This window comes from Erithacus rubecula (assembly GCF_903797595.1).
Source record: "Erithacus rubecula genome assembly, chromosome: 1".
NCBI lineage: Eukaryota > Metazoa > Chordata > Aves > Passeriformes > Muscicapidae > Erithacus > Erithacus rubecula.
Genome location: NC_136658.1, coordinates 34,207,454 through 34,268,401, shown reverse-complemented (window position 1 = coordinate 34,268,401; position 60,948 = coordinate 34,207,454). Strand labels below are relative to the sequence as shown.

The following is a 60,948-nucleotide window of genomic DNA, read 5'->3' as shown; positions in this document are numbered from 1 at the left end:
GTAACTACTTCTGTATTTTATATGGTCCTGGGCCAGGACATTATATATATTATCTGCTAACTACTGCCAAAAAGTGCCGTAATTAAACTTAAATTAAACAATGCCATGTTTAGGTCCAAGATTAAAAAATTATGCCTTTTGGAGTAAAAGAAAAATACATAAGCAGCATACAGGGCACACAGGGAAAGATCTCCACAATTCTGGAGTTTGGCACTTCAGTTCATCCTCCTCAGCAACAGAAAAATACTGGGTTTGCATCCACCTGATCAACAGGAGGTGTTAATTGCTGCCCCTGTCTGCATGGTGGATTTGGCTTATCATTGTCCTGATTGCTGCAGACAAAATCATCTAGGGTAAGATAATTAAACTCACTTGGCTAATTTTTTCAGAGGTGGATTATAGACAGATGTAATAAATTCTCCCCTGGTGGAAGGAGCAGTGGAGCAGTCAGCAGTGACAAGAGTTAGCAATGTCTCCCATCAGCACTGAATTTGGGTAAGACATCTCCATCATTTCATTCCAATCAGTTTCATAAAAAAATGTGAAAACAAGTAGGCAGTAACTATAGGTATAAGAGCATTTCCCATTACCTGGTAAACTAGATTATTTTATCAGAAAGACCAACAGTTAAGCAAAATAATGACTTGATTACAGTAAATTGTCTAAAAGGTTTTAATGTGAAGTGCAGAAATATTTACAATTTCATGAAGCCCCATGGAAAAGAAAATAATATGACATGGTATTGAAAACCATCAGATCACAGGACAGTAATTTATGACATGGTAGAGGCCTCAGCTAACATGGCAAATCAAATCACACAAAATATTAGCTGTACAAGAGGTTAGTAATAGTCCAGTGGCATAATTTCAGATGAAGGGATCTGATTTTCTGAGTCTTCTCTGTCTGATCTTGGTTTTCCCATGGTCTGTCATAACAGTAAGCAGCATGTGATACTCAGACATACAGACTCTATAGAAATGGTAGCAATTTGGTATCCTTTCAAACTAAGGACATGATGAATTTTATTTGCTTCTGTCTTCATATTAAAAACACCTCTCCAGGGACAATGCATAGCAAGGGTAGATTTTGGTTACAAGAATAACAATAGGGTCTTCAACTTGAAAGACATTTTGTGAGATGACTGTGTGTCTGACAAGATGTATTGCCTTGTTTTTATCCCAGTGACTAAAAGCTTCTTTCCTAAATTTATTTGCAAACAGCTGCAAGGTTCAGCATGTGAGGAAAAGACTGTCATGGATGAGTATTCTGGGCTGGCTGCCCAAAACTTGCTACGATTATTATACATCCTGCACACAGTATGTGACAGTTTTCCCATCTCCATATCCATCTCAATCTTTGTGGAAAAGGAGGGTTGAGAGGTCTGTCTTGAGGTATAATTATGCAAACCCAGGGTAAATAGCAAAAAGGCAACAACAAAATCAGTAACTGATAGAAGCATGAAATGAATTCTGTTTTCCTGAAGAACTATGCAGATCGCTATAATCATCAAGTTAGAAAAATTCAAAATTTTGTAAATAAATCCAGTGCTTAGCAATTCTTAAAATACAAATCTGAGAGAAAACCTGAAACATTATCAGCTTCAATTCAGAAGACATCTTAATCCTGAGCTCTCAGAATGGAGTACATTATCTTATTAACATTACTAAATGCATTCCATTTGGGTATATTATTTGCAAAGACCAAGATTTTTTTTTATTTTGTGTTCTTTCTCATAATCCTCCTAGTGTTTTCAAATGCTCCATTTTTAAGGCTTCTGCAAACTGTCACATTTAGTCTCCATTGATGACTATATTGTCTATATTTATGCTACTTCCTTCAGTGTTTCTGCTGCTGCCTGCACACTGAAGGCTGCAATGGAAATCTGCCTCTTCACTTCTTCCCAGGCTTCCTGTTGATCAGCTTTGCTTTCAATATCAAACATGGCATCATAGATTCCTGGGAAGGACTCTCCTACATATTTGTTGTGGCTGCTTGGAGCAAAGACAACATGTCTGTAGGGAAGTTGAGGGAAAAAATAACAATATTATGCATTAGGAAAATAAAACATATTTTATGTTTTATAAATCAGTTATCACTTGACAATGAAGATGCAAATAAATAATATTGTAGCAATAGTAGCCAAAGTCCATGAAGCAAAAAAATAACATAAGCTACATTAAGCCATATGAATTCCACAACCTTATAGCTACTTGAGACAGAGTTAACTAAAGTATTTTCCTTCCTCTTTACTTCAATTAAATAAAAAGTATTTTAAAAAGCAAGCTTTTTTTCTCACAATTATACACAGTCTTCATAAGATACAAGTATGCTTTGATGTAGGAAAGACTTATAACAAAAGACTCTTCTCATTGGATTTTTAACCATGAACTATGAGAGGTACAAGGATTGCAGACCTAAATTTCTCCTTCTGCAGCTAGTTTTTAGTGGATAGATTACTGTTCTGAACTCTGCAGACTGGTAGAAGGACCAAAATCTAGACTTGATTCATTGCCTCTCAAATAAGATTTACTTCTTGAAATGGATGAGAGGATCACTGAATTTCTTCCTTGCTTCCAGTACTGCCCTTCATGCTACATTTGCTAGCATGGCCATGCTCTTAAAATTGATCAAATTGCAGGTACTTCAATTAGATACTATTTCACTTTCAAATAACAAGAACAACTTCCTGAAGTTTCTACAATGAAAATTATTTTAAATTCTAAACAGATGTAAAAGTATAGCTCTGAGAACTGACAGCCCAAATCAAACCAAGAGAAATTATCTGAACAGGCTTCCAACAATAATCTTACTCATTCTGTATAGTGTATCACACCGAAGTTTTCCCCAACATCTTTTCCCCTTTTCAATCTTACTCATCCTGTCTTATGTACTTTTTCTGTGTTGAATAAAATCATTATAACTCTATTTAGAGACTTGTAAATCTTAAAGGGAATTTTCATACCATACTCCATGAGGAAAAGTGAAAACAAAGCCTTTCTCACCTATAGAATGGCCTGCCAGGTAATCCAAGAGGGTCAATGAAAGCCCTTTCTAGAAACATGAGCTGATCATTCAGTGATCTGACAGCAAGCAGGCTAAAAAAAAAAAAAAAAAAAAAAAAAAATTAACTGCAGTGTGTTTGACCTACTCTCATCCCAGCATACACATTTGGATTTATGAAGAAGGACAGGAGATCTGTGATGTTGAGCTTCAAGTGTAGTCCACAAAAGATAGCCCATATCAGCTAACCTGCATAACAGAATTATGCTGATCTGTGCTGTAACAGAATATGCTGGTTCATTACTAGAAAGTCTCTTAAAGCTGTTTTTAAAGGCCAAGCAATAGCAACAAAAGACAGCATTTCAGGTATTTTCTTTTATGTTTTCTCTCATCCCTTTATTTCCATTTCATGAGGATACTTAGGCAAACCATTCTCTTCTTTGGTAAAACAGTTTTCTAAGGACCCTCTTTTCCAGAAAGCCAGCCAGTCACAAACTACTTAACTAAAATTGCATTTGTTTTTATGTAAAATCACAACATATCAGAAAAAGGAACCCTTTGATGCTAAAATCCTTTTGAGCCATCTGAGAATTGTGATTTTCTGATGGTAGATTTTAAATTCCCTGGAGCAGAGACCATCTGTGTCTGTGTGCTTTTAATAGCCCTGTGCATACTATTGATCTTAACAAATAAAAGAACTGTGACCAGGTTATACAGAATATATATGGACTTGGTGGTTTACATCCAAAGTAACTTGTAGGCCTCCAAAGGCATTCACCAACATAAAATGTTAAAATTTATATCACAGTTAACCTGGAGTAACTCTACTACCATTAAGGAAATTTTTTTCAAGTTTACAGTGATGTAAACAGAAACTGAAACTGGTTGGTTGAATTAAAGCATAGATTTAGGCCATCCATCAATAAAGCCATTTTGAAAATGTCACATACATGTCATATGTCATAAATGTCATCTTTTGCATAAGAAATTTCTGTTAACTCCTTTATGTGCAAGTTGCTGCCATTAAAAAGATGGCTTTTATTTTCAGTTAGTGTTCCATAAGGGTAAACATATGGCTAAATTAGATTCTTCCCAAGAAATGGAACATACATATATGTATATACGAAAGGAAATTTGGCTTGTCACTCCAGGCATGGCCTACAAAGAATAAATTAAGAATTAAGTCAAGTGCAAACTAGGCCCTTTGGCATAGGTGGTGCATAGAATTTCTTGAAAGCCCATCAAAAATCTTGCTACAACTACAGCTTCTCTATTTTTTTTTTCCATAAAGTGGCAGCAAGTGAAGATTAAGCCCTCTTGAGCTCAGAGAATGACATGGCATATTTGACTGGAAGAAAAAAGAGGTGAACTTACTTATTGACATCTATTTGTTGCAGTCTCTCATGAAAGCTAGCAGCAACTTCTGTAAAATTCTTCACAGCTGAAAACAGAGCATCTGGAGGAAATAGGAGGAAAGTATTTAACTTCAGATTCTGAAGATATAATTTAACAAATCACATTCTTTATCTTCCACTGTGATAATGATCATGAACTGTTAAAAGTCTCACTGAAGGAAAAGAAGATGATCCCATATTCCTACATTAAAAAATATGCAATTCTGTGTGAAAACTTCTATCAGAAACAATAGCAGTAAGTATTGTTATGAATATAGTTTACTATTTGCTACTTGAAGAATGTACAGAAATATCAAAAACTGGATCATAGAACCAGAATCAGATTGTTCAGGTAGGTCTGAGATCTTATAAATCCCAGCAACTTGTGTTTTACTGTTGTGTCCCTTCACACAGAGTTTTGAGAAAGACTGAGGACATGTATGTGTGTGTGTGTGCACATGCACATGTGCCTGATATTAACCATTAGCAGCCAAATCCTAAATTGAATATTCTATAATGTTACTAATTTAAAAAAGCTTTCTCAGCCACAGAATTATCCAACAGGTAAACTGCAAAACAGTGTGATTTTTTTTTTTTAAGGAAACATTACAATGATACATTGTTTTCAATACTGGCAAATCATACACAGGTCAAAGCACATGCAACTTTTAAGTGCTAGCTCTGTTTGGCAGGGATGCCACACAGACATGCTAGTGACAAAATATTCTCATTTCAGATTAATGGAGGGTATTATTATTATTATTGTTCTATTTACTGGTCATACAGCACAAGGTAAATATCAGGTTGTGACTAAGACATTAATTCTGTTAGCATTAACAGAGGAGGAATGTGGTGAAAGACTGTACGTACCAAAGGATACATTGTATGTTGCCAGCTCCTCTTCGTGATTCCTTGACAAATTATAGATGATGTGAGCATAGTTGCTCACAGCTGATGCATAATCTCTACAGTCAAAAGGAAGCACAACAGAGTTGGCCAATTCAAACACCAGCCCTCCCCGTACCTGAGCTACTGTCAGATGATTCTTGAAAGTGGGATCATAAAACTGTTCCACAATTTCATAGGTTTCATAGACACTGTGGTAAACTGGATAGCTGCTGTATTTTTCTACATCCTGAAACAAAGGAAACCAAGCCAAAACAAAACCATTTATCAGCTATGTCTATTTCAGTGTAGCTTGCAAATCTTTGCTGTAGGATTCAAGGCATGGTAAACTCTAAGTGTTCAGGTCACACTAATCTTATACAGCCACTATAGACAGTGGAAAGATAAGAATGGTCAGTAGTGGCTCTCTGAGACTTTAACCTATGCTGAGATGAATGGTCACTTGGACCAAATCCTTCCACTGACATGTACACAACACAAAGCAGGTAGTTAAGCAGACATGTAACTTTCAGTTGGCTAAATCCAGGTGAGACTGGATTTCTTCTCTTGCTTGATTCAATAATCATTTGTGTCCTTGGATATTCCTTCCTTTTCAGAGGAAATGACCACATTGAATAATTTGTTCCTTGAATATTTCTCACTTAATCTCCTTTCACAGTATGCTCCAGATCCCAGCCCATATTTTCAATGAAACACGAACCATTTTGAATTCAAAGCTCCATAAAGCATTACAAATCATTCAAAAGTCACCATAAGCTACTCAGAAGCCCCCATCAGCCATAGATAATTTTGAGCACATCCATTTACCCTGAGAAAAAGTCCTTTTGTCTAAGTGACAAGTTGATCATTCTTATTTATTACATTGAGATGTTGAGATAGCACACAGAGTTGTAGTAATTACACACCACTCTGACACACTGAACTGTACTATCCTGAAAAGCTGGAAGTCTAAAAGGTTCCTTTACAGGTGATGTTATTCAGGCAGTTACAAGGGACAAAACACAAGTTACAAAGATACAGACTTACCCAATTTTTACTGTAACGTGCTCTGCCTGCAGCAATGCCAAGACGTTGAAAAAATGCTTCAAAGTCATTGCCAGAACCCAGTTTATTTATTCTTTAAACAAAAAATAGGAAAATGCCTTGAGTGACAACACTTAAGTATAATTTTAGTTTGCTTCCAAGTATATCATAGTAGTTATTTATTCAGCAGTCAGTCACTACACAGGACATAGTCTTTTCTCAGTGTGCTCCTTTTTGTCAATACACCTTGAACTGCTTCTGACCCCTCCACTACCTGCACCTCATCAACTGCTTTCTCAGAAGAGCAAAGTCACCCTTCTCAGGGTCAGAGATATCCAGTTCTCAAGAGGAGAATGTACCTCACTGTCTTTTTTCACTGACAAGAACCAATGACCTTCCTCCTTCTGAACTTCCACTGTGCCAGGCTCTCAACTCTCAAAAAATCACAGCAGTACCAGCATGGCTTCATGGAATAAAATCAGTTTTTGAGATTCTGTAGAAACCTCCTGGTAAATTTGGAGGACAATGTTGCAAAATCCTGCCTGCTGTGCTCCTCAGCCTCCCAAACTCAGAGGCCTTCCAGAAGACTGGAAAAAAATTCAGAGGAAAGCTGTTAACATCTTGCATAATTGCCACTGCCTTGTGCATACGACCCTTATTTGTCTAAACCTTAATAAACTAAATGAACACATTTCATATATAAAGCCTCTTGTTCATCTACAAAGGCAGGTTCATAAACCTGCTGTACAATAGTGTATCAGCTGCAATTATTACAACTCTGGAATTTATACCAGCTGAGAATTACACCATTTCTCTTCATGACTCAGCTTTTCATATGAGTATTTCTTTAAAATACACACTCTACGAGTTATAATAATGTTTGGAATGCAATCTGTTTGCTTTTGTCACCAACCTGGGGACATCTTTATATTCATTTGATGGATTTTTTTTGTACCAGCTCTCATAAAGAGATTTTCCTTCAAACCCTTCATCAGGACTTGGTATCTAGAAAAAAGACAAAGGGTACAATTTTAAATGTTACCAAACAGCAAATCAACAACCTGTCATCAAACCAAGCCTATGGCTTAGGGTTATGAGTAAGTCATCTTATGTCCCTCAACCTTTCTACATTTCCATTTTCCATTTCAAATGCATAGCATTTTCCAGAATAACAGTTTATTTCCTAAAAGTAAGTAAATTTAGATGGAAGAAAACAGAAGGAAAGCAAAAACATTTCAAATCAATATTTAAATTTGTATATTTCTTTATGAGATTTTCAGCCATTTAATTTAAATATTCAACAGAGAATTCCCTTACAAAACCAAAACACTTTGCTTTACTTTGGCAGAATACTTCAATTTTGTCTTAGTTTAATTTAGTTCACAAAAAATATGTTTATGGATGCAGAAGCAACCTTAGAAAGGCAAAGTACACAGCACCTGGTGTTTATGTCATCATAGCTGCTAGAGAAGTATACAAATCACAATCATTCTAAAGTTCATGCCTACCACTGGCTAATTTGCAGGTAACTGAGCAGTTTAAACACTGTGGATGTTTTTTTGATCTTTCCTTTATACTGGTGGACTGCTGAGGTTTTATTATTTTGAATCTATTAAAGATTATTAATATATATTCTATTATTAATCCATCATCTATCTAAGAATTACTCTATAATAGGAATCAAAACTGATTTATTTGGGGTTTTATGCTTGAAGGAAATTGTCCATAGAACAGAACTATCAGCATGAAAACTTTTTACCACTATTATTATATACCAGATTAACTATGGATAGGATCTCATGGGACATGCTTCCTCATCAGCATTCTCTTCAGACATCAGCTACCAACAAGCTGTGGTTACATGCACTCATCAGCCTTTGCTTCCCAACTCGAGGAAGTGTTACACAGGCATTTCTACTGGTATTTAGGTCACAATTTTAATGATGTCTCTTGGTGTCCAAACTGAGACTCTGCTGACCTGATTTCCTGAGAGCTCTGAACACCTTCACTCAGCACAGGTTACCATGGGAACTGCAGGGGATCAACTCTTCTTGAGTTTAGGACAGAAATCTTTTTATTTGGGTACTCACTTTTAACAGAGCTACATTTTATTTGCTATCTTTTAATTGCCAGAAAATTATACTCATTTACTGCTTTTCCTTCATTTTTGCATCAGTCTAATGCCAGCTTCCAAGAAACTATGAAATGACTGAATAAAGCAGATAATGGCAGATAAATTCACAGAATATACATAGTGGTTGAATGTACATCAGCACCTAAAACATACACAAAAACTAATTAAATATTCACTGTCTAGTACAGTTACACAGAAAAAAAACCAAACCAGAAATAAAATGCCAGCCTTTAAGACTCACTCCCAAAGCAAGGAACACCTTACATCTAAGATGGTGTGACTATTTCCTGAGAAAGGTCTCTACCTCTCAATTTTGTGTAAGAACATCATGGTCAGAGACAAAGAATAACTAACAGGGTACACTGAAGCTGAGCACATTGACCAAACCTTGTGACACACAAGAACAACATGGTAGCCACCCTAATTTCTTCCCCTGCCTAAAGGGAGTCAGAGTCTCCTACTACCATGGGCATTCTAGTAGTTGATCTGGGGAGCCAGCTATATGCTTGTTCCTGTCCTCTGGTTCACAGCATGCTTTTATGCTTTTGTTTTCAGAAGGAATGCTTTCACAGAAGGAGTGGAAAAATCCCCTAATCCTGAATAGTGAATAATTTAATGGTATAAGCTTGTAATCCCCTTATCTGTCCTGGGAAAAAGCTCCAGTTCCTTAGCTATTGACCTAGAAGAAGTACTGCAGTCAGAAAAGGAAGATTTGAAATCATATTTTTACAGACAGAGCCCCATCAAGCAAGTGAGCACTGAACATACAGGCTAAAAGTTTCAAGTGATATTACCTTTTTAGTCAGACTGTAAACCAGACTGTACATCAGTGGTGTGCAATCTACTCGCAGTGTGTAATTTCCTGAAAACAGATGAAAAACTGATTATTTAGAAGAAGGAAATTCCCTCAGCTGAAACTTCATGCTGTTACTTCTTAATAAGAAAGGGACTAGGGAGCAAGCTGAGAAAAATCTTCCTATGATCTTCTCAGCTCACTTTATTGGTTAGGATGAATTAGAGCCCAGCTTTTGAAACAAGTCTTAAGAGCTTTTCTTATGTCCCCATGGTTATTATGCACATTATAAGAGAAGAAGCTGACTCTAAAGAGTTGCCACAGAACTCAGGGTACTAACACTTCTTATAACTCTCTTATGACTTCCCAAACAGCATAGCTACTGTAAAGGACTTTTTCCCCAAAACAACACAAATATCTGAAGGATAGTTTATGATTCCAAGCCACAGTTTTTTCCCCATATTCATTTCTGAATTAATGTGCAAAAAATATATCCCATTGAAGGTTTCATGAATCTCCAAGATGAAATCCCACCATCACTATTCCTGCAAAACAAGTCATATCTATGTACCTTCAACAGAAGAATCTGCATTGATGTAAGCCACTGCCCGTGCTTGCAATACTTTGGCATTTTCCTATGAGAAAAAAAAAAAAGGAGGAAAATGCTGATAAACTTTTCCCCCTCAGAACTATCTTCCCACTCATATTCATAAAAGAAACAGCTGTGTCAGAGAAGGCTACCATATACTGCAAGAAGCTAGAGATTCTTGGTAGCTCAAGAGGAAACTCAAGGGAGAGAATGTGTGTACAGAATAGAGGTAGGGGAGGGAAGAAGTGCTTCCTTTCTACTGCAGATTTCTCACAGAGCAGCCACCATGCAAATTTCTTTTTGAACACTCTTGGTTTACCTCAGCCCACTCTGTTGAACCTAACAAACCAAATTCCTCTGCATCCCAGCTCGCAAATATCACTGTTCTCCTTGGTCTCCATCCTGAAATAAAAGACCATGAAAATTGCATTACAAAAATAAAGGCTGCTTGTAACATGACTAATGTGAAAACACATGGCATATTTGGAGGGCTCATTTTTTACCATGATCTGTGGGGTCAGAAACATACATAAGGACCTTTAACAACAACTTCAGTAACCTTATCTAATAATGACTTGCTATTGTAGCAATCTCATCCCTACTTCAATTTTGGGCCAAATAATGTATTTCATCTCTCACCTTTACATGCAGTAAAATTGTCTAGAATCTAAAACTTTGATCAAGGAAAAATAATGTGCTGTACACAAATTCTTGAAAGAAGGCTTTTCTAATTCTCTTGTTCAGTTTAGTATACATTGTATATCAGTGTCTTCTCTGACAGAAAAGTGGCATATTTTCATATCTCTTATAGAACCTTTTTGACCTGTCTTTCAAATGCCTGATTTCAAAACCCAAGCAATTCCCTGTAACTTTGACAGATCACCTTCAAAAGAAAAATCTTTCACTTGAAGTCCTCCATTCAATTTAAACCCAGGCCAAATAGAACGGGCTCTATTGCCCAAAGGTTTCTCAGCCCAAAGGTTTCTTTGAAGCTACTGGAACCTTTTCATCTTTTACTCCCTTTTTTTTTTTAAACTTTTAATATTTGTCCCATTTGCATTCCAGAGAGCTTCCCCTGATATTCAGTTACTGGGAAGAAATGGAAATAAAACTAAATGTCAATAGGTTTTATGTGTAATAGGCAGGCAAAGAACACTTCTCTAGCACAGTATTTATGTCAGAGCTTCTGTCCATGAGATGTCAGATAGGGAGACAGCATTTGCTCTGACAGAAACAGAAACTTGGTGCAATTGACATTTGTTCTTATTCTACTGCAAGTAGGGATGAGGTGTTTTTAACCATTACCTGCTACTATGTTTGCACATCTCATTCTCAGCATTACACTGGCATCCTTCACTTATTCTTGAGGATGCCTCCAAGTCACAGTCAAGTGCTGAGAAGTCTCTCAGTGTGGCCCTGATGAAGCCTTTATGAGCCTATCACTGTGTCAGTATTGTAACATCACTGACATATCCAGTCAGACCAGCCCCAAATACAGAGTAGTCAGTGGTACCTAAATGTTGTGGTTTTTTCTGCATCCCCCATTTTGTTTTGCTTCCCTCTAGGTTTACTTTCTCTTGAGCAGTAGTACTTCACATACACCAAGGTGCACAGTAGTGTGTTTATTCAAGACATCAGTGACATACATGTTTTTAATTTCAAGCTTATGTTTAAATCTCACAGAAATTAATGATCACTGCTGAGAGCAGCTACTTTTATGTGCTTTATTCTTTCATTGCATTACCTTTTTTTTTCAGTTTTCCAAAGCTCCTCACAATCTCATGAACCACAGCTGCCCCACTCTCAGGATCAATGCCACCAAACACCCATGCATCACGGTGGCCTCCCAGGATGACATATCTGTCTAGAGAAATTAATTTTGGAGGTTTACTTGGGAATACTTTTTTTTCTTGACACAGATGTTAGCTTGAAGTAATTTCTAATTTTCCATGTATGTATCAAGCAACAAAGATAAGTATTTTATAACATACACAAGAGAAAGGGAAAAAAATGTTTTTCATTTCTGAAGACGTTTTTTTGTATGTTCAGTCAGTGTTGAAGGATTTGTCAAATCCAGTTACTGGACCCCACAAGACTTAAAACCCCATACTCCATGTTGTTAGTTCTATTAATAAATATACTACAGGTTTCCTCTAAAGATAAAAGCATTTTTCCATACTTCACATTTTTTTTTCACATTTCATGCTTTATGGTGAAGCTGATCCACTAATCATATCTGTACAGCACAAAAATTCACAACATTGTGAATTCATGTGCTGAATGCAGTATTTCTCTGCATATATATAATCAATTACAAAAAGGGTTGTCCAAATCATAATAGAGATATGATTACTGAGATAAAATTCAGACTAGGTCTCTGTACTACTATAATATGGTTAACAGTTGTGTTTTAGGCAAAAGAAAGTGCTGCAGTTAGAAGATAAACCATGTTATTATCATTCTAGGGATTTCTATATATCTGGTTTTTTAGAGTATAAAATCACACTGGTTACAAGAGACTGTAAGATAGACAAAAATGCAATAATGGTGGATATAGTGTCTTCCAATGGAATACAAAATCCATTCTCGTGTTTCTTCAGGGAAAATATTCACTTCATTTTTTTTTTTTTCAATTGCAAAGTTACTTGCCTGAAGACAAGTATTTCCATCTTGGTTATGACTCCCCCTTGAAAATCAGTATTTACAGTAAAAGTGCTGACATATCCTGAACCACATGAAAGACAGTGCAAACACCATTTCAAAAATCATGCAATACAGTATTTCAGAGAAAACTATATTCCTCATGTCCCTCTTGTAACCATGAAGTACAGGCAGAGGTCACTGCTCACTCAGATTATGCTGAAGGAAAATGGTTTTACCTGGTTCCACTGTGCCTCTGATGGTACCAATCACATTGTAAATCCTTCTTACTTCATTGTTGGTCTGAATGTGCATTTTCACCTTTCTAGTGCATTGGAATGAAAATACAAAGAGATAATCCACCAGATTAGATAATCAAACATCTTGACACCTTTCAAAATGCACCATAAAAATGCCAAGGAGAGCATTTTGACAAAATTTAACTCCCATTAAACCAAAGTAAATCTGAAAATATTGCAGTGTAGTTTTTGCATGGATTCATACTTGTACAAACGAGAACAGCATTTAGCCCTTGACAGCTTTGTAATATTTCTGATGCCAATAACATTTATACAGATAACAGGATCAGAACTCCAAAGATCTTTTGCTAGCAGCTAGTTTTTAAATTTAAATGGTTTAATACTGCTTTATATAAGTCAATAGGCAAGACCAGAAGCTGAACTCACATGAATTTAAAAAAGAAAACAAAAGTCCTAAAAAAATAAAAAAATAAATCACTCTCAACAAATAGTTGACCAAAGGCTAGATGCTTTTCAAATTTAACTGGTTCAAGACTAGCTGGAAACTAAAGCAAGTAGGTCAAATCCATCCAATAAAGACATAATGTACTAATGCTTTGCACTGAGCATATTTCAGCCAAGGAAATAGCCAAAATCAAAGGAATGATGTAAATAAGACCAGCAACTAAACCCAGCTTTTCAATTTTTGGTCAAAATCTATTCTATCTGGTTTTTCCCCTCATCCCAAGAACACTCTTCCTAGGAAACAAAACTGACCTTGTAGAATAATTTGCTGTAAAACCAGGACCAACATTGTAAGATACATTCAAATTTCCTTTCCAGCTGCTATGAGGTGGTGCCTCTCCTCCCATATTACTGTTATGGAAAAAAGAAAAAAAATCATTATTAGTTACAAACATCTTACAACAGCACCAAGCAAATGAGGAACCAGAACACACAAACCAGTGCTGGTCTTTGTTTTAGACAATTTATACTACAAACTTTGGCAGGAGAATAATCTGGAGTTTTAGCTACACTAAGAGAAGTAAATTAACATAGAGCAATAATCCTGGAATAGCTTGGAATGACCTATAGCTACTCTGAAAGACAGTGTTGGCCAAAAGGTTTTGCATATAAAGTACCTTTTGTAAATGGTCCCTGGAACATTCTACTGCCATGAACTGTATTTGCATTTGAATTAAGAGAGCAGCTTGGGCCCATTCCAACACTTTAACAGTACAGGCAATAGTTTTATGGTGGCTGTCCCTGCACACTGTTTAATCTCCTAGCATAGACAGTTGATGCATGTCAAAAATGGCTAAAGTAGAGAAACATGAACAGTCCAAGTCACCCTTTCTTGTTCCATTGTCAAAAGTGCCATGCAGTGGCATGCAAGTGGAAATGCAGTAATTTGGTCGATCAAAATCACCCAGACTTATTCCCTTGAAGGACTTTTATTTTTGACATGAACTTCTGAGGAACAAAGAATGCTGGATGTTCTGGTTCTTAGGGAGTAAAACACATTTATTGTATTTATTTATTTATTCATGCAAATGAAAGCATGTCTTTTACTGTAAATACATACTTCAGTCAAGCTTTACTCCTCAGAACACTTACACATGTCTTCAGGCCCTGAGTAAATTATAAAAATATGGTAGCAATAATAACAAGATTTCTCAAGACAAAAGTGAAAACAAGGACCCAGTATTTTTAAAGGATTTAGGCTTCATTAATAATTATTAAAACTGAGTTCTAGTATTATTTAATACTTATTAAACAGAAATGTCTGGCTACATCCTATTTATGCATAGTAATCTGCTCCATCACTACTAGTAGGTAGTGGATAAAAGAGGTGTTTTAACCTATACATTTATCATTATGAGCAGTTATCATGATGACAGTGCTAAGTGCAGAAGTCTTTCTATTTTCTTTTCAAATACTCCCCTACTTCCAAAATGCAGTCTGCTAAAAAAACCTCTCATCTTCCATGCACTTACCGCAGTAATGATTCTGCATCATGATAGCCAATAGGATGAACTGGAATTTTTGGGAGACCAACACCACTGGCTTTGTCTAGTCGGTACATGTACTCTGAAAGCAAGAGACAGGTATTTTCATATCTACAAGTCTCAGAAGGAAGTTGTACAATTTACAGCACTGGAGTCAGGTATAATCATTTCACTTTCCTGGAAGCTGAGCTAACATCTTTCCAGTAATTTCATTCTTTGTGCTTTATCAACATGTTTTCAGAGAGACATTAATCAAGGTTCTCCCATAGTGTCTGCAGTCATGCATTTAAGATGGCTGGGAACTTGTAAACTATTTGTTTATTTTTTTTGTGTTGAAATACTTTTACATAGAAATATTTCTCTTTATGGAAGAGAAGTTCAGACTAAGATATGCACAAAGCACAAGAGCAAAGAAGGAGCCTATAGTGTGATGCTTGGAACATTCAGCTAGGAACTAAAAAAATTTGCCAGTTGATAAAGAGATGCAGATAAAATCTTATACACTGGACTACTGAATATTCTGGCTTGCTGGTTTTATGTACAAAACAAAATCTAGGTTTTATTCTGACAAAGCTCAAAGACAATTTTTTTTTTTTTTTTTACAAATCCTAATCTTCATGATGTGGACAAAAGCATATACAGAATAGTTTCTTCCTTAATACAACATTCAAAGGGACCCTTTGTGATTGAGGGAGACAGGGATTCATCTGTGTGATCACTGATTCTAGCATGAGGAACCAAAAACTTTCTTCACAGTCTGCTTTGCCATGCTTCTGTTTTGAACATGTATCTCCTTCCAGCACAAGTTCTGCTGCCTAGAGGCAACACAGCCCATCACTTAGGGGCTAATTTTCTTGAGGTGATTGCCTCTCTCAGATATGCTGACCCAAGTGCTGGCATAAATAGTTCTTAATGAATTTCAATCAAAATTATCTGGTTTAGTTGCTAAATGAAACAGCTTAGACACGACTCAAGCAGCTGAGGAAGCCTAAGGTGAAGATGATGAATACAGATCAAGACTCTAGGGCTCCCCTAATATCCTCTCATTTTCCCTCATGCACCATTTACAGAAGTAGCCTACTGCAGTCAAACCTGAAGCTGCCTTTCTTAGCAACAAAGACTAGGAAAGTGTGTTGTTATAAGGGAGAAAACATCCTCTGCCCTTTCCTGATACCAGACCCTCAGAGAATGCCCTCTCTAGAGTCACTCACCTTTTGCAGGATAACCTGGGGTCAGAGGATCCCCTGCCCCATTCAGGTTTAATACATTCCCACGCTGGGCTCCTCCACCTGGAAGGTTCCAGCCATTTGGATAAGGATCTACTCCAGGTGCACAGTAGTCAGCAGGGTCAGAGTACAGAATAATTCCCTTGGCACCTGCCAATTCAGCATTCTTCACCTGCAAAGCACATCTTCTATCCCTATCCAGTCCTTTATAGCTTGGCCCCCAAGGGGCAAAAGAAAGTATAGATTACAGTGATTTTTCCTCAGGGTCTTTTACACTGCTTGGGAAAAGTCAAGGGCCCACAACTGTCTCATAATTTCCTGAAAAATATACATGCAGTTATCAAGTTTCGTATGAAAGTAAAAGGTTTGCTGTAGCTTTGACTTTTAGTTAGGAGATAGCATCAGTGACATGGAAATCATCCTCCACAGTATTGCTACATAACCTGAGTTTGCATTCTGTCATCCAGATCAATCCAATCAGGTGACTATTGAAATGTACACATCAGGAACAGAAAAAACTGCATCACATTAAGGCAACAGTATATTTCAGGTAGTCTTGCACTTATTTATTTACCAAAATGATCTCTGAATCTATCTCAGGGTCTGCTCTATACAGGAAAATTATAATTGGAGAGCTTGAAACTGCTTTTGGCTGTGAACAAGACTAACTCCAGAGAGCCCACATTTTAGGCTCATTGTGGCAGAAGGACTGACCTGCATGCTGTTTTAAAAGTGTTCTTGTGTGACTTTATTATTGTATAATATATATCATTCTGACATCCCAATCTGGTTTGCTACTAGATATGACAGTGATGGATAGTGACAGAGTGACAACTAATCCTCAACAGTTTTAAATTTGGGCATTTCAACTCAGAAATATCATAGCTTTTTTCTGGTTTTTTTGTTGGTGTTTTTTTTTTTATTTTTAGGGAAACACAGCACTTGCCTTCATCCTCTATCCTATTTTTGCACACCATTAGGAAGTTGAAAAACTTTCAGTACAGTTCTTCAGATTTTATATAGGCTACCAAATTCTTCAGCATATAAGCAGTACTACTGTAAGAATGAGGGCATATAGTAAACTGCCTTTCTAGATATTAATACCTCTAAGATATCTGTGTTTCATTCTAAGGAAAGATTTGAAGACAGTAATACCTTCTTCAATATTTAAGTCTTTTGCATTCAGATGTATCTTTAGGAGAGGTAAACCATTTAGTGAAAATATTATCTATCTGACCCAGAATATGATTTATATACCATTTTTGACTGGAGAAAATAGTATGTATGTAAACCAGTGAGTTATCTATTTAAAAGATCAACACAAGATTAATCAACAGCATATAATAAGAATTAGCATCCAGTGAATTCAGTGCTTGATACCCTTACGTAACTGACAAATACAAATTATTGTCCTGCTCAAATAAGGGTCAAAATAGTTGTTGCACAAGAGCCAAAGACCCTTAAAATAAACTGTCTTCTTATATCTCTGTTGAGAAAATAACTTTGAGTGTATGCCTGGAGTACGTACAGGATTATGCCCTTTCCTGTTAGGTCATGGAAATCTGTGAGAACTATAGTTTAAAAATAAATTTATATGACAGGGATGTTGAATAACCAAATACAGAATTTAAAATAACTTCTATACAGTTATAGTCTCTGTCTGGTGTAGAAAAATCATTATAAAGAAATGCAATATAGACATGGTAAAGAACAGCTGAACCAACAATCTAGCTCAGAATTAGAGTGTATGGCACTCTATTAGTGATATTTTAGAACAATTTAGAGAAAGCAAATTAATATTAAAAATACGGAACATTTTCCAACTTAGTTACTTTTACCCTAGAAATACTAAAGAATCATCTTTGAACACAGGTCTATGAAAACTCACTTTAAAATCTCCAGAACACCTTAAGGAAGTGTTTCAGTCTCTTGAAAAAGCTGAAGGGCAGAACAGTTGAAGAGGAAGTAACACTGAGAAGGGCAGCAACATTTTGATATACAGGGATTACCTTATTTCCTCTGAAGATCTTGCCATATCTGGCAATAACAATCTTTCCTGTACAGTTAATTCCCATTTCCCGTTCTAATGTAAAGAAATCCTCAGTGCGGCCATAATTCACATACACCAACTCACCCTGAGAGAAAGAGGCAGGATAATATCAAAGAGCATGTTGAAAGGAGTATGGGATCTAGTAAGATAATAATGCTTTTTAACATAAAATTCTTGACCTGCAAGAACTCAGAAGAGCCTTGGCCCCACTGAGCATTCCCACTGAGGAGATTTATACACGCTCCCTCCTCTGCTGTTTGCAGTGCAGATGCAGACAACAGCACAATGGAGAATGTTACTGCTAACAGCACTAGATAAGTACCTGGAGGCCTTGTCAAACTATTATGGAATAAGGTGAAAATAAGCATCAGATTTTGAAAAGACAATCTTGTCTTTAGGTATTTTTTTCATTGGAAAAAGTTTTTTATATTTAATTAAAATAAAACAATTTCCCAATGAAGGAAGCTAAAGCTTTTTTGAACTTGTTTTCATCATTTTCCACATCTCATGACTTATTTTAGCTCTCCACAAACCAACAAAGCAGTGATGTTATTCTGTCTTTCTTTGGTGGTATGTTATGATAAAAGGTCAAAAGCCATGAATTTTATCTGACACTATGTTCCAAAATTCCCATTACAATTCTTGGACTCAAAGCTCTTATGTCCTAGGGTACAGATTATCTGACTGATTCTCCAGCTTTCTTTGAGTGTCTGAGACAAATGAATGCAGTATTCCTTTTGTTTTCTGGACTTGAACAGCTTATTAACAAACATCACAAAGTTCAGGACTAATACAAAATCAAGCTGTGTGAGTAGAAGCATTAGCATGTTTCCAGATGGAACTTTAAAGAAGAGCCTCAACCAGGGTTATCAACCTAAATTATTCTACATGCAGTCAGGAAATATATTGAGAACACCACCAAGAAATTCTAATCTAAGAAAATATTAACTGAAACCCCTAATGATCATATAACACTAAACTCCTGTTACACAGGCCAGCTTTATCAAAGAAAACCCATCATCTGCTACCATCTGTATAACAAGATATGAAGGATTAGTGTTAAAGTAAGATCACAACAACACCTTTATCACCCTCTAGAAATGACAGCAAAAGCTTTTCAAGTATACTCAACACTGTGAAGCTATATCTGTCAGTGTGAGCCTTGGGCAACCAGCATTTTGAAAAGTGAAATTGTTCATTTGGCTGGGTAAATGTAACAGTCTATTTGCTCCCCAAGTTGGGAAACAATAGTGTATAGTTACAGAAATGTCTGGGGAAGTTTACAGCAGCTGATATTAAAGATTTGTTACCATGGTTTTTAAGGAAAAGTTGAACAAAATCCAGTTCTGCCTCAAACTGAAGAAAAAAAATTAAATATATATATGCATATATATATGTGTGTGTGTGTTTGTGTATATATGTATATATCAATTTGAACACTGCTTCCTCACAATAATCCCAAGAACATCCCAGGAGGTAAGTCACATTTCCTACTGGTGATAAATTGGATTTTAAAATGAATCTGTATTGCTCTCTGATATTCTGTGCAATGCTACAGTACACTATGGTATTCCATTTTTTCAATTTCTATTATTTCTATTTCTGTCTCCACTTCTTTTTCTATTTCTGCTCCTACCTCTAGTTCTTTTACTATGTAACATTGTACTATTTTACCTCGGGCATTCCTTGGGCTGAAAAGGCACTGTAGGGTGGCACCACATCTCTAACAGCCTCATATCCTGGAGGAGGAGGCTCAGCCAACGATGTGTTGAAAACCTAATGGGAAAGCAGAAAAGGAGTAAGACAAGGCAATATGAAAAAGAAATACTTTATATTCACAAGCACATTTCACAAGTATTTTGAATTTAAAGGACTCTGGTTTTAGAATTCCACTGAGGAAGTGGCCGAAGTTTTGGCAAGCATGGGCATCCTTTTCAGTAGGCATGCTAAATATGTGAACTTACAAGTCCCATTTCCACTCTTCACAGAGAATCCCACATAAATGAACACAGGGTTCCCTGAAGTGGTCTGGGTACAGCAGACAAGAACAGGTTATATCACAGTGCTAAAAATGTTAGCATTCTGTTCATCCATGAAGCTTCTATGTGCACTTCAGCCAGCATGTAATGAATTCATTCACCTTGTGATAGCACATCTTGGGACCTAAGTTCTTATCTTCTAGAAACTGAATTTAGCAGAATCATCAATGCTGTATAATGAATCAATGCAAAGAATGGTGCTTACCAGGTTTTTTTCCTCCTCCTAAATAACAGAGTAATTTTCAAACAATTTAATTACATGAAGTAATTCTCTTATAAAATTGTTTTTTAATCCATATGTCAGGATGCTGTAATAATCAGGGTAAATATTAGCATTCCTAACACATATACTATGAAATGAAGATGCAAAATGTAAAAGCAAACTGGAATCTCCAGTTTTGTACCAGGCCCAACACCATTAAGTGAGGACAGTTTCCTCTCACAGCCTTTCCAGGCATATGAAAGCGACTGCGTTCCCTGCTTGGAAAAACTGGTGGTTTTTGTACCTCATTGCCATGCTCATCAATTATTGAGATGTAGTTGGGCTTAGTGTCATCAGGGTAAGAGAGCAAGACATCATAATGAACCAACTGAACTGAATCCAAACCAAATTTCTTCCACTCATCTTGGACTTGCTGTGCCAGAAGCATATTCTCCTTTGTTCCTGCTAGGTGAGGAAGCTGTGTAAAATTGCTAGAGACAAGGAAAAAGTAAGCAGGGTCAGGCATTGAAGATCATAATCAGAATTCCTCTTAGCCTAGCTGGAATAAAACCTCATAGAGATGATCAGATATACTCAGGCTAAATAAGAACCAAGACTTCTCTGCACCTATGTATTTTTAAGTTGTACACATAAACTGAGATGAAGGGTTTCAGGCTGTCCAGCTATGGGGTCTTGTCCTTTCTTTACTCCTTGTTTTCTAAGCTACAGTAGGCCTATGCACTCCTATGCATTGTGAAGTGACAAAAGAACTGAGTACAATTTTTTTTGTGTATCCAATTTAGAAATGTGTATAATTAGTCTGATCCTTCCTTGTAATTAACTAAATATTCTCCTTGAATCCCACTATTTTAATTAATTTTGGCACAAATATTGGTTTATCTAAAAGTTCACTCCTACTGTGTCTTGTTGACAAGTAAGACTGTGAGTACTGAGTACTGTCTAAACAGGGAACAGAAAAACTCAACAGTTTGTGACTTAAAAGTCATGCCAGCATGGATAAAAAACAGTGAAAGAGCATAAATAATGAACAGCTCATTGTCTGAAAAAAAAATTAAATAAAATTGTCCACATCATTGTGAAAGCCCAGTTGTGAAGCCAGCTGAAAAAAACCCTCAGTTGAATGAGGCTGTCATCATGATGTCCTCATTCTATCATATGACCATGCCTTAACATGCCAACAAAGCATGTGTGGCACCAGCTGATGTTAATGAAGGAAACTGTATCTTGGATTATGAAGGGGTGTAAGATTAGGAAAAACTTAAATTCTGGAGTTCAAATAAAACCAAAGCCATCAAAGAAAGCCAGAACAGAACAGGATGAAATGGAATAAAATATTGAATAGAAAATGAATAGAATAGGTTTGCTTGTAAGGGATCTACAACAATTACCTAGTCCCACTACCTGACCAATTCAGGGCCAACCAAGTTAAAGCATGCTGTTAAGGGCATTGTCCAAATGTCTCTTGAGCACTGACAAGCTGGGGCCATTGACCACCTCTCTAGAATGCCTGTTTCAAGTCTGAACAGCCTCTTGGTAAAGAAATGCTTCCTCATGTCCAGTCTGAACTTTCTCTGGTTCAGGTTTAAACTATTCCTACACATCCTATTACTGGATACCAGGGAGAAAAAACAAGTACCTCTCCTGAGGTCAGCTTAGGAAGCTGTAGAGATCAATGAGGTTGCCCCTCAGCCTCCTTTTCTCCAGACTAGACAAAATCTTTAGCAGCCAAATGCTGCTGAAGAAAACCATATTCCTCTGATCGTGCCAAAATCTAATATTGTTCTAAAAATCACTATTATAGTGACAGCATCATCTCCTGGTTGACATACACTGAACCAAGAGCACACTTACATGCCATTATGAGTAAGAATGGTTGCTTTCTGTACAAGTGTTTAAGTATCACATTTTCATTAAAAGTTGACTTATACAATAACATTTTCTTGTATCGTACTCCCATTTAACTGAACATTGTGTTTTTCTTAATTTTCTCTTCTAATCTGCCTGCTTGTACTGGTAGTTCTGAGCAGTGACTAAACATCTGCTGTATTTCACTGCAGGACTGAGCACATGACAGTAAATGAGGTACAATGCTTTCTGCTTACATAAAACAGAGTTCAGAGGGCAGGAAGGTCCTCTCATGGAGCTGTTTAACAAGAGTTGACTTTGCAGGAGCCAAAACACAGGTTAAGACTTTAAAAACCCCTAAATATTTGGTTTTGAATGTATGTTATACTCCACTACACTACTGCTATGTAAAAATGAGATAATCCTTTCCAGCTAGTTTATATGCACTAGTTCATGGCAAATACAAAAAAATTAAAGCAGTGGGATTGCCACAATCCTATAAAGTAAAAATAGTCTTTTAGCAATTTAGTTTTGCACAACTCCATGCTATATCATCAGACTGGGTGTATGAAGCAAATCCAAATTTGCTGATTACTCCTACAATAGCTGATGCTCTTTCTTTACACTGCAAGTAAATTCTTATCAATAAACTATGATTTGTAGCCTATTACTGACTGGAGTAAATATAAGATTTTAACAAATACTACACTTTCTTAAGAGAAAAATAATCAATTTACAAAATCCCTAAAACAAACAAACCAATACAAGTACTTGCAGTTAAAGCTTCTAAGTTATTAAATAGAAATATTATTGCATCGATTAAATTTTAATAGACTTTAAAATATCGATATTATGTTCCATTGTTTTGAATTGTTTGAAACATGACCAACAAGTTGGGGAGGTGATTCTGCCTCTCTACTCTGCTTCATGACACCCCAGCTGCAGTTCAGTGCTCAGCTCTGAAACCCAACACAAGAAAGACAAGGACTTGATGGAACAAGTTCCAGAGGAGCCCATGAAAATGATCAGAGGGCTGGAGCATATCTCCTGAGAGGAGAAGCTGAGAGAGTTGGGGCCATTCAGCCTGGAGAAGGCCCTGGGATTTTATAGCATTTTCCAAAATCTGCAGGGGCTTACAAGAAGGCTGGATAGGGATCTTTTAAAAGGGCATGTAGTGATACAAGAAGGGATAATGGTTTTAAACTGAAAGAGGTCAGGTTTAGATTGGATATTAGGAAGAAATTATTTACTGTGAGAATGGTGAGGCACTGGTATAGGTTGCCAGAGAAACCATGGATGCCCCATGACCAGAAGTGTTCAAGGCCAGTTTGGACAGAGGTCTGAGCAATCTGGTCTAGTGGAAGGCATCCCTGCCCATGGTGGATGGGTTAGAACTAGAGAATCTGTAAGGTCCCTTCCAACCAATTCTATGACTCTGTGATCATTGGGCTGGTTCCCACTTGATTTTTATTTTCTTGTCTGAAATGTTTAATCTACACTCTGCTTACTAAAGAAACTGCTTGATGTTTTCTGCTTTCATTTCAGCCATAAATGCTGTCCTCATGTCCTCGTGAGTTGTCTCACTCGGAGATGTCTTCTTATCTGTAGGTTTTGCAAACCAGCCTGCATAACATATGAAAATACAAAAGAAAAAGATCAGAGTAATATTCCAATGACACACACCATTTCTCTTTGGTCTCACCACAAGATTTTCACTGTTTTACATTTTAAAACAGTTTTTGTTACAGCACATATGAGCAGCTACAACCTAATGCAGGCTGCAAAGTGATGACAGTTTTAGTCCCACAAATAGTAAGAGAACTTATTGGTCTAGGCAGATTTTGAGGAATGTAAAATACTATCTTCTATTTATTTCATCTGTTATTTTCCTGTAGATTTATCTTTCTTGAGCACCAGAACGTTATGCTGTCAGTCATACAGTTACCTCAATAATAAAGCAGCAGCTTCACAAAAAATGCACAGAAACACAGGCACACTTTGTAAGGAACAGATGTCTTGTAACTCCTTTCTCCCTCTCTGGTCTGCCTGGCTCCTTTCTGGAATCCTTCCCTTTCTGAGCAAGCACTACCAGAGAAGTGATGAGCAGAACAGCTGGCTAGAAAGAGAAGCGTTCCTGACATCTGTTTTTAAGTCAGACTGGACACGTCCAGTGCATGTGCAGCAGCAGCTACATGGGTAGTGTGATTGAGAGAACCAGAGGGTTCAAGAGGATAACAAGCTGGCACCAGTGAAAAACTCCACATGAGAGAGGAATTCACTCGGGGCTTCCCAATGGCACCAATCCCAAGTACATCCCGAATGGCATCGCAAAGTACAAGTGGCTCTGTTTCCCTTCCTTCCATAAGCTGATCATGGTTTATATGTGAAACCAAAGGAAGGTGGGGAGGGGGAATCTCTTGCGGCAGCAGTCCTCAGTTCTGAAAGATTATTTCTCCGCTCCTGCCCTCCAGCCCCACGTTCACCTTCCTGCCTCTCTGGCGCTGTTTCAAGGCAGCAGGGTCCGGAGGTACGTCTTTCGTCCCCGCCTCACAAACCCAGCGCCCCTTTCTCTCGCCCACAGCACTATTTCACTCCTATTTACCTTAACAGAAAGTAAATAGAAAAGCAAGGCAAAGACAGGAAACCCTTCAGAGGAGCTGGCTATCCCAGAGGGGTCGGTGACGGCAGAGACGGAGGAGAGCACGGACTCGGCACAAGCTCCGGGCGCTGAACCCGCCCGCTTCTCCCGCCACCCGGCTCCGAGCCCCGTCCCGCGGCGGGACGAGCCCCCGCAGCGAAGGAGGGTTAGTCTGCACTGTACCGATGAGGAACCCGAGAAGGAAGAACCCCGCCGCTGCTGCCAGGACGACAGCCCAGAAGCGGCCGCTGGCTGCCCTGGAGCCGGCTCCGAGCGACGTCCCCATGGCTGCGGCCCGGCCGTGCCACCACCCTCAGCGCTCCCGCCACAGCCCGGCCGGGAGGGCCTGCTGTCCCCGCTCCGCCCTGCCCGGCCCCGGTAAAACCCTCCCGGCCCCGCCCGGCCCCGGTAAGGCCCGCCCGGCCCCGGTAAAACCCGCCCGGGCCGCATGCCCGGCCCCGCCCGCCGCCGCTGGGTGAGCGCTGGGTGCGCTCCGGCTGAGCTGTGGCGGCCGCTGCGGGCCGCCCGCCTCCCCTCTGCCAGACCCCCGCCATACCCCGCCGCCCTGTTTTTCACAGAATCAAATGGGTTGGAAAAGAACTCTGAGATCATCAAAGCCAACCCATGACCGAACGCCAGCACATCAACAAGACCATCGAGTGCCACATCCAATCCTTCCTTTAGCACCGCCAAGGATGGTGACTACACCACCTCCTTGGGCCCACTGCAATGTCTAATCACCCTTTCTGTAAAGAAGCTTCTCTTAATGTCCAGTCTGAACCTCACCTGGCACAGCTGGAGGTTAGGGCTACTCGTTCTGTTTTTGGGAGAAGAGGCTGATCCCCGCCTGCCTGCAGCCTCATTACAGGCATTTGTGCAGAGTGACAAGGTCACTCCTTTTCTCCAGGATAAACCCGCAGCTCCCTCAGCTGTTCCTCAAAGGACATACACTGCAGAGCCTTCACCAGCTTCATTGCCCTTCTCTGGATGCTGGTTTTTCCTTCCATTTTACGGAGGCACAGCTCCAAAGAGAGTAGGTGCACTCAGCTGCCAGTTTGAGGACAAGCTTGAAACTTTGTCCACTTTTGATTTTGCTGGTGTCTTTTTTTCCCACCTCTTAAAATTAGCCCTGTATGATTTTGGAAAATTTCTCCATTCAGTTCAGTCATCATATTTGAGGTGAGAGTGTACGTTCAAGGCCACGAACAGAGTGGAACTTTCCCTGCAGAGGTGGCCTTACCAGCTCTGCATGGATTTTCATCATCAGAACCCTTGCTCCAGTGCCTGCCAGGGAGACAGCTGACATTTAACACACAAAGTTCTGAAGTTGTGTTGTACCCATGTCCACGTATAGTATGGGCAGTCTGTGTGGTGCAAGGACTCTGCACTCTACATGACTGCTCCTACTGAGCCATGCTACTTGCTGATGCAGACAAAACCTGAATCTAGGATAAATTCCAGACATTGGACTTTGTCTTGCCTCATTTGTAAGAACACTAGAGGGCTGAAATGAAAGAAGAACAATACACCAATAACACAACATAAGAGACAAAAATCTCGTCAAATGAATGACCATCCAGAAAGTTTAAAAAAAAAAAAAAACCAACTCTGTTTGTGATATTGATCCTGTCTCCCACTATAGCCTATCTTATACTATCGTATGCAGTCTGACCCTGCTGTGCAGGAGCCCTGCTTATGGTACTCTGAACAGGGTGCTCCATCATATTGTCAGGTCAAATTCAGATGCCTGACAAGTTGCCATCAGCTTATTGGCAGTTGTATAAACCCTTCTGTATAAACCAGCTTTTCCCTATAATATATAGGGAACATAAATTTGGAAATGCACATGGTGGAAGGTTTTACTTCTGTGCTGTAGTTTGCTTTCCTTCCCCATTCTGTGCCTGTATTTGTTACTCCTTCACTATTCACTGGTGGATGATGAAACCAAGGCAGTGTTAAGTAGGCTGAATAATGAACATGTCTTCTGGTATTCTTAAAGAGATTAATTTGGCCAGGACACCTTTGGGCATAAGCCATCTTTGGGAGAGCCCCTGGATCAGTTAATTGGTTTTTGAAGCACTTGGAAATTAGGTTAATGAAGCACCATGGGACTAGGCACTGAACAAAAACATACCTCTTGAATAATATTCCAGAGGGATTTAATCAATCCCAGTGGTTTATGGCTACACTTTTTCAAGTGAAATTAGATGCACAGGACCAGTGAGGAAATTGAGATGAGAATATTGTTGAAAAGTAGGTGTTGTTAGTATTCTAAGATTAACTGACCTGCCCACTTAGAATGTCTGAATTACTGCTTTGAGATGCTTTATATAGAGTTTTTCAGTGTGCCTGCAGCTTGGGCAGCACATTATGAACTTTAAATATACAAGAGCAGCAGCCAAAGGTCATAGAAAAAAATATTCGAAAGTAAAAGGCAGTTGTTATAAATGCATTAAATATTATGCTTGTTCTATACAGAATCATATGGGTCACTTTGTAGGCAAAGCCATTTCACTAAACCAGGGGTAGGAATAATTAATACTTCTGTTTCTGTAAAAAATATTCTACTAATCAAAGTACTAGAAATATTTTTTTCTTATCTCCAAGATTCAAGTAACATATGAAAATTTTTCTTTTCCAGTATATCTGCCTGACAAAACAAACTTGCTGGGTTTTGAGATGCAAATTTTAAGCAATGTTTTGGTTAGGATTATTCACTTATTTATCATGTTGCAATTTTCCTTAGGTCCAGTTGTAACCAATGGTAGGATCTTTACTTGAAGGTGTTAAGGAACCTACTTGTACATTAAGGTGTTGTTCAAATGCAGATATAAAAAGTTCAACTTCTGTGTTACTTTCTTTTTATATACCTTCAGGATAACTATTCTTTGCTAGTCCTTCAGCATGTGAAAATTTTATCACAGTAATTCACTGCACATAACACCTGGAAATATTTCTGGGGAGGGTTCTTCATATACCTACTAAATGTATGCTCTGAGTTTACTCAGATTTGGGACATAGGAAAGGGTGGGAACAATTTGTTTCAGTGATGGTTTTCACGGTAGCCTTTCATTACTCTGAGTCACAAAGCTATTTTGACAGGTGATTGAGTTAGGAGATTCCAAATTCTTTTGTTTGGGACAGAAAATAAAGAAGGTGAAAGTGGCTATGTCACTTACAACCCACTGGAGGGGCAGCCAATTTAGTATGGAGGTAACACTACTATGGTGTCTGAGGCCAGCCTTTATAAAGACTGTCAAATAAAGGTGTGTTTGCTTGTACCTGCCTGTCTTTGTTACAGTTTTAACTGTGAAAGACTGCATGAAAAGAAGATGCTTAAATGCATGGAGTTCTGATGAGGAATTTTGTCAGGATTCAACAGGAGGACAGTAAGGAGATGTCAGGGGGGGAGGTCACCTGCTACTGTCTGCTCTATCAGGCTGAGAAAATGGGTCAAGCCTTGTTTGATCAACTAGAAGAAGTGCCATGATTACAGGGCGTTCAGCATGGGAGCACTCAAACAGGCTGCCCAAAGATGTGGCACAAAAAACCAAGCCCTGTGCAACCTGATTTAACTTGGACCCTAGCTGTGTTTTGAGCAGGAGTTGGTTGGTCTGAATCGATCTTCTGCAGTCCCTTCTAGTGTTTTCCTATGTTTCTGTAATTTTAATAGAGAGTTGTTTGTGGATTAATATGTGGACTGATTTGTAAATGTTAAAGTCTGTGTTTCTCTATTTGTTTCTCTGTTAAAAATGTGAGGAACAGACAGTAAAATAAAAACACTTGTCTCTTTCTCAAGGCTTCTGTGGGATTAAATAATTTCCTTAAAAAAAAAAAAGCAAGAAACAAGCAAATTAATGAGTTCCAAATCTCTATTAGGCTATAGAAACAATCACAAATCAAATTTTAAGTGGTTCGGGTAGAAGTTATTGATATATACTTCATGAGTGAAATAAATAGCATATATTGTTGCAAAATGTCAATAGAAGAGCATGAAATGAAACCTAGAAGACTTTTCATCTAGAAACCTTTTCTTACACTTTATTCTAGCTTCATATTTTCAAACAATTCAAAATATCAGTTTCATACCTTTTATTCATATAGGGCATGCAAATAACAAGTAGGTTTATAACTCATATTTTCCTTTCCCATAGTATATACTCTTCTCATTGTATTTACATTAGAAAGTACATAGATAAAACTTTGAAGGTGCCTAGAAACCATGCAGCTTTTGATTTTCACAAGTCCTATAGTGCTTCTGAAACATTCTTCAAGATGCCACATGTGGCTATGTACTGGAAAGAAAACGTGAGCTTGCTTAATATTTACCTCCCTACAAGTCTGTGTATAAAGAAGCCAGAGTGCTGCTTCTGTGCCCACTTAAAACACTAAGCAATCATAGAATCCTAGGTTCACAGAATAGTTTGGACTGGAAGAGACCTTTGAAGTCCACGTCATCCAACCCCCCTGCCATGGGCAATGGCATCTTCAACTAGACCAGGCTGCTCAGAGCCCTTTCCAACCTGGCCTTAGTCTATCCAGGCATGGGATATCCACAACCTTCCTGAGCAATCTGTTCAGTGCTTTACCATCCTTGTTGTAAATAAATTCTTCCTTATATCTAGTCTGAATCTACCCTCGTTTAGTTTAAAATAATTTCTTTTTGTCCTATCAAAACAGACTAAAAAAGTCTGTTGTTATTTCTCTTACCTCCTCAATTGGAATTCTTGGTAGTCAAATTTATTACCTGCTGTATTGGGTTTGTGCCTTGACCCTATGCTGTGAGCTTGGAGATCTGTGGAATATATTGCTGTGATAAGATTCCTTCTGCTGTGACTGTGGTGACTGAAAAAAGCAGCAGGGCAGGGCTGCTTTTCTAGTGTAATGGATCACTAATTTTGTCCTTCTTTCCTCCTTTGGGTTCGTTTTCTATCCTCTTTCCTCCTCTCCCAGCTCTTAAAGGTCTCCTAGGGAATCAACCTAAAGGAAAGGGTAATGGATTTGCCCTAGTAACTACATGTCCAGTTGCATTCTTCTGTTGACTTCCTTTTGCCTTGAATGGTTATACTCGTTCATGTGTCCAAAATAATTGTGTTCCCATCATCTGAGGTTTCCCAGAAGAAATGCTGGAACACTAACTTCTACAGAGGCCATAGAAGTAAATATCCATCTGCTTGCAGAAGGGGGTTTGTTTTTTTCAAATAGTACAGCGTTTTGGGGTAGTTCACTGTGAAAAAAGGAAGAAGGTACCCTGAGCTAGTGTAAAGGTCCATAAGGATCTGTGCTACATATGGAAAGAGGGAAGGAAATTTGCAATTATAACCAGTTGTAACAGGAACCCCAGTGCTGCAAGATTCAGGGATATAAAACCAAGGGAAGGTGCCATGCTGATTTAAAAACTTTCATATCAAATGAAGAGCTTTTTCTGTTACTACTGCACCTGGCTTCACAACTCATTTCTCCTCCAGTTGTCATACTCACTGGACTGCTTATGAATAGATTCTTTAGATTTCATCACTATGGTACAGAATAGTATTTATTGCTATCAACTTCATTTTACTGCTGGATTATGGTGTTGATTTGGTATGTGGAGGAGTCAGACAAGCTTCATACATGATCCAGAGAGTATCTGTCCCTTTTCTGGCATCAGAATGTTAAATCAGCTCAAGGTGCCCTGTGATAATGGCACCATGAGAACAAAAATGGCCTTGTTTTGCTGCAGAATTGACTCCACCATGGCTGAATTGCTTTGAATAATTTTAAGGCTTCAGAACAAGTTTTTACAGAAATATAGAGAAATTCTTCTGTCTCTGTGTTCAGCTTTTGCCTTCCCAGGACACTGATCTTTCCCTTATTGAAAGTATGGCAAGTACATTTTCTTGTTCTTGTGCCAAAGATTGGGGTGCCAATGTGGAAAACTGGGAGAATGGAGCAAAATAATGTATGCATGGAAAATCTCTTAGATGTTCGTGCATCGCTAACATCAAAATATGTGCCTTTCTGAGAAATCAATAAACTGAAGTTTAGTCATATTGCAGATGCCTTAAGATGAGCATCCTGACCATTTTTGCTTTCCTCAAAACTGCACTGGAGTGCTCTGAAGCCTACAAGTAACTGAAAAAGTTCTAGCTATTTCATGCTACAGGAGCAAAATAAAAGAGGGTTTTTTTCTGTGCTTATTTGTACAGACTTAAATTGTAGTGCCTGTTGAATAACCCTCCTTATTGATGGTGAGTCACAGTTAGCCAGCATGTATTCTTGGAATTTTACAGAATAGTTTTGTTGCTGTGATTATCACTGTTGTATGCATTTTGGCTATTTGTCTGCTCCTAGCTGCTTATTCTTTAAGATTTTCTATTGAAAAGCTGGAAGAGATTTAATATATGTAGACAGAAGCAGGAAACCATTTCAATTCTGTTGCTGAACAAGACATAGTGACTTCAACTTTTAAAAACAAGTTAAAAATAGGCACTGCTGTTATGGACATTTGTGTTTGTTGTGTGATTACATCGTAATGCAAAATATGAAGCTTATTTTTTTAACAGTTTCCTGTTGTGAATTTTATTTTCTCAGAAATGGGAGGCTAATAATTCTCAGTGGGATTTTTGTGGTCAGATGTAGGAAATAAATACTTGCTCAAGAAGTTTACAAGGTCTATTTCAATTTTTGTTCTATTCAGGATAATTCTGTGGTTTAAGGTTTTATGCTTCTTTATTTCTTTTTATTCCTTTTATTATGCAGAGAAATTAGAATACTTGGCCTTAGCACCATTTTTCCTGGATTGTTTGACAAACTTTATGCATGATACTCCTTTTAATCCTTACAGAGTCTGAAGTGCAGAGTCTTTCTGACTTATCTGAGGTTGCTGTAGTAGACACAAAGTTCTCTGATTTCTCAGTCCTGTGTCCTTCCCACAAGACAACAATATTCCAAAGCCAGACTGTAGTATTCCTTATGTTTACATTCTTCTTTTAGATGATCTATTTCTTTTCATGGGCAACTGCTGCTATTGCAAAGGCAAATTGTTTTGACAAAGACAGTTTTCATGTAGAAATGTGTGCATGTAGAAAGATGAAATGCTACCAGAAAATTTTCCACTTACTGTATCACAATTTCTACTGTCAGTAAAAACTTGGGAGGATTTTCCTCCCCTCCATTTTTCTGCATATTTCAAACACTGTCTTTCTTTGAGGAATATTGCAGTGGCATGGGAACTGGCCCCCAAACAGACACCTAAATACTTGAATGATTTTCAGTACTGCACAGAGATCTGTAGGGCCTGAACCATAGCAGTTTTACTCTCTAGTATTTTTAAAAAGAAACTGCACTGGCATGAAATTGGAATGATACACAAGTAAATCAGACTCCTGAACTTTTTGTGATCACTAGGCAAAGGACAAATTGAAGTGCACTCAACCTCCTGATAAAAAAAGCAATTGAGAGAGCAATAAAAGGATATGCAGCTGCAGAAAAAAAATGTGAGCAAAGGACAGAGTTCAGATTAAAGACAGAAGCTGAATAAAGGCAAGGCAAGAAATAAACAACTCTTTAAAAAATCTCTTGTGAAAGTCCTGCAGTGTAAGGGGAAAAATGCATTCTCCTGCCCTGACCTCTAAAGAGAAGTAATCAGTTCTCTGAAACTTTATGTGAAAAGGAAGTGCTAACATCTGTTTTTCCATGTTCTGTCAGTGAATTTGATATTGTTTGAAGAAAGAAATTCACTTCAAGAATTCAGTCACATTGGCTGTCCTACACACCAGTGTAAGGAAAACCCTTTTCTGCTGAGCCTTTTTATGTTGAAAATGCATCATTCTAGTGGAGCTTGAAACAAACACTGAACTAAATTGACTGAAATGAGATTCTGGCAGCTTTCAGGGTGAATGAAATTGGTTCTATAGGGTCTACTCCTTCCCTTACTCTCTACAAGATTACTTACTTCAGCCTTTTCTTCTTCTCTTATTAAGAGATAACATGATAATTCCTATGCCTCTGTGGTTCAGTTAAAATTACATCTACCTCTGAACCTTCAAGTATGAGGTAAACGAAAACAGTGACTTTAAGGAGACCTGCCATGTCTATATTTTTGTTTCTTTCTGTGTGAATGGCAGGCATGAGTGATCTGGCCCCATTCATGTCTGTTTTCATTGCTGAATATCACTGTCATGAAAAAAGATCTCCTCACAAATGCGAGAAATGCAAACCAAACACTTTTCCTACACCTCCATGGTGGATGACTGAAATGAAACGAGGTATGGCCCTAGATATATATGGAGATCAGTTCAGTATGTCCCATCAGCAGCTGATGATGGTCAGTGAAATTGATGCAGACTTTAGGTTTTGTTGCTAAAAGACTACTAAAAATATACAAGTTGATGAGAACTTACTGGATATTTCTTAGATGCTAAGAAGGAGCTGTGAAGGTTTGCTACATTTAGCATCCATAAATGTGATCATTGAAATAAAATTGCATTGCTTTTCATATGTGGAACTTATGTGAGATTTCATGGGCTGTATTATCAATTTGTGTTACAGGGACACACCTGCATCCTCAGATGGGACCAGTGGTATGCATATGTAGGAGTGCCTGTGAAATATGGCACTGTAATCATACATGTTTGACTGAAGGTTTTACCCAAGTATTTTTATCAAAATGTGCAACCATTTCTCTCTCACCTCAAGAGTTTAAATAAAGGCAGCCAGACTTACTTACAGTACTTCACTGAGTCCTTGGAGAAATTGTGTTCTACATTCTGAACCCCAGGGTGAATCCTTCAGATAGTCCTGCAGAAGGGGGCTAAAAAAGAAATGTTTCCAATAGCAACTTGTTTTTCTGTTGAAACAAGTCAAAGTTTTTTGAAAAGACAGCATAGAGATAGGGAAGCTGTGGAGAATGAATGCTATTTTGAAAATGTAAATGGAACAGCCCTAAATTGAAAGGATTTTGATGGGGAAGTGAAAGTGAACAATCTATCCTGCATAAATTTCATAGAAATGCATCCTGAGTGGCATTAAACCTCAGTCATTAGACTTCCTCCTAATGTGCATATCTTCCCCTCTTCTGGTGCTCTTGACCTCCTCAATATGAGCCTCCTGGACATCACAACTAATCAACACCTTCTCTTATTCTCTGACAAAACTGTTTAGATTCTATAGGATCTGGGGATGTGCCTGCACATCTGCACAGCTGGTGTTCTGCTAGACAAAGGATGAGGAGCATATGAGAATCTCTTGCTCTTCTAAAGGATGCAATTGTTTTTAGAGCTTTTTATAGCAAGCCTTTTTAGAGCTAGACTTTAGAGCACAAGTTACATGAGGGACAGGGAGGGAGAGCACAATAATTGATGATTTCATGAAGCAAAAAGTAAAATAGGAGAATTAAATTTCTGAGAACATGCATATATGAGTAATGACTCTTGGAATATCTCCTACATATTACTAATCCCAACATAAAATAAACTGGTAATACACACCTAATCTTTAAAAATGTTGTTTTAAAAGGCATGATTGAGAGATGAGAGTGTCTTTATTTTCCTTATGTAATTGTTATACTTACCCACCAGATGGCAGCCACATACTGTCCACTGAATGGCACATACTCGCCTCCTATTTATATAACATCTATGACCCGAGACCATAATCTGACAAGAGCTGCTTTGCTTTCAAGGAAGTCAGCAAAAATAAATGCAACTGTAAATTGAGCAGTTTGGTTCTTCTGATTTCCAGTTATGCTTCCTTTATATAAGTGCAGCTACATTTACCATTTGAGAAAGAGGAATCTGGCCTCATATGTGTGCCAAGGTGTGCCTATGTAATGCATGTTAATCAATGGAATAAGTTCATTCTTTGGGGGTTACAGTCTCCCTACAGCTCTTTTTCTGGCCTGGTCAGGTCAGGTCCTCAGCTTGTGGAGATAGACAATGATACACTTCAATCTATTTACACTGGCCTAAGCTCATGAAAACAATTCATAGCATCTGGTGACACACAGCACACTGACTGCACTGACACTTGATAAATCTCATGCATTCAATGTCAGAGGCTCTGATAAGACTTTTTGATATTCATGCATTCTTTGCTGCCTTCCTTCCTTCTCTGCTATGACTACTGTGTGGGAAATGCAGCAGTACACTGGAGCTTGCTTGGAGTATCCCTCCTGTTAGGATCCTGCTAGAATCTCATCTCTTCCTTTCATCCCAGTCTTCCACTCCTTTATACCACTGTTTAAAAAATACCTTTGTTCTCCCACTCTCACATCATCAGGATCAAAAAAGCTGAAGTCTGACTTAGGTACTTGGAAAACAGACGCTTAATTTTTTCAATCAGAGATGATTGCCAGCATTTTGCAGGATGTAACTCTGCTGGACTGGACCCTGTGCAAATTTGTTGTGGGATGAGATTTTGTTAGAAAGTTTGCTTCCTAAATAGTGTGGAAGAGCTATCACCAGAGTGAGCAAGGACATGCCCAAGATCACAGAGTTTATCTAGACAGAACTAAGAGAGATCCCAGGTATTTTGGATCACTGGCACTATAGCACTGACTCTATAAGTAATATCACTTAAGTCTATTTTTTTGCATAACTCTTAGAACTGATTTGAATTTTCACGTAGTGGCTACTTAATTTAGAAATTACTGTCCAAGGAGGACATAAGAATAGCAACAAGGGAAACTGATTTCTCCTGAGACAAATATGTGCTTTGTATTTGGCTTTTATTTTCCCTATGTGCTGAGCAGTTTTCTGAGCTGGCAGTGTTTGGGCGACAGAAACCCCAGAATTTTAATGCTTTTGCAGCTCCAGTGGATAAGCTGCTCCACTGGATAATTTTAGTGAGCAGCCTGGGAAGGATCATATAGAACAGAGGTGAGCACTAAACAAAATGAGGCCTAGTGACTAAATTACATTTGTGTCTTTCCAGAGAAAATCTCTCCATATTAGTATAGTTTCTCTGGATTCCAGGAAGGGCAGCAAATGTCTCTCTTTGTAATTAGACTTTGGCCAGCCTTGCCAATATTTTTCTAAGAGGATTTTTGTATTTTTATTTATCTCTAAACACCTTTTATCATTAAAAGAAAAAACAGAAGCTATCCCTCAAATAAAGCTTAAGTTCAAAAGGAAAAGTTGCATAGCCGAGTGGAGAAATAATGTTAGAATTTCCCCAAAACTGCCTTTGAATCCAGAATGGTGCAGGGTAGGAGGTGTATGTCTTTTATCTATAGAAAGGAACAAAATGAAATCTTTTGCTTGGTTGGGATGTGATTGTAATTGGGGAATCTTGCACTTGTGTAGGCTGAGGAAGTCAGAAGCTAGGTAACATTGTTTCAATCACAATGTGATGTAGATGAATAAAGGGGATATTTCCTTCCCTCTGCAGAACTATTTTTCCATAGAAAAACCTAATCACTCACCAGCATTACATCTTGGTCCTCAGCAAGCTCCTGTCTCAGCAGCTCTAGTGCAACTCTGAGGTTACTCTGGGCTGATGGAAATCAAGGCATGCACAAGCTCAAATGGAAAATGGCTAACAGTGTGGAGATCATAGTCTCATAGTAGGCCAGTGTGCTTTTCAGCAGGATCCTGTCAGACTGTAAATCTGTAGCTGAAGTGCAGTGCCACAGGCTCGTGCTGTGTTGATCTGATAGAAGGAGCAGCACTGTGGTGGGATGCAGCTCAGGCCAGCCAGCACATTCAGTCAGCAGGAGGGAAACTGTGATGCCACACCTGATGTACCTGGGAGGGAGCACAAACCAAGGGCCATTGCCATGGGTTCCCTGTGCTCATGCCCTCTCTCTTTCATGCTGACTGAAAGAGAAGACAAAAGGCTGAGGCAGGGTGTGTCTTGGTTCTGTGAGCTGCTATTCCAGTTTTCTTATCCTTGGTTTTGATCTGAAAACTGCTCTTCAAAAGGAGCACAGCTAGGAATTTGATGTCTAACTAGCTGTTTGTCTCAGTTCTGCCTTAAACAGCAGCCTACACATTTGAAAGGCTGAACGGATGAGAAATCACAGGCCCACTTCTTTCCTTCCCACACATTTCATTTGCTGATAGCTTTTCTGAAAGGCTTTGCCATTGACTGCTTCCTGACCTACTTTATTTCACACGTGTAGACCGGGAAGGTTTTCAGCAGTTACTGATCATTCTCTTCTGGAAAGTAAAGCTGGCAATACTATTTTTATTTTCATCTTAGGAAAAAAAGCATGTTATTCATGCCCTAAGGCAAGGTCATCATTTGCCTTCAGTTTAGGTAATGTGAAAGAACATGCCTATCAGAGCTTTTGCTTTGGGTATTAACTGCCAGCTCTTCACTAAAACAAAAGATGTCGCATCCTTATATCTTCACGATGTTTTGAGACCAGTATGGACACTCCAAGCTGTTGGTGCCTTTTTGTATCCTGTCTTGAAGGTCAGGTAATGGGTCTTGCATAGCTAAGCTACTGTTCATTTCTATTATAGCTTTTGAGATTTCCTAATGCCTTTTTTTTTGAAAAAAAAAAGAAACCAACAAGCAAACACAAAAGCAATTTCACCCAGCTAAAAGTATAAAACTGACAGTTGTTCCTGTGAAACAATATAATGATTCTTAATTTTAAAAAAATTGGTTTTATTCAATTTAGTATTGGACTAGAGTAGTGGTAAAATCTGCCGTTCTAGAATATATACTGTATAATTTATAGATCTCTAATAGCTGCTTTATTACTGATTTTTTTTCACTTCCAGTACACAGATACACAGAAAAAACCAAGCACATATTCATATTACTTAAGAGCAACACAGAGTGTAGAGCACTGCAGAAACTTTAAATTACTTGTCAGAGTCCTCTTGCTGCAAAAACAGTTTAATGTTATTTTTTTTTAATGCATTTGAAGTTATACTGCCAGTGGAATATTTATATCATAAAAATCCTTGAAGTTGCCATCTGCTTTGGCTGGGGTGGATTTTTTTTTTTTTTTTTTTTTTTGTTAGATAATGTACCCATGCAAACTTCTTTATCTGGTATTTTACTGGGATGTTGGGATGGAGTCATCAGTAAAGAATGATTCTGTGGTGTTTTGCTAGCCAGTCACTTTTAGCAGGAAAAATGTTTGTGAAGCTCAGTTTGTCTGTTGGTCCTTGTCTTGGTCCTACTGCTTCAGGAACTGATTGTGCAAGAGACTCAGCTCCTGGACCTTTTTGGCATGTTCGTGCTGCATGGAAACAGAAGAGCTCCGTGGTTATTCTGTCCAGATGTTGTACACGAGGAAATTCCATCTTGTATATTTGTTTTTTAGAATAAAAACATCTTCAAATTTTATTATTATTACAGAAGTTATCTGTTTATATTGCAGGGAGCAATGTTGGTAGTGCTCCTGAGATGACATGAAAACACCTGTGTCTTTACAGCTCCATCCTGTTACAGTATATGCCCTTATTATCTTTGCCTGTTTCTCATATGCCACAATGGAATGCATGTTGGGAAAGAGTGTTATTTAACACTGCAATAGAAATCTGTGTTAAGACTTTTTAAAATGCCCAGTTATTGCAATATTTCAATTTAAAGGGGAAGCAGAAGACCTTGCCTTGCTGTTGTTCATTTGATTTTGCAGGTAGGTATTGGAGTCTGCTTTTGGAAAATCGTTTTTTCTGAGATACATGAATGTTCACATTTGAGAACCTGAGATCTCTGGCTCTGACTTGCTATGTCAACTGGAAAATGATCCCTTCTGTTATTTTTAGGAGTTTTTTATAAAATAAAACAGAACACACTCAATTTTATTCACATTTCAGTTTCATTCATATAAACATATAAAGCAGTGCTCAAATGAAAAATATTATGGCGAAACAGGTCTTGTTTTTCCCTCATTTCCCTCCTACTACTAGAAAGCAAAGCAAAGGGAGAAAGCAATCAAACAGACTGCTTGGAACAAAGGGAGAAGGCAGAAAATGAAATGGGCATAGCTGAAAGAACTGAAAACTGTTGAAAAGCCTGGATCAACATGAGATTGGGTAGTCAGATTCACTGCCTTGAATTTCTCCCCGAAATAATTTGGGGGTATTTTTGTTAAAGGACTGCAGTATTTTCTCTGTGTGATATCTCAAAGAAAGCATTGCAATGTTTCAGACCAATGGTGTCTGTGCCATTCTGTACCTCCCTGTTGAGTACCTGGCATGGACCTAAACACTCATGATGCTCAGAAACCCTAAACAGACCAATGGTCTGAAGGGTCTGAAGGGCTATGAAGTTAAAGATCAGTGCTTCAGGAATGTCATGCTGTTGTGTATATCTGTCTTCTAACTTACACATGTTAGGGTTTTCAAACATACCCATAGGGTACTATGACCCAGAGATTTCTCTGTATATGAAATAAAAGAGATTTAAGTGGAAAGCAAAGATTCTCAAACCAGAATATGATCTGCTGTGCTGTGGCATTGTGTCTTTTCCTTCCAGTGCACAGGTCACCACATCCCCTCTCCATCCCTGCCTCACTCAGACAGCAAAGCTCCCTCTACCTACCCCCTATTTATTCTCTTTCTGCCCATCTTTCAGCAACACACATCTGTGTGACTTACTTGTCTGTGCAGATTGCTGACAGGTACTCAGACAGCACTTTATTTTATAAATGAGATCCCTTTCTATTTTAGGTCAGCAGATCTGCATGGGTTGTGACAATTGGTTTCCAATGCTCTGTGCTCCTGTAAAAGTCACTGTCATAAAACTATATCAGGAGATGAGAAATTACTTCATTCCTGACCAAAATTTGTGTTATAGAATTTATAAAATCTGTGAAAGCTCTTACTCATTTTTCAAATTATTCAGGAAAAGCCCCAACAACATTTGGGTTTTAATTCTCTGTGCATTCATGTGCCTTCCTTGTTCTCATAGTGTGAACTCCTTTGAAGTCAATGAAACTTCCTGTTTCTCTCCATGGAGGAGTTTTCAATTTTGTATCCTACCCACTGAACCATTAAGGCTGAAGGACTATTGCTGAATTTAATCTTTCTTCACACACTTCTTATTAGTATATAGTAGAATCATGTATTTTTTCTTTTTTTTTTTTTTTTTTTTTTTTTTTTGCTAACATTCTGGTCTGTATTCTTTTGCATTTAATAGACAATTATTAAATGTTACACCTGTCCTTAAAGCTGCTGCCAGTATATCTTCCATAGAAAATTTCTGTGGACATTCAGATATGTATTCTGATGTCATGCTTTCAGAACACTTTTCATTATGATTTCCAGAGTAGTGATATTTGGATAAAACTCCTTCAAATTGCATTATTTTTAAGAAAGGGTGTGAAGACAGATGATGATTAGTTTCTAAATCATATACCATTTATTTGAGATGAGTCAGCTGCATGGTTAGATGTCTGTCTTCCCTCATTGTGTTTGAACACTGTTTATAGATTTGAGTCCTGCTTTTATTAAAGTCAGTGACAAATTTCAAACTATATTGAAAGTAAAGCTATGTCTCTTTATTTAGGACTTATTTTAAGGTAGCTGTAAAATCCCTTAGATGATATGAAGAAATTTTAAGATGGTGTGTATTGATGCCACATTATTTATTCGGGTTTTAAATTTTGTTATGTATATGACATGCACACATTTCCTTGGGTGATTTTTAAATATTAGTGGTCTATTAAATTTAGAGTGAAACTTCCTGCAGCATTTTTTCTAACCTGCAAACTGCAATTCTATGTTAGGAGTAGGTTCAAAAGGTGAAACCACTAAGGAAGAAATAAGCAATTAATTTGTAATTAATTCAAATCTGGACCTGCATAATAAGAGAGAAATCACTGGTCTTGACAGAGAAACTGGATTTTTTTTATTGGATTAAAAATCTGGGTTAGGAAATTCACACTTTCCTGTAAATCATGGTCTGGGTTATCCTTCTCATTATTAGAGTTCATTAGGATGATTTTTTCTGAGCTAGATAAGAATTTGGTCAGATTTGAAGGCTTTTTTGAAAAGCAGGAGTAATAGCCTTTATTCTCCAGGATTAATGTGTGTGTCTCATGAGTAGTTTAAGTTTGAAGACTCTGTCACAAAGCCTCCATTATGATTAAAGCTGTCACTAACTGAAAGCCAGGTCAATCCCCAAATGATTTTGAAATATAATATTTCAGGCTGCCAACATCCTTTTCTCACAGGACATTTATACTTGTCATTATAGTAGCAAATTAATAGCAGTAGTGATACCAGTCCTTTGTGAACTTTAAAAAATGTGGTATAACCTTCTCTTTAGAAAGGGTAGCAGAAGCAGAAAGAAATTGTTATTGCTCTGAGTTCGTTTTTTAATTAACATGTTTTCTTCTCTGGGCAGTCAGGCACATTAACTGGTAAGAAATTAGGGACACAGAAATGCCAGTGTTGCCCTGCATAATGAGAAAAATATTTTCTTGCCAAAAGAAGGGTGAAAAATATCCATGAGATTTCCTAAGAAGGTCAGACTCTGGATTTACCTGTTGTCTATATTTCTGCTTTATTCTGTTATTTTCCTTTCTTTTTATGTCTCTCTTGAAGTAATTTCACTATTCAGCAAAGTTTCCATAAAAGTTAAATAGAAATGAAGTGTTGACTCAGTGCTTTAATCTTAGGTCACTTCAACCAGCATCTTCACTCTCTAGGTTTTCACTCTGAGTGGTCTATTTAAATGTATTATTTTTTTGGTTACAACTTTTTAAGCCTGCCTTGGTATCAGATGGTTGGATTACATTTCTCTAATCCTGATTAAGTGCTGTAATCTGTCCTCGTGCATCTCTAGCACTCAGCTATGCACATTGACTCAGCTGTGCTGGGGACTATAAATGATGATGACTTTGTTCATGAGAGACCAGGCATCTGAAATGTGTTTGCACTCACAGTTTGAAATGGGTGCAGTCCTTTCTGCAGCAGTGTCTGTCGCTGAAGGGCATGTTCAGAACTTTACTGCCAGTTTATTTCAAGTAAACTGTATAATTTGAAGCAGGAATCCTGAGGCCTGGCTGTCCCCTGCTGGGTTTAAAATGAGTGTAAAGGAAAGACTTGAAAAGAAGAAGTGTCTCTGTTGCACGTTTGATGGATGGCATCAGACAGGGTGGATAGAATAACAGTGCCAGTATAAAGTGATGAGCTTATAGAAGTGCAGAGAACAGAACTGGTGATGAACTTGGATAAATCCAAGAAAGATATGCTTATTGGACTTGAGTGTCAGAGTGATGCACTGTGTGCTCTTTCTCTTACTGGAATGCCAAGGATGCTGTCTCTGTCTCTGTTCTTCTGGGAGAGATAAACCACCACTGACATTGCCCTTTTTTCCTCTCAATGTGGCAAAAGCTGCAGGTATCATATCCTTAGTACATATATACCTGTATGAATCAATGACAATCTTCCTCTGCAATGACAAACAGGTGGTGGGGCCAACAGTGTCAGCAAGGATCGTGGTGCTTTGGGAGCCTGGTGCAGAAATCTTGCATGCACAGAAAGTCACCAGACTTGTGGCCCATCCACTGTCCCCTCAGAAGATCCACAAGATCCACACCTGAAAATAGCACTGACAGACTTTCTGACTCTTATACTCCAAAGCCTTCAGGCTGACTAAAACATCTTTGAAGTCACTGAGGCTTGGAGGTTCTCAGCCCAGCTATCTGCTGCAAAATGGAAAACCTGTAAAAAATGCATGAAGTAGATGTTTTTCTTGTTATATTTCTCTTAGAACCTCTTGGAAACCTTTCATGCTCTTCCAGCTATCCTTGGAGGAGGATCCCAGTTTTCCCTTCAATGTACTATAAAATGATCAAGCCACTGTCATCAGGCTGTCTTTTCCTCCTCTAAGGTTTGTATGGTGTTTTTACATGGTTTCAGGCATCCTGTGAATGTTGCTTTAGCTGACAGTGCTTCCACAAACTGTGTGTGTGCATGTGTATTTCCTTATCTGGTCTTCAAAACAGTACTTGAATCTGTCAGCATATCCTTCTGCATTTTTGGAGAAAGCCAATTAACCCCTCTGCACCCCTTTGAAAGGCAGCCAGAAATCATGTGCCAAAGCTCACTGAGGTGCAACTGGTTTATTTCTGTATCTTAAAATAGCATTTTTAAACTCCCGTAGTTAATAGCTTCCTTAGAAAGAAACCTTCCTCTAATCAAAACAGCTGAAGCTTTGCAAAAACATGTGACTTTTATTTCCTCTCTAGAGCCCTAAAAATGTACATTTTTTTCCCTCTTGACATACCCCTTAAAGTTAAATAAGTTCTTGGGTGTTCCAGGACTGGAAAACTAAGAAGATTTGTATTCTAAGGCTGTTCCTTATAGCTCTACTTAAACATAATATTCATGTTTTTACCCTTTCACAATGATTTCAGTATTTTTTATGCAACTGAAATTAAAATATCCTTGTTCTTTGATCTTTTATCTTTTTTTTTCCTGAAAATCTAAAATCGCAGCTTGTTAACTGAAGCTATTCAAGGGAGCTATGCCAGGAGAGGAAGAAAGAGAAAACATAGGATAACTGCTGAAACCACCTCATAACTTGGCTTGGTTACCAGCTCTCAGCCCAGAGAATTCCAAAATTTGCTCAGGTGCTTCATTCACTTGGATATTTTACAAAGTGGGCAATTTGAGAACTGTTTTTTAATTTGTCTCTTGGCAGTCTAAGTAAACTGATAATTTATGGCATTTCCTCTCTGAACTATGTCTCTATTCAGATGTCTTCAGACATCATAAATGCATATGTGAAAATATATGTTATCCCCACTGCATCTAAAATTTTTCACATCAAGGAAATACGTCAAATACATTACAACAGGCCAGTTGTACTAAATAGATTATTTCATGTTAATGTCTCCTCAGTTGCTTCAGCTGTCTATCCATTAGCTAACAAGAAAACCTCTGTGATATCCTTTTAATATCTTCAGAGTATGGTGCAGGGGTGCTCCAAAATCGTTATATTGAAGTTACAGAAAATATTAGTCTGCTGCATCATCTAATCCATTTGATACATATTTCTAGTTTCTTACTCATGGCCATCTAATGCGGTTAATTTTTACATGAGGCAAATCAAAATCAGGAAAATCAAAATAAAGAAGAAAATGGAAAATACATGTCTGTTAAATAAGTGGTTTAGGTCAATGTTAATTAAAGAATGATTTTTTAGAAGCAGACAAACAATAATTTTTAAAAATATACTGTTTTTTTCTGACTTTTAAAACCTGCTATATTGGTTAATAATTATTTCAGTAACAATTCTTGTCATTTTACATATGGCAAGCAATGTTGGCTTTTTCTCATTGCATGTTCTTTGAATTAGAAAGAAATATATGAAAGAAAGCTGTACAGGAAGAAGAAAATATTTAAAAATGCTTTTCTTTCAAGAGATTAGAAAAAGAACACATGATTTTTGCAATCTTTTTTTTTTTTTTTAATTACATTTTTTTTCTTCACAAAATAGTTTTTGCCCACTTGAAAATGAAAACATTCCTAAAGCAAAGCAACCAATTTTAGACCAGCATTTTGGAAAAAAAGAAGAATACATACTTTTTAAGTAGTGGAAGGAAGGAAATCCTATTCTAAAATACTTTTAATTAATCTTTGATTTACTCCTGGCAGCAATTCCCAAAAGTTGCAACTTGAATGTTTCCCTGAGCCCCATTCAAAATACACTGAAGTTTAAGAGCCACAGCAGCCAAGTGATAGTTGTGGAGACGTGCAATGGGATATAAAATCTGAATCTTAATTGAACACCTCTGAAACCCTTCAAGTGATAATCATAGCAACATAAACTGCAGCATCGACTCTTGAATTAACTCTGAGGCTGCTTCAATAATAACTTCAGTACACTTTTGGTTTTCTGCACATGCAACTGCGTCTTAGGTTGTGTGTTACCCATAAAACCCCCAAAACATCAAGCAACTCTAATTTCCTAAGCCAAAATTCTTTACAGTCAGTGAATGTACACTAAAGAAGTACTTTATTACTACAATGTGTTAGTCTTGTTATTACACTCTTGTGTTTATAGCTGGAGATAAAATTCTGGACTAAAAGGACCTTTGAGTTGATCTGGTTCAGTTGTTCTTAGACAGCCTAATTCGTTCACTCCTGCATGAGAAACAGGAAAAGACTCCTCACACACTAAGCATCTCCTTCCTTTTAGGCTTTTAAGGGCAGACAACCTAAATTTATGTGGCTTCTGAGGGGAAAGAAAGTTGCTAGGCAGAGACATGAGCTCTTCCTTCAGTTCTGCTTCATGATTGCAATGTCAGAAGTCAGAGATGGGCCAAGAAAAGGCAAGAAGAGTGAGTAGCATATCCTGAAGTATCTTTTCAGTCCCTTGTGACAGTAACATACAGGAATATTCCAGCCACTAGGGAGAACATGATAATGGCATTGCCACTGTGGATTGTGCTTGGGTCACAAATATCCACTGCTCATGGCCCTTCTTGTATTTGGAAGCAGGGGAGATAATGCTCTGTGAAGCAGCCAAGGTTCATCGCTTAATGAATAAGCAATAATATATTGATCATTCAGTAAATGTGTCCTGTAGAGCTGCTTGCCCTGGAAAATCAATCTTTGGCTAATCTATTCATTTTTTAGCAGAAGAATATACAATAACTTTTAAATTACTGCATATAATGTTCTGTACTTGGAGCTGTATATTGTGTGGGTTTTTTTTTTTTTAATCATGTGGGATGCTTAGATGTTTATTCCAAGTTCACTGTTTAGTGTTTAAAACTGTGCTAATACCCCTTTTCTTACATCTTCTAAGTTTCTCAAATATTCTGAAGAGTTGAGAAAAGAATGGAGCTTAAGTAGGTTAAAATTTCTCTGTACTGCCACCATATCATGAAGATCAGAGAATTGCATATGACCTCCAGTGGTAAAAAGAGAGGCTAAGCATAAGGAAAAATTTTAAAAGGTACATAGAATGAAATATTTTAATAAGTTATGTAAAGTAGTGCAGAAAAATTTCTCTTCTGAAATGGAGCATTCTTCTGCCCTTCAGCAAAATCACAGTTTAACTTAGATTAGTGAAGAGTGGTAGAGCTGATGGCTGTCCTGGTTTTGGCTGGGATAGGGTTGATTTTCTTCATAGTAGCTGGTATGAGGCTTGTGTTTGGATTTGTGCTGGAAACAGGACTGATAACACAGGGATGTTTTAGCTATTGCTGAGCAGCACTTTAAAGAATCTTTTCTGCTCCTCAGCCCACCCCACCCACAGGAGGTGGGGTGTGCACAAGGAGTCAGGAGGGGACACAGCTGACTCCAGCAGACTCAATATATATTCCATACCATAAGGTGTCTTGGTCATAGATAAAGCTGGGGAGAAAAGGAAGTGGGGATGTTTGGAGACATTTGTCTTCCCAAGTCACCATTACTGTGATGGAGCCCTGCTGTCCTGGGGATGGCTGAACCCCTGCCTGCCCATGGGAAGGGAGGAATGAATTCTTGTTTTGCTTTGCTTGTATGTGCAGCTTTTACTTTACCTGTTAAACTGTCTCTATCTCTATCCATGAATTTTCTCACTTTGACTCTTTGGATTTTCTCCTCCATCCCACTAGGGGCAAGTGAGGAAGCAGTTGTTTGGGACTTAGTTGCTGACTGGGGTTAAACCATGACAGTGGCTGACTGTACTTTGCAATCATCATTCCAGGGTCTAGAGCAAATTGTTTTGTTAATGAGATAAATCATCAAGTGAACTAGAAAAATATAATATTATTTCAGCCTACTCTTTTCCCAGAACTGATTCAGATGAATCTTGGCAGCTTGGGATTTTCATATCAGAAAAATCCATAAACTGTTATTTAATTTTCTATCAGTATTCTCTCTCATAAGACTTTCAGTAGAGATATATTTGAATCTTGAGCAGCAAAAAACCTGGCAAGAGAGATAAGAAATAAAATGGGCATAATCAAAATTCTGTGGCCTGACACTAATAAAGAGTGCTAAAATCCACTTATCACACAATCCCTCCTAGATTTTGTATCTGTGTAGCAAAATAGAGTCATTAGCTGCAACTCCAAAGCTATCTTTTTCTACACAATCAATGGAAATGTCGAGAGAGAATAAATGGCATATATTGAAGAGGCTGCAATTGCATTTCAGAGCCATAGAAAATCCATGACTTAAACATCAAACAATGAATCTTCAACTGAAATACTTCTTTGCATTATCTGAAAATTTTAAAGTTGGAAGTACATCAAAAGTCATAGACAGATATCTAAGTGCCTTCTGGGGTAGATAGGACTGCCTGAAAAAGTTCTCTGAACCTGACTTAAAGGGAGGATTTGATCACAGATAACACAGTGCAACACAGCACAGAAAAAGGACAGTGTACATGAAAGTATACATTAATATGTACATGAGATCATAAAGCAGGTTTACATGAAATGGATTTCATTTCTGAAAGGTACCTATCCAACAAATGCTTAAAATTTTCTGTGATGGAGGTTCTACTTTGACAAAATTCCTGTTCTTCATTGTTCTTATTACAAGAAAGCTTTTATTTTCCAATGCAGAACAATGTTGTTAGTAGAGGTAGCAAAGCTCTACTGCTGTAATTGAGAACACTAATATTGTTGTTCCTCATGGTAGGCATAGAAGGTGTTCATCCCCTTTATCATCACATGGCAACCTCTTAAATATTTGAGAAGAGCAATAAACATCTCACTAGTCCTGACTCTCTAAAGAAAACAATTCCATTTTTTTCTCTCTTCTAGTAAATGTTGTTTGTCTTTTACAAGCCCTGTTCTCTGAACCTTCTCCAGCTAATCCACATCCTTTTTAGATTGCCATGTGGAAAATTCAGTGACTATACATACCAGACATGTAAAGAGGTGTCCTGGAAGAGATATAGAGGATAGATGATAGCCTTTATTCCAAGAATGGAATGCTGCCAGATTCATGCATGTGAAAAAGTGAAACACAGGCATAGGTGAAGCTGTGCTTGCTCAGTCAAACCAACTGCCATTGAACCTCATCAAAGTCTGAAGCTCCAGATAAAGCTGACAGACATTCCCAGATGATATATCAATCACATTATGAATTCAATATATTCAGAGTCAAGTTCTGCTGCAGCACACCCTTGTGAAGCTGAGACTTCTGTGCTTTAGAAGGTATGAAGTGTGAAGTAGCTGTCATTTCTTGTGAACAGGCTGTTAGCATCAATCAGCTGGATTATTGCACACTGGGCTGCTTGGTTGAAATAGTCATTTTAACAGACAAACACCCTAGGTAGAATGATCAACAATACACCAATTTTATCACTGAACTCAAAGTAATTGTTTCTCTCATATTTGATATTTTGCAGAAAGTACAACACCCATTTTGTTCAACAGCATAGGGTTCTGCTGAAAAGTGAAAATTTTGTTTGGTACCTCCTGGAAACATCTGGCATTTTGCTTGTAAGTTTTTGGAGTAAAAAATATTTCAGATTATAATGTTGTGCTTAAGAAATATCATTCAATCAAATAGCATTCAATAAATAATGCTTATTTGAAAAGGCAAAGGAATTAGAAGAATGTTTGTTAACTTTTCTGCATTAGTGTTTTGTTGCATAAAATGAAGTGTGTAAAATTAAAAGACTAAGATACACATTATTAAATCATTGCTTTTCATGCAAAATTGCTATGGAAGACAGTTCATCACATACTTTGCCCAAAAGAGAAGAAGGAGTAATGGTGCTCAGTGTTAGCATAATCACTGTGAAGGATATTTGATGTGTGTGATACACACTGAGGTGGAAAAAGGACAGATGAAGCTGGAAGACAGAATCAATCTAAATTTAGAAATATGGAGAATGAGTTAGAAGACTGCAGGAAAGATGCTTGCTGTAGGCCAGGAAACCATCTTCTTCTCTTGTGCTCAATAGAGTTTGGATGCTTATGAACCACCAGCAGCATCAAACTTATGCTGTCACCTAGCTTCTTCAAAATTTGATTCATCCTGATTTTAAAAAGCCAATTTAGCTTTTCTTTCTGGTCAGGATAGTAACCTGAAGAATCAAGAAGTTATGCTGTGAGCTGGTACCCATCTATAATAATGTGGAACAAATAGTGGAAGAGCTTCATAAAATCCAAATATTCTTGAATTTTTATTACCATAAAGAGAAGTAAAAAAACTTGCATATAGTCAAATAATTTTGTTAGAACAATAAATTCAAAATGTCTGGGCAGGCTGAAACACAGTGTTACAAAAGTCTTTTCAATAATAGTAAGAAAGCTTAGATAGATTTTTGTTTGACCAGATGTCAGAACAGCCCAACTTACATAAAAATGCATAAAGACAGCTTATTTTCTTAGTTCATCATTGTAGCACAAATAAATGACAAGGTGTGGAGGCATATATTAATGACCAAACAAAGTCACCCAAGCCTAATAAAGCTGAAGAAATTGCTCAAAGATTGGTCCAGAAATGGTCTAGAAATGATGCAAGTCATGGGCATGCAGTAGAAAGTGAACTAGTTCAGAAGGGTCACCTAGGCCTGGTTACCCAGGACCAAGACCAAAGAGTTTTTCAATGCCTCAAGAGAATCCATAACCTCTGTGGGCAAACTATTTCAGTGCTGAATCCCTCTCACTGTAAAAATGTTGTTCCTGATGTTCAGAGGGAATCCCCTATAATTTAGTTTCTATCCAGATCTCTTGGACCAGATGATCTCCAGAAGTCCAAATTCACCCAACCTGTGATTCTGTGGCACTTAGAGAGTACAAAATTTAGAATGATGCCAAACATGAGAAGGACAGAAAGTAAAAGTTGGTCTCTGTACAGCACTATGTCCAGGGAAGAAAAGATTTTATCCCAGGTCATATTGAACTATTCAAACACGAAGGAAATTGGCAATAATGTCAATAGTTCTGATTAAGAAAAATGGACAGGAGCATCAGACTCTGAAGAATTAGATAAAATAATTTTAAACTCTTCTTGACAGTAAAATAGATTGTACTCTGACAGATGTAGCAGGCTGTGGTGTCTGACAGTCACTGTTAAAAATGAACATAATGAAGTATAAGAAGTTGCCCAATTCGTTGGACAATTGTTTTCAGAGCAGACAATCTCGGGATCAGTTTGGAGCTATATTCCTGTCACAGCTGAGGTTTATTAGGAGTACCCTGCAGTGGGCTGTCAGCCTTTTCCAGACCTACCAACATTGGCAGGTCTGACTTATCTCCTGTGCATTCACAATTTTATTGCAAGCCCTTCAGAAGACAGTGGAATGCCCTTTGACTCAACAGCAGAGATCACTGAAGCTGGTACTTCACCAGTAAAAGTGGAAAGGTTAATCTGTGAGCTATGTTTAAAAAATAAACAACAAAATAAAAACCAGCAAAATCAGAAAAAAAATGCAAACAAACAAACAAAACTGCCACTAAAAAAAGCAGGCTGGAACTAGAATCCAGAAAAATACAACTGGGTCCAGATTCAGAGCCAGGAGGAAGAAGAAAGAAACTTTTGCTAACATAAAGGTTTAAGGCTGCATAGTGCACAGCTTTCCATAAGTTTATAATGTAGGAATTCCACAAGTCTCCTATCAAGGAGATTTAGACATTTTCATGGTTTGTTTTGGGGGTTAGGTTTTTCTTGGCAGTTTTACTGTTTTTCCTACCAGTACATGGGCTAGGCAAATCACTGCAGCAACTGTCATGTTGTTATGTAACATTTTCAGATTTGAGGTCTGAAATGCCCACTGTTTCTGTTCCAGGCTACCTGTATTTTAAAGATATTTTCTTGTTACACAGTGCAAGTGCTGTTAATTTGGGGGACAAGTCTTGATGCAGGAATATAAATTACTTGCAGCATTGAAAGTCTAAATTCCTGTGAGAGGGAAAATTGAACCAGAGTGATGAGTTCCTAGAGAGAATTGGCAATTAGAAATGAACTCTTCAGTCTTCAGCTGTACAGAAAGAGCCTTGTGAGTGTGGTCCCTGTAGTACAGCCTCACAATTTTGCAGAGCAATTTCCCAAATGATTGAAAAAACTGCAAAGCTGCTCTTTCAGTGAAAAGCAAGTGTAGGTACAAGTGTGGTAACTTAAATTATGCCTTCTTTAAGGATTAAGTAGAAAATATAGGAATTAATTGCTCAAGCACATGATCATACTCAACATGAGATTTACTTCCTGTGTTGTTTTTTTTTGCCCATACTTTGCAGAGGTGGAAGAGGTGCTGGTCTAATTGTATGAGTGTCAGAACAGACTGCAGTAATAAAGGCTTTGCACAGATAAAAGTACATGCATATCCCAAGTCTGTGATAATGTAAATGCTTCCATAGTGCTATTCGTGGAACTTTATTTGCCAAAATATATATAATGTTATATATATAATGATTTTGTATATTTTCATATCAGTTCATAGTTTCTGATGTTAAATACATTAAATTTATTTATATTTTTATCTGCCTCTTCCCTGTTTCCAACACTTTTTTTTCTGTTTACTTGTTTGTTTATGTTCTTTTTATGTTGTTCACGTCTATGCCTGGTTTCTCCTCCTTTATATTCTGCTTACATTTTGTGATTTCCCTGGAATCCAAGAAAATATGATCAGCATTCACAGTCACCCCTAGACCAGTCTGTTAGAAAGCATATTGGTGAAGAAAAACTGATGAATTCCCAGCACCAGATGTTCTGTCAGACTGCTCACAGTTAAATGAGAACTGTGCAAAAGTATATTGCTCAATCATCTTCATGATCTAACAACATCTGGTTCATTTGCAGGTGCCCTCTGTCCCAACAGCATTATATTAAATTCTGTGTTCTGCATTGTAAAGAGAACTGATTTATTTCCTATCAGGATGTGGGGAAAAAGAATTTTGTCAGTAAATCAGTCTACCACTAGCTGTTGAAGGAAAAGGACTGGAAATAAATAAGTTTATTTGCTACTGTTGGAATTCCCAACTTTCTGATAACCCAAAAACTTCAATGGCTTTTTTCTGTCTAATCAAAGTATTTCCTGCACAAATGTTAAAAAAACAAACAAAACCAAGCAAGCAAACAAAAAACACCCCCCCCCAAAAACAAAAAAAAAAAAAGCAACAAAACCTGCCAGTAATTAGATACATGAGTTTGCTTTCATTAATTTGTTACTTCTGGAAATAGAGTTACAAGTTATTAATCTCTTGATTGTAAAATTCCATAGTGCAGGAATTCAGAAAGTTATGTTTTTGGAAGATCAGATAGCAGAATGCCAAGCTGGGACAAAATTTATCCGCAGTGCAGTACTTTGATAGAGTGATATGATACTGCCTTGTCCTACACAATGTCATGAAAGGCAAAACAGCATTCCTGTTAAATCCATGCTTCACTGGGATATGCACAGATGGTTTCCACTGCTGACAATCTGCAGCACCTTAAAATTCCAAACTTTATGGTAGAGAATGGAGGGTGGAGTGAAGATCCCCAGGTCAGTCCTGTTCTTGGCATGATGTCTTCTCAAATATGGATTTTGTTCATCAGTTAAATGTTTCTTAGCTCCCCAGGTGCCAGCTGATGTCCTCTCTCATGTGTCATTAAAGAAGGGAGCTATCTCACACTCATGTGGCTGCCAGCTCAGACCCAGGCAGTGCAATGTCTTCTTGGGTCTGCAAATCAGTGGGGAGAGCAGGGGGAGCTGCAAGGCCCTGCAATTGTCATGGGGGAACTGTCTGGCTCCAGTGGGATGTGCAATTCTGCATGTGGGGAAAAAATCTATAGATAGAAGACATTGTAACTTCAACATCTGCTGAAAATGGAGACAACTAAAATATTCTGTTGTAGGCAACCTAAAAAAATCCAAAACCATACAACCTCACATGGTCCTTTCTTTGACAACAACTGAAAAACATCTAAAATTTTCATATAAGTTTGATCTTTTAAAGATCAAGGACATGTGGCTAATCCAAATTTTTTCTTTCCTTTTCTTCTCTTGTGTTTAACATGATGTAAAGGCTTTATCCAGAGATCTGGAGATACAGATCCAGAGATTTGATGGGAACACAATGAAATTCAATTTTTACTTGTCCATCTGAAGACTGAGTCTGCTTTAATTTGATTTGTCAACTAATATTCTAGATTAACAGAACACAAAGTACCTGTATGGAGGGCCATGCTATTTCTTGCTACTGAAACCTAATTTTAACAGTTTGTTTATTATAGAGCTTACTGTGGTATCCTTCCTATTTTTCTTTTAATAGGTCTGTTCAAATGCACAGAACAACTAGGAGTACCACTCAGTCTTATAAACTAAGCACTGCCAAAACAATCAATGAAATCTTGCACTGGAAATCAAATTCTACAATTGTTTACATTGGTACAATTTACAGATGAGGTTTCCATTAACTGCTTTTCCAGTGAGAGCTGCATCTCTGAGTCCAGTTCAACCTGGGGGCTGTGAATATTACTTGGATATATAAGTCCTTTTCAAATATAAATCCCATGGAAATAAAAGCTACAATATCCTCTCTTGCTGGCAGAAATCTGGTGTAAATATAAGCTGCACTTGGCCAGCAGGGTAGTCACTGTTGACACAGGTATCTCCTTTTTGGTCACCTGGGTGAACAGGGAAAGAAATCCTCAGGCTAGTCCTGTTCCTCGTTGTATCCTCTCTGATACTGTTTTTCTGTTAGCCCAGTCTGTAATGGTGTGGCTAGAACAATACTGAGGGATGTTTTTTCTTCAGTTCAAATACAAAATACAACGGGCTTCTATGTAATTAAGCCTTTCAGCTCTGCAGTGAATATTGACTGTAGAGAAGTGCTTGACATTGATGGTTCACATGCAGAACCTAATATGAGGTGCATTGTTTCTGCCTCATTTAAGGCACTCTCAGGTCAGTGTTGTTAAAGATACTCCTCCCAAACAATCAATCTGAAATACACTACTCTTTCTTGCTCTCAAAGCCCTTATGGACGTCTTCATAGTAACATGATACTGCAAATGCATTCACAAACACCACAACGAAAACATTTGTTTTCCTTCTCTGCTTGCTACAATTGGTATCAATTATACCAAAACCTCTTTTTACAAGAAGGGAGAGAGAAGAATTTGGATGTCTGCAATGTTGAATGCCTGTGGTTAATAGCTTTAGAAAGAGCTGAGGTATCTAGATATATATGCCAGCATTGACCTTGACAGAAGAGTAGGCTTTAATTGTTAGTAATAATAGACAAAGAACACACTGAAACAATGAGATAGAAAAATCTCCGAGCTATTGTTTGGCATATTTTAGACAAATAACTTGGTTTAAGTCAATGCCTACTCTGTAGCAATGTTCTCCAGTGAATAGAGTGTGTGTTCCCGTGTAGGTATTTTTTTTTCTATCATCTTCAGTTGTTTTGGCATGGTTGGGGCCATAGATGAGATTTTGTTAGTGATAAGGTGTCTGAGTCCTGTAATCTGTTTTCAGGCTGAGTTTCACATTCTGCACTGAAGTAGTTAGTCAATCACTCAGCTAAGACCAGGACTATCACTTATTCCCCATCAGCCACCAAGCCTTTAAACTAGGATGATATGTGGAAGATTCTTGGTATATCCTGTTCTCCTGAGAAAGAAGCTTCACAGAAAGTACAGGGATGTATTAGTGTTCAGCACAGTTAAATGCCCATCTAAAGACATGTCTTTGGTGAAATTGGGCAATGTTTCTATTTTTCTGCATTCCACCCTATGCACCTCACTTTGTAGCAGAGAAGAGCTGGGTGGCTTGTATATGGGAAGATAAATATGAGCACTATTGATTTCTGGAGCAGATGAATTGCACTGTTGTTGGTCGTGCTTTTTCTGTCTTGAGTAAGATCAACTGTGGATAAGCTTACCTTTGTTTTGAGGCTGTTCTTAGCTCTGGTCCCTGTGCACTTCGATTCCTTTGAAGAAATTTGCTCTACTGGGTTATATATCTAAATTGGGATACTTGACTTGTGTTTATCTCTTCACAATGGAATATTAGCAGGAGAATTGTCCTGTGAATTTTGCTGAGAGCAGTGCATGTGCATATGTAAAGGCATCCTTTTTAAGATCGTTTTGATCTCTTTTCTCTGGGTTCACTTTTATATTCTTAGTTCATTCCCCAGAAATGTGTTTCTTCGATTTGTGCTTGATTTCTCATTATCATTATTTTTTTTTATATTACCATGTTCTTTAATAAGGATAGGCCACTCATCTGTCATTTGCATTTTTATTCCAACAAAATAGTTTTCCTGCCCTAGAATTTGCTAGTAGACAGCAACTAGATTTTTTAGGCAAGTTTTTCTGATTTTTTTTTCAATTTTCCTTAAACATTGCTCTACTTTTTGTCTAATATTAGACTTTATTGTTCATGGGAATATGTTGCTATCATTGATTTTTCTTCTTTGTTTTCCTGAGTATTTAATAATTCTAGGAACTCATGCTTTTTTACTAGATCTTCTGGTTATATTTCTTTCTCTTTAAAAACTCTGCTGTTGTGCTCTTCTTTAAGTGGCTCCTCAGTCAACAATAATCTAGATTTATTTCCTCATTACTGGACTATCTGTTTGGAAAAGCAAGGGATTCATTTTAATTACTCCTTGTTCCTAAGTAGTTATTCATAATTTCTTTGTATTTCTTTGGGACAACCAAGTCACTATCTTCTCTACTGTCCTGAAATACTTTTTCCTATGTAGGTTTGTTATTTCAGTGGCAAGGAAGGTTGCAGAACAGAAAACAATACTTTATAGTTCTCCAATCCTCTGCTGAGATTTGGGTTTCTTTTACATAAAATATTGCTGCAGTCATTATTAAATTTTACTTTGTTGTTTTGCTTTTCTTCTTGATTTGATGATGTGCTTGGCGATTTAGAGAATTGATACTCCAGTTTGAAAGCAAAACCTACAAGCCTTGATGCAAGCACATTGTTTCTTCAGTCTTAACTCTCTTCTTCAGAAGGCAAAACATCTGATTTGAGAAGCTACAGTCTCTCTATGCTGAAAAAAAACACATACTAATAGCAGACAACTATTCTGAACACATGCATGCTTTGAAATTTGGGCAGCAGTTTGGGGAAATCTCTGGTTTTTGTGTGTGTTTGAATCATAGAAGTGGACATGAAAAGATTTCAAGGTGTGTAGGTGTGATCTGGAAGTTCTCTTACTGATAAATTTCATAGCTTGCTCTTGAAAATCATCTGCTTTCTTTGAAACTTTTCTTTGGCTTTTGCTTTTCAAGTACTGGTCTAAATACTCAAATATTCTCACAAAAATGGTTGCTAAAAATGTATCAGGATAGAATCAAACCCTTCAAGGTGTATTTGACAGATTTTAGTGTATTGTTAGTATTGTTTTACTTAAACTTTGGTATTTGCCTGAGTAACCTTCTCAGAATAGCCATTTTCCCTTGTCATCATTAGAAATTACTTTCTTGCTCTTGCTATAGAATGAGGTAAGGTTTGTTGGGATTTCTTGGCTCATTTTTAGTGTAAAGGTAATGAAAAAGGGCAGGGAGCCAAAAACACTTAATTTCTGAAACCAGTATCTTTCCCAAAATACCAGTTTTAATGAAGCTCTCTTTTCCAGTTTCTAGATTTCAATTTAAATAATAATACTATGGATAAAGCTGTTCATCTGGAGATCAGACAAGTTGTCTGAGCTGTGGGGAAATCCAGGACTAGTAAGTGCATTGTCTGATATAAAATATGTATTTCCCATCTACAAAGTGCATTTATTTCTTGGAAATGCTTCCTAAGTGAAAACATTGGTCTTTGTATGACATTTTTTTAATTTCAGCTTCCAAAGAACTTCACAATGCCAGACAAGTTTCACAATTCTGTTGTTTTGGGAGAGACAATTGAAATACCAAGCAGACAGCATGCCTTCCTACACTAGTACAGGACATAGGACTGAAGCCAAAATCTCTTAGAGATCCACTCATCTCCCTAAATATCCTCAATTCTCTCCTTTCTTTCTATACATAGTAATATCAACAGGTTCTTCAGCTGGAACACAACTCATGTATTCTGTGATATTATTCATGAACAGGCATGTTAGTAAGGCATATCTTGCTTTGGATAATTTCTATCACCTCTTGTGGCAAACAGGATGCTTGATTTGAAGATAAAATGCCTGTAGTTCTGACTGCTGTACTGCTTCAGTTTCGTGCTAACCTTGGTGTCTTGGTTTCAACAGTTCAGATGAATAAACTGTAAACAAGGTCTGGCTCAATCAGTGCTGTGGGGCTGAAAACAAAATAGCTGTCTGATGTGAAAAACTGCTCTCCCAAAAAAAAATTACTATGACAGAGCAAACAATGCCAGAGTTCTGTTCCTAGACTTGTTGTGAGACATTGGGAAACTCAGATGTAATCACTGCCCTGCCTCAAAGGGATAACTATGTGAGGATAAATATATTAAGACTTTAATGGTCTGTGATGGTAGAAATGGTTTGCCATGGAAAGTCCACGTGGAATTTGATAATAACCTTTTTGTCATCTGTTGAATTTGATTAAACAAATATCATTTTGCTCAGGGTAAAAGTCCCAATTCTAATGTATCTTGCCCTAAAAAAAAAATTAAAAAAAAAAAAAGTGATTGTACTTCATGTTTATGGATTAAATCTCAAAAACATGTTTAAAGTGGCTTAGATGTTTAAATGTAAAAATATGCCTTTTTTAAAATTACTTTCTCCCCATCTACTGCATTCTTTGGAGCTAACTCATAGATATATTTTACTGTTTGAGTTTGGATATCTTCTACTAGCTGAGTTGTCATCCAAAGGTAAAATCAAAATATTTTTATAACCCTTAAACCAGGAAAAGAACATTTTATACAACAAAGCAAGGTTAAAACTGATCTCTTGCTAAATAAATAGAAAGAATTTAATGTCAGTAATTTCAGAAATTTCTTGGCAGAGTTTGAAAACACTTTTGGCATGGTCATATGTTAACTACTGTGGAATTAGTCCTTGGAGAAAACCTAGACTGTTCCAATATGTGATAAAAGAGAGAGAATTAGTTTTATTTACCTCATTTATCTCAACATTTCCAAAGTCTGAAAAGCATCCCAAGGACAGCTCTTAGATTTAAATATTTACTTATTAGAAAGCTTGAATTAACAAGAAAAACTGGAGAGCTACTGAATATCTGGATGCTAGATTTAGCTCCGAAGTTCAGGGTATAACACCTCCTCCTGAAGGTCAGAGTTCCCCTTTTGGGGGCTGATTTCACTATTTGGGATATGTAGACTCTTATCCTCCTTGGCTGGGTGATATTCTTGAAAAAGTGATACAAGAAAATATCTGTGTGTGGCAAAGGAACAAGACATGGCAAAGTTCCCTGGTTCTTCCTCTAGCAGCCACACTTCCATTTCTAGATATGCTTTTGATGGTTGAGGTGTTGTATGAAACCTCACCCCCAGAGATGTCACCTCTCCAGAAAGTGACAGCTGCCAGAGTTGACTGTGCTTAGGACAGAGCCTAAGTGGAAATAAAGTTAGCTTAAAGAGGAGCTGAAGAGAAGGGTGAACTTTCTTTTCTCTCTAAGACAGCTAAACTGGAGACTCTGAGGGATTACTGGTTTGCAGTGAATGCTCATTAAAAGAAATAGAGCCATAACTTTCCTCCAACTATCTGCTTTGTGAAGATGCCTATCAATTACTCTTATAAAATATTGGAATGTGAGGGTAATGGACTAGAGGAAAACAAACTGCCAACTGTGTACTTGAAAGTGGCTGAGATTGTGGATCTTGGACACCTGGAAGGCATTCACTGAATCTCTCTCCCTTGCATTAAGGGAATCCAGCAATAAGAATAAAGCATAGAACAGCATTTCTTGATCTTTGCCTTCATTGTTATTTCAGCTCCATGTTATGGACACACAAACAGTTCCAAGGTGAATTATTATTAAAGAGTAATATTTACCAAATGATAATTTTAAGGAAGCTAAGCACAATAGAGATAGCTGGGTGACTATTCAATTTAAAAACAATAGATGAAACTACATGAACTTGGCAAAGCTGACTGTAGGTGATGTCCCCTGATCTTACAGCTGGGTCTTGTAACAGAAGACATCTGTTTTCTATTATGCTGAGTGTATTTTAGCTACCTAACTCTACTGTTTCCAGTGGTAAAAGTGTTACTTCTACAAACAAACCAGTTTCAATAGGCATGTCTCTGCTGAACAATGAATGTTGATCTCCAGGGAACTGGAAACGAGCTTTACCAACACTGTAACAGTGCTTTGTCTGTCTGCTGAATGCTGAAGATAATTGCTTCCTTTCTCTTGACAAGGACAGCTTTCTTTAGTCCTAGACTGCTTGTTTTGCTGTCTTCTGCACCTGTTGTGTTTTCCTCTGACTAACCCCTTAAATTGTGCCCTTCATTTATGACAGTGATCCTTCTGCAATGGGCAGGGAAGTGTATAATATTCCAGTCATTATTATATTTCATGGCTAGATAATTTTTTAAGGAAGTCAAATCAGGACTACATCATATTAATGGATAAATACATAGAGTTCTTGCACATTCAGCCCAAATGTTATACACTGATGGTATCTTTTCAGGTTATCCTGTCACATGTCCTCAGGTGAGCTCTTGATCATAGGGAGTAAGTGACAGTTTTCTTATTTTTATAATTGACAGAATGTTAATTTTTTTATGACAAGATCTTATGGAGAGCTTTGAAAATGCCTAACACATCTCATGTGTTATATTAATGGGTGATATTAATTTTTGTACCATGTGTATAAAGCATGCAAGCTTCCAAGTGATTCTAGTGATTTCTAACCTGCCTGTGTATGGGTAAACATTGTAGAAATTATCTGTCTGTATAAATATATTTGAATATAGAGAGTGTAGAATAAGGCTCTTGAGAAAACTTAGATAAAGTAATAGAAATCCATTTAAATAAGAATGTATGCTCTGTTGCCAGTAGTCTGCTGAACAGTCTAGTTTCATTCCTCAATCATTAAGTCATATTTAAACAAGGTGCTAAATGGCTTTTACATCACTGCTTTTTTTTTTTGTTTTGTTTTGTTTTGGGTTTTTTTTTGGCAGCTTAACTAACCAAGAAAATGGAATGAAGTTAATTGCAAGCTCCTCCACAGTACAGATGGAACAAAAGTAAATATCACAAATATATAACTCTTTCCAGTATCATTTGTGCCTCCACAGTGTAATTTCTGAGCTAAGGCTCTGTGTCCCATGTCAAGAGACTGTATAAGATCAGTCACACACATTCCTACTTATTTTTAAATGCAAAACCTTAAAATATGTTTGTTTGGAATCTCTATTTGTACACTGTGAAGAGAGCTGAACTCTGCACATCCCACACACTACTCAACATAAATTCTGCCCATTTTAAATTAATAATAAATAAATTTATAAAACCCTTACAACTGCTGACCAAAATGCTTGAAGTGGCCTTGAAAATTCCTGCTCTTTCCCCATGCCAGCCTCTTGGGGTTACAGAGGAGGAAAGGCAGATGTGAACAGTTTGTCTGACTCAGATTGCTTTAACACTGTGGGTTCTTTCCAGCGGGGAGATGTTTGCCATGCAAATGACACATACCACAATGGGAAATCTGCTCTGTTTGAGGGCTCTCAGCACCTCCACAAATCACTTAAATTCTCAAGTCCCCTCCAGGACCTTGTGGACTGAGGGGCTGGCCTCCTCTGTTTGATGCTAGCTGGGCATCACCCTTTTCCCAGGGCATGGGGAATGAGTTTGTCACTTGCCAGTGTGTGAGGAATTCTAGGAAGAAAGAGATACCACTTATGCTGGGTTTGACCCCTGTCTGTTCTGAGTGCTGAGCATCTTCCTTATTTTAAAGCTGCAGAGAGGAGTGTCAGTGTAGAGAAACAGGAGATGGCTGAAAGGAGGTGAGGAGGTGGTGTAGTTAAGTATGTATGTCTTAATCTGTGTTTTATTTTGCCAGAGAATTCACACCTGTGATGGAACATAGTGGAATGCAACTATTTGGACAGGCTTGTTTTTCTCTATGCCTCATAACATGTGGCCTGAGGCAGTATTGCTGTTACTTGCCATGCAAGAATCACAGCCATAAATCACTGCCAAAACAAAAATGGATAAGCAGACATGCTTTGGGAGGTTAGCTGCTTAACACTTGGGCCCTTCCTAAGCTTGTCTTCTCTGAGTTAATTAAGCAGCTACTACAGGACCATCCTCTTTGGCCCTAGCTTCATTTTCCATGACACTGCACTTATAAATATTTTTGGTCCATCTAAAAACTCTTTAAAACTTATATATATATATAAATATATATTTACATTTTATGTCACAAGTTAAACATCATTTATATTTTTGACAGATAGACAGATAAACATTCTG

At 37.7% G+C, this 60,948-nt stretch overlaps 1 protein-coding gene across 3 annotated transcripts; it reads right to left on the bottom strand.

The window, feature by feature from the left end:
* Positions 1–302: 302 nt before the first annotated feature.
* Positions 303–25,119, bottom strand: LOC306801328 (glutamate carboxypeptidase 2-like). 3 transcript variants are annotated; one of them, XM_079304295.1, is made up of 19 exons: positions 24,932–25,102; positions 23,619–23,733; positions 20,549–20,735; positions 19,678–19,779; positions 17,963–18,088; positions 15,939–16,125; positions 14,716–14,809; positions 13,496–13,594; positions 12,719–12,804; positions 11,584–11,703; positions 10,159–10,241; positions 9,822–9,885; positions 9,252–9,319; positions 7,237–7,328; positions 6,327–6,417; positions 5,265–5,529; positions 4,375–4,456; positions 3,003–3,095; positions 308–2,012 (listed from the first exon to the last, which is right to left on the bottom strand). In XM_079304295.1, the coding sequence occupies exons 1-19, from the start codon at positions 25,032–25,034 to the stop codon at positions 1,823–1,825; spliced, it is 2,247 nt and encodes a 748-aa protein (XP_079160421.1). In that variant the 5' UTR covers positions 25,035–25,102; the 3' UTR covers positions 308–1,822. The 3 variants fall into 3 exon arrangements, with proteins under 3 accessions (XP_079160423.1, XP_079160421.1, XP_079160422.1); XM_079304296.1 differs by lacking the exon at positions 24,932–25,102 and adding an exon at positions 24,594–24,754; XM_079304297.1 differs by lacking the exon at positions 20,549–20,735 and having other exon boundaries at positions 303–2,012; positions 24,932–25,119.
* Positions 25,120–60,948: the final 35,829 nt, after the last annotated feature.

What these genes read in the sequence shown, in the direction of transcription:
- LOC306801328 (XM_079304295.1), bottom strand. Translation starts at nt 25,034, where the DNA reads ATGGGGACGTCGCTCGGAGCCGGCTCCAGGGCAGCCAGCGGCCGCTTC. An exon ending in GATGCAGAATCATTACTGCG is followed by an intron (nt 13,595 to 14,715) that starts GTAAGTGCATGG and finishes TTTCCATAACAG; the next exon opens with TAATATGGGAGGAGAGGCAC. An exon ending in CCTGGCAGGCCATTCTATAG is followed by an intron (nt 2,013 to 3,002) that starts GTGAGAAAGGCT and finishes ACTTCCCTACAG; the next exon opens with ACATGTTGTCTTTGCTCCAA.